This window comes from Nanorana parkeri, unplaced genomic scaffold, assembly GCF_000935625.1.
Source record: "Nanorana parkeri isolate BGI_ZX_2015 unplaced genomic scaffold, ASM93562v1 scaffold118, whole genome shotgun sequence".
Classification (NCBI taxonomy): Eukaryota; Metazoa; Chordata; class Amphibia; order Anura; family Dicroglossidae; genus Nanorana; species Nanorana parkeri.
Window position 1 is genome coordinate 2,065,400 of NW_017306386.1, and position 72,089 is coordinate 2,137,488.

At 41.0% G+C, this 72,089-nt stretch overlaps 2 protein-coding genes across 2 annotated transcripts in view; one reads left to right on the forward strand and one right to left on the reverse strand.

Annotated features, from left to right (window-relative positions):
* Positions 1–5,936: 5,936 nt before the first annotated feature.
* RCC1L (RCC1 like) lies at positions 5,937–27,712 on the forward strand. Its single transcript, XM_018553363.1, has 12 exons — positions 5,937–6,030; positions 9,531–9,825; positions 11,404–11,533; positions 12,020–12,148; positions 15,735–15,801; positions 17,073–17,124; positions 17,278–17,362; positions 18,026–18,207; positions 19,091–19,178; positions 21,504–21,677; positions 22,982–23,067; positions 27,549–27,712. The coding sequence occupies exons 1-12, from the start codon at positions 6,026–6,028 to the stop codon at positions 27,624–27,626; spliced, it is 1,371 nt and encodes a 456-aa protein (XP_018408865.1). The 5' UTR covers positions 5,937–6,025; the 3' UTR covers positions 27,627–27,712.
* Positions 27,713–59,519: 31,807 nt separating this feature from the next.
* Positions 59,520–72,089, reverse strand: part of GATSL2 (GATS protein like 2) — a 61,398-nt gene continuing 48,828 nt past the window's right edge. Inside the window, exons 5-9 of the mRNA XM_018553356.1 lie at positions 69,391–69,514; positions 68,528–68,638; positions 66,598–66,680; positions 64,999–65,093; positions 59,520–59,585 (exon numbers count right to left, since the gene is read on the reverse strand). Coding sequence (XP_018408858.1) covers positions 59,520–59,585; positions 64,999–65,093; positions 66,598–66,680; positions 68,528–68,638; positions 69,391–69,514 — 479 coding nt within the window. The remainder of the gene's footprint in view (positions 59,586–64,998; positions 65,094–66,597; positions 66,681–68,527; positions 68,639–69,390; positions 69,515–72,089) is intronic.

The following is a 72,089-nucleotide window of genomic DNA, read 5'->3' on the forward strand; positions in this document are numbered from 1 at the left end:
TGTCAGGATTTATCTATTCTTGTTTCTAAGTAAATACTGCTGATGAAATGTACCTTCAGTTCACATTAACTGTTTAGAAATGGATACATTTTGCATCTCAATTGATCCTTTTCATCTACATTACACCACATTGTACATCATGTACAAAAGCTTGTGAAAAGTGAAGAGCAATTCTCTCCACAGTCGTTATGTGCGTTGAAACAGCGCGAAGTGTTTATGACACTATTGATAACTGTGGCCCAATGCCTACCAGATGCAAATGTTACAGAAACCTTATCAGGAAGTAATATGCAGCTTAGAAAACAATAGATAGAAAAAGGGAACAAGTGTCACAATACACCGTACTTGCACAAGTTTCACTTGAAATAATATATACTGTACTTCCTATGTTTCTAAATGCCTCAAAGCTGAAAATACGTGCTAAAACCATAGTAACTGAATATGTAACTGCTTTGCTGTTGCCTAGAAAAAAGGCTAATTGTACCAATAGACATGAGATTGCCCTGTGCAGTTATTTATGGGGATAATCCCCTGTGTAGGTTCTCCTCAGGCCTGTCACTTCCACAGTGGCATAGTGGTTAGCATTTCTGCCTTGCAGCACTGGGAGACTCTGGATCAAATCTCAACCAGGTCATTATCTGCAAGGAGTTTGCATATTCTCCCTGTGCTTGCGTGGGTTTCCGCTGGGTACTCTGGTTTCCCCCCACACTCCTAAGACATGCTGGAAGGTTAATCGACCCAAACTGTAAAATGATGTAAATAAAGTTTGTATATTTTATAAAATGGTATTTTGAATATGGGTATCTTAAAAGTCCTTCTTTCTGAATTTTCTATATTTTCAAGCTGAAGTTTAATCTGCTTATATTTTGTCTTCCCTGTTTCCTCGCTTACACCCTCATCAACATGCCGATGAAATGTTCAACTAAAAATTTTCTATTTTCATTACACACTGCATTTTAGATTGAGTGATCTCATCACACGGTCTCCATGCTGCTCTGTGGAATGCAGGCAGATCATGGCTGATGGGAGGAGACAGCAGGGTTCTGAAAACACTCTCATGCAGGCAGTGGGCTAGATCTTGGGTAGTGTTTTACAAATAGCAATATGTTGATGGGTGAATGTCAGTCAGGAGAAGTGGGCATTCCTTGGCAGACTTTACTTGCATGCAGAATGCCCTACAGCGACACGTGATGTTGAGCCTTTATATCTGAAAGAATGGTAATCCAATGAATAAAAGGGGTGGGTCAGGAACAGTAATGCTAGGGAGGACAGAGGTAGATGGTGCTGGATATTCCCCAACCAGGAAATGAGGCAGGCTCTATCTGACTTGCTGAAGCTTTTAATGCACATTGTGGGAAGCTCACAGTGTGTAGTTAAATAAGGGCAAGCAATTTCAGTTCTGGAGAGGAGTCGGCATAGCTGTGCCTGACTGAAGGCAAGAGTGGTGTTTTACTTTAAGTGAAATTGCTACACCACGATCTATGAAACATAAAGCGATCACAGCTACAATGACAACCAACATAAAAAGCATGTCTTTTATATTATTTTATTTTTAATTTTCACTGTTAATTATAAAACTAAGAATTGTCTAGATAGCAATGATAACTAAGATGACCATGATATATTATTAAATATTCATTGAAGGGCAGGGAAACAGTGGTGTGCCATTTCCACATATGTAAATACTTTGAAGTATTACAATGAACAGAGATCCTGATTAATGGTACCAGGTAGGGATGCAGCGATACCAGTTCAGATACCAATGCAGATACTTGGCATTTTCATGAGAACTACCAGGGTTGCAGCTGGGACCTAGCTCTGCCAGCTCCACCACTGTCCTGAAATCATCCGTTGATATTGTTTTAGAAAAACTGTCACATGACAATAAACAAAAATGTATCAGTACTTGTACTTGGAAAAATGGTATCAGTGCATCCCTTATATATGTTTGAAAGACCAAAATAAGTAATGCATTAAAATGGGGCTGTTCAAATCCCAGGAGCTCCGTGTGCTCCTTAAAAATGACAGCTGCCTCCTAACTTTTGAATTTTTCTCTAGCCAATCTCGGAGCTGGAAAAGTATCTGTACTTGGTATCTGAACATTCCTAGTACCAGGTTTTTGGTGCAAGTGTTTTGTGCTAAAGGCCATGTTCACACTTCTGCATTGCAGTTATTCATTTTGAATGGCACCCCCAATGCACTAAGACATTGCATTGAATTACAAAAAAGGGTTGTGCGATTTTTAGGCAAGTCAGGGTGCCATAGCAGCTCATTTATTTTGAATGGGCTGAGTTAATGTGATGTTAATAATTCATAACTGAAAAATTGCCTGGATGGGAAGGGGGTTTAACACCGCGGATGTCAACTGGTTAAAGGGCTGACAATGCACCACAACACAGCCAAAAGCCGATACAGCACACTATACGTCACCAAAGGGATGTATGGTTCTGTGTTTTATTGTAGAAGTGAATACAGACAATATTACATCTATACATGACTGAGCACTTGGAATGGGAATATCTCATTCTTTTCAATTGAAGATGATGACACCTTGTGGGAATCTTACGTATTACCTGTACTTTTTGCCATAATTTCTTGTGTACTTGAATAATTATCTCCTCTGCAAGATTATGTATTCTGGCAGGTTACCCATATTGCATATGCAACAAATATAAGGACTGGTGTGAAGAATTGGGACGGTTAGCAGGTCATGGGAAAGCAAAACACCAGTTCTTCCTATTAATCATTTAAAATAATTAAGCATGTTTTTATTCCGTACTGAAAGTATTTCTGTTACCTTTACACATAGTTAAAGAATGTTACCAAATAAAAAAATAAAAAAACTTTGCTGCAATACAATTCTCTAATAATAAAAGTGCAGCCATGTTAGATAATTCTCTGCAGAAGAGGACTGGGCTTGGGGGGGGATTATAATATGGACTGCTTTCTGTTTCGATGTCTGATTTTGTGGCTCTGAGATGCCACTTAAATAAAAGATGATGTTGGAAGATGGAAATGTGTTTCCCAATAGACTATATAACGCTGCCACCCACCTCCGTCAGAGGTGTCCATAATGCTGCCTTAGGATGTAGTGGAGATGTTGAGATTTCCAGAGACACCCATTGTTTGTGGGACGTTCCGTGGAACCAGTCCAAGACCCTAGTCAGTAAGGAAGCTTTGTAATAGAGGAGGAGGTCCGGTAGTCCTGCACCTACACGGGCGTTAGGTCTGGTCAGCAGGCGGGAGTTAAGTCTAGGTGGTTTGGTATCTTTCCAGACAAATGTTCGGAAGACATGTAGCAATTTCAGGAAGAAAGGGCGAGGTACATGTATGGGGACTGTTTGGAAAAGGTATAGGAATTTAGGGAGGATATCCATTTTAAGCACGTTCATGCGACCGAACCACGAAAGGGGTCTAGACCTCCATGTCTGAAGATCTGCCCTTGTCCTGGTCAATAGGGGAACATAATTGAGCTCATATAAACGGGACAGGTCAGAGGGCACGCGAATCCCAAGGTATGTAATGGAGGAAGATTGCCAGGAAAATGGGAAGCGAGAGCGTAGGGAAGAAACTATTCTGGTTGGGAGGGAGATATTAAGCATGTCTGATTTATCATAATTCACCTTGAAGTTGCTAACAGAGCCGAAGGAGGAGAGTTCCTCCATAAGATGTGGTAGCGAAAGGCTCGGTTGAGTTAAATATACTAGGAGGTCATCAGCGTATAACGCCACCTTGTATTCTTCAGAGCCTATCGATATCCCATGTATGGAGGGGTTTGAGCGGAGGGCCTCAGCCAGATGTTCCATCGTGATCACGTAGAGTATAGGAGACAATGGACACCCTTGTCGTGTGCCATTTGAGATTTTTATAGGGTCAGAGAGTCTACCATTCGCGCACACACGAGCATATGGAGACTTATATCAGGCCATAATTTTGGAGCTCCAAGCCCCAATTGGGTCAGTGAGGTAAGCAGAGGGAAGATGCGACTCACTCCGCCATGCGCCGGCCACGCCCCCAAAATCTTGGTTGCCCTGGGCACCTGCTCCAGATTTTGTCTGATCCAGTTTTGACGGCATCGTGCCACTTTGTGTGCTACACTTTATGTAGATCTATATGAGGGACCACGAGGCACCATTCTGTTTACTAGGTGATCGGCATTGCATAGTGTTGTACGCTGCATAGCATGACTGCTTGACATCTTGTTTGTGGTCGCATCACCTGTGATGGCGGGTAGGGTGTGTGGTGTGGCTGTGTCATGGCAGGTAAGGGATGAGGCATGGTGGGTAGGGAGTGGGGTGTAGCAAGTAGGGGTACGGGGGCCTCAAGAAAATGTTTTCCCAGGGTCAAATCAATCTTAAAGATGGCCCTGGTTGCAGCCGAAAAGAAAGGAAAACTCCAGGCAGGTAAAAAATAAACCCTTGCAGTGGAGCTACCCCCATACTACACGGGTTAACGGCTTATTTTGGGCTACGGTTTTTGAAAAAATAATAATATATATATATATATATTCAACTGATCCTCAGTCCCTCCTAATATATATATATATATTCAACAGATCCTCAGTCACTCCTGGCTGATAGACCAGTCCCTGCAGCCTCTTCTTCAATGAGCTTTAGCGGTCTAAGGATCTGTGACATCATCACATCTATGCAGTCTATTAGATGTGAAGACACCAAAGGATATTCAACAGCCAAAATGGAGGGGGAGATAGGGGAGCTGTCATCACTGCAGGACCGAGAATCAGATGAGTATATCTTGCTTATTTTAAATTCTAGACCAGGGGTGGGCAACTCCAGCCCTCCAGCTGTTGTGGAACTACAAGTCCCATGAGACATCGCAAGACTGACAGTTACAGGCATGACTCCCAGAGGCATGTTGGGATTTGTAGTTAAAGCACAGCTGGAGGGCCGGAGTTGCCCACCCCTACTCTGAAATAAAAAAGATATACTCTACTGATCCCCAGTCTTGACTGGCTGCTAGACTGGTCCCTGTAGCCTCAGCGGTCTAAGAGCCTGTGACGTCATCATGTCTATAGAGTCTATTAAATGTGAAGATGCCGAAGGACATTCCATAGCCGGAGAGGAGGGAGAGACAACTGATTGTTCATTACCACGAGACCGAAGATCGCGTGTGTGTCTTGTTTCTTTTAGACATTAGACCAAGACGAGCACCTGACCCTTGCAGGGCGGGGGGTAGCCCCACTGCAAGTGTTCATTTTTGTGCTTCCCGGAGTTTCTTACAATTTCTGACATTGTGACTGTTTTTATATATTGTGTATTGTATGTGAGGAAAAGACTGAGAGACTGCATGTGAAGGGGGCTGCAGGAAAAGGAAGACTCAGACCACCAGTCCCTCCCATGATGAAGAATGAAACAGGTTCAGGTAGAGCTTGTGAAAGAGAAATGAGATTTGTCTGTAGGGTGATCTCAGTGACAGGGGTACAAAGATAAACTTGTTTGTTTCTTTAAAATGGGAGTGTGGATTCTAGCTTCTAATAAATAGTGTTTTCTACCGCATGGAGGAGATTGTTTATCTTTATTATACATAAATGAACATCATGTGATGTTGTACCATATAGAGAATGGCTTGGAAGGCACTATGATAGCGAGGCTTGGAGCTCAGTATTAGAGCAAAGCGTTGAGAACGAGGCTAGGGACGCAAATAATGGGAATGAGGCTTGGAACGCAAGCCAAAGAGCTTGAAGGTTGTAGCTTAGCATTAGAATGAGCCGTGGCGAGAGAAGTCAAGATATTGAGATTGAGACTTGGAACACAAACCAGTGGAATTGAATGCTGTAGTTTAGTATTAGAACGAGGCCTGGAACACAAGACGTTGAGATTGAGGCTCGTAACACAAGCCAATGAACTTGAATAATGTAGCTCAGTATTAGAACGAGGCTTGAAACGCAGGCTTCAGGTCTGGGAGCGAGGCTTGGAACTACAGCACAGAAGGAATAAGGAAAGAGAGAGAGAGAGACCCCAAGATCAGAAATAGAACATCAAGGTGGAAGATGTGGACACAGTAGATGAGGTAGATGAATCATTTGTAGCAGGGAATATCTGCACCGACACTACACTGAGATTGTTGTTTGAGGTCCTGCTGGTGGGAGAGCTCTTGAAGATTATGTATTCTGTCTGTCATGTGTGAATCATAGAGGCTGCCATTGCTGAAACCTCGCTTTGAGAATGCTAGTTCCCTGGCTATCATGCAGAATTTGGCTGAGATGCTGACCTGGAATATGTATAGAAATAAGGAGTTGTGATACTTTTCTGACATTCTTGTCCTGGGTCTGTGACTCAACATTATATAAAGGCCAACTGGCTCTTCAGTTTAAATCAAATAAATACATTGCGGGCTCATCAAAGCAAAAGGCGCTCAGTGTCTAGTGTTATTTGTTTATGAAGCAGCTACAGTCTGTATAGACATTTGTTTGTGTTTTGGATAGAGGTGGGAAGAACAGACATTTCTGTCTGAGATCGTATTTTCCTCACTTCCTGTGATGGGGGTGCAGTTGTCACTGGGACAGGAAAGCATGAACAGCATTAAAAGCTTTGTCATTATTCTAACCCTTTCCTAATATACCATTTATTTAAAATTTGTTTTTATCTGTCTCTCTGTTGGAGAGATTTGACATCACTTCCTGTTCTATCAGGAATAATCTCCCCAACAGGAACACATGGCTACTGAAGGTGCATTCATGCCTTTTGCATGCATTGACATGTACATTGGTGTTGAGGTGTGCTGTATTAAGGCAGTCTATTGATTTACATGGGCTCTTGCTGTGCTTTAAAGGAGAACTATGGGGAGAGTAAAATATACCCTTCCCAGTACTTGTCAGCTCTTTAGATTGAGAACTGAGCGATCACAAACTGCTCACAGCTTCTCCCTGCATAGAGCAGTGATTGTCAGTGACTGCTTCCCGCAGGGATTGCCCTTCCCCTCTCTGTTCCTCTAGTGCTCATTGGTGGGACAGACAGGGGAAGGGGCGGGCACATCTGGCTCTAGAGAGGTGAAGCCAGCTGTCAATCAGGTAGAGGGGTGGATCCCGACAATATTGTTGGCATCTTTCCCGGCTGCAGTGTGGCTCTGCACTGACAGCATATATTGGGCATTGGTAAATGTATTCCTGTGACCCAAAGGAGAACTAAAGCCAAAAAAGTGATATATAGTTCTCTTTTAAAGCATGAACAAAGCAACTGCATGTGCCCTATAGTAGTATTATTATTATTATTACTATTCAGGATTTATATAGCGCCAACAGTTTGCGCAGCGCTTTACAATATAAGGAAGACATTACAATCACAATACAAATCAAGACAACATGGTAAGGAGGGCCCTGCCCCTGAGGGCTTACAATCTAAAAGGGTGGGGCAAGTGATACGCGAGGAGGTAGCAGTGTGGGGATGAGGTGTTTGTGTGTGTGTTCCAACCAACTGTATTTTTGCTTTGTGCAGTTATTTGTGTGGCATTACATAATAAAATGTGGGTGTTAGCATGCGTTACCACAATTCTAAGGTAGAAACTGAGCCTAATGTAAACAAATGATTATCTTTTTAGCATACTGTTTCAAATGTTTTATCTGAAGTCTTATTTTTCTCTGTATTTACTGGACACTATTATGCAAGTAATGAAAAGATCTAATGTGCATTGCATAGAGCAGTGGTTCTCAACCTTCCTAGGGCTGGGACCCCTTGGTAACATTTGCCAAGTTGTGGTGACCCCCAACGGTAAAATTTAGGGGTGATTCGGCTGCTGGCAGGAGAACTGACACTGCTGTGCTAGGAGAGGGCTGAGGAGGACTCTCACCTAGCACAGCAGAAATCACAAAGCGACCCACAGGTTGAGAACCACTGGCGTACGCCGTCAGAATAAAAAATAAAAATAAAAAAAAAACACCATAGGAATGCATAGCTAGATTAGTATTGGCTATTTCGCTTTGCAATAGCAAACTAGCTATTGCAACCAATAGGAATCTAGCTATGCATTCCTATGGTGTTTTTTTCTGAGTTACGGCGCCCTGATGTCAGAAAAAAAACAAAAACGATTGCAGGGAAAGGTTTACTCTGCTCGATTAGATAGCGGGAGACTCCCGGGCGACCCCTGGTAAATCGTCATTCGACTCCCCGACAGGGTCGCGACCCACAGGTTGAGAACCGCTGGCATAGAGGTTGTTTTACCATACCTCCATGAATCTTCATTTTTTTTTAATTAAAGGAGAACTATGGGGTAAGTGTTTTTCCACATAGTTCTCTTTAGGGTCACAGGAAGACACAAACTAGCGTCCTCCCCTAACCCAAAGCTCAGTATATAGTGGGCTAATACTGTCGAGATCCACCCAGCTGCGTGAATGACAGCTGGCTCTGCCTATCTAGAGGCAGAGCCAGCTGTGCCCGCCCCCTCGGTGTTCGTTCCTCCACTCAGCACTGGAGGATCGGAGAGGGGGGAATCCCTGCAGGGAGCGGTGACTGTCAGTGTGTGGAGATGATCGGGAAGTGAGCGGATCGGTGCATGTTTCTGCTCACTTCGATAGAGCCGACCTGTGACAGCTTTTTTGTCACAGGTCCGCTCTAACTATGACGATGAGTGAAAAACACAGAAACAGAATATAATACTCAATTTTTTGGTAAAATATGAAAGATGGGGTCAATTCGTGTAAATTGATACCAAACATGTCAAGCCTTAAAATTGCGTTAGCTCGTGAAGCCGCAAAAAACTTCAATACCCAGAATTTGCCATAGGGGACAATTTAAAAGCTATTACTGCTCATCAGTTTGGTGCTAACAGTGATTAATGGCTCTAGAATTATTGCTCTCACTGCGATGCTCGAGGCGATATGTAACATGTGTAGCGCAATTGTCGCTTTTGCACGTAGGTGCACCGATGCATGTTTACGTATGTATGTGCACATTTTTTTTACACTAACCTTATTGCTATCACAGCCCCCTATGTAATAGCAGATAGGGTGTGACAAGTCCTCTTTATAGAGACATCAGGGGTCTTTCAGACTAAGGACCCCAAAGAAGCTGAGGAAGCAAAGATCTGCGTCCCCAGCTTCTTCTCCTGGATATAATAAATATAAAATATATATAAATAGCTGGAGAATGTTCCCAGTGACACCGAAAGTGATGTAATACACATCACTTCCGTGTCCAATGATCGGAGGAGAGATCAGTTGCTGGAAGCCGGCGGCGACGGAGGGGGTGTGGGCAGCACATGCCGGCGATCTGTACAAACGATCCGGCGGCTGTATAGACGCCAGTTCGCTTGTACCTAAACAGCCATCGCCGGCTGTTTTAAAATGACACCAAGAACACGGACAAGAGAAAACCTCAAATGTTAGACCCAGCGGTAAGGTGCATTGGCTATCTGATCCTGGAATTTGTCCAGCCCTGGTCTAGATCCAGATTCCACCTGGAGCTGCCACCAGGATCCTGCGGCTGGTCCTGGGTTTGACACTGTTTCTATTAATAGTAGATACTCTTTATATTCCCCATGTTTCAGATTCATTTTTGGTCTTTTTTTCTTTTCAGCCTCACGTGCCTGAAAAAAATGTGCACTATAGTGGCACGCTGCCTAAACACTGTGACCCGCAATTATGTGCTTGTACGCCATCTTTCTTCCACAGTGGGGAAGAGCAAACCTGGAGAGGAACTCCCAACCTTTCAGTATGTCGGTAAAAGATCCAAAAGGAAGGACCGAGTTTTTGTGTGGGGCTTTTCTTACACAGGAGCTTTGGGCATTCCAAGCTTTGTAGTACCAGACACAGGAAGGAAAAAGCCAAAGCGGTACCAACTAACTCCATATAGGTTGGATATGGATGAAAAGGTAAGATACCTACAGTTGTCTGCACCTAAAGAGACCCTCTCACCAACTTAAAAAGTGCAGGTGAAACCCCCAAAAAAATCAAGTATTTTAAATTCTTACGGTGTTTTTTGTTTTTCTTTTCCATACATTATTTTCTATTTACTTTCAATAAAAACCTTTTAAACTTTCCTAAAAAATTTCCTTGAGTCAATTTCCTAGTACATTCCCAACCCTGATTGACCATCATAGTACTCCCTCTGTCTGTCTATCTCCTTATTACGGTCTGTGTTGACCACACATCTCCCCTCCCCTACATAATCTTATATATAGCTGCTGACAGAAGGGCTGCTCTAGAATATTCCACCTTCTAGAGCAGCCTTTCTTTGACATGGAGGAGCCCTTGAAATAATTTCCAGGTGTTAAGTAACCCCTGTCGATAATGACTATATCTACAACTCACAGTACCTTAGTGTGAACAGTGAGTTGAGATATAAGAATAAATAAAAGAATTAAGAATGTGGCATACTTTGCGTATTTGACACCCAGGGCTTCTCAATACAACAAAGTTATTTTCAGTAATAACAAAATAAAACAAATAATAATGACCAGAAATGCAGACAGAGAAAACCGCAATGCTCCTTCTATTGGTGGTGAGTGGAGAAGGGCTCCCTTAAACTAGTGCTTTGTGTAGTGTCAGCTTACATTGGTGGTCAGTGGGAGAAGGACCCCCTTATATTATTGGTCAATGGGAGAAGAGGTCCTGTACATGGGTAGTCCATAAAAAGAATGTCCTTTACTTTGGTGTTTAGTGGGAAGAATGCTCCTTGCATTGTTGGTCAGTGGGATAAATGACCCATTCACACTAGCCCGTCCGTTAAAGCGAAGTGTTTTAGTGGGTGGGCTAGTGCCTTGTGACAGATCCAGCAATCTGATGTCCCTTTAAGAATCCCCAGTTCTGCCTAAACTGTGTGACCAATACAAGGCCAAATTATGGCATTGTGCTTCTATGAATTTTCTGTCATGTAAAATAAGCTGATGGAAAACCCAGGTGCAAGATAGTGATGCCTTGTTCGAGAGTGACCGTAAGGAACCCTACTGCTGGAAGATCACCCTTTGAACTATCCAACACAGTGGTGGTCAATACAGTACCCAACTGTGTCCCCTGTCATCACCAGGGGGCCATACAAAATGTTTAGCATATGCAATAGCTTAGAAGACTGTCAGAGACTGTAAATATCATTCACAGACTGTAAATGTACTATTGGTGTGGTTGTAGACCAGAGATATGCTGCAGCAGACCATCAAAGACTGAGAACATGTTACTTATTACTGCTAGAGATCACTACCATTACGGCCTTTTTACAAGCCAGAGATTCTGCTCCCACTACTGACTGGTATTTGTTGGGACATTTAGCAAAGTGCTGTAAGTTGAGCACCATGGATCTATGAGTAAGAACAAACAGTAGGCGATTCCACCTATGGAATCTCTCCAAGCGGAAATATCTGTTCTGGATGGCGTTATCTTTGGGCAAAAGGGATGTTTCATTTTAAGGAATAACTGGTTGCTCTGATTTTTGATTATTTATTTATTTTTTATAGATCTCATCTGCATCTTGTGGGTATGGATTTAGCCTATTATCTTCCCGGACAACAGAAGTCACAAAAGTTTGGGGAATGGGACTAAACAAAGATTCTCAGATTGGCTTTCACAGGAGCAGGAGAGATCGAAGTAAGAATATCATCTAAATAAAAAAACAATCCATAATTACACTGCTGCAGTTGCACTTTGGATTGTATGTACTGTATAATAAAGGAGATGAACATTTGCACATGACATTTGCTCCTTAGGGACATGTTAATACCCTGACCTTGAGTGACGTTATAAGTATAGAGATTCTTGAATTTAATCCAGCTACCATACTCCTGACCACCTGCAAGGCAATGGTCCTATTTTAAAAGGTTGATTATGACTGAAGTAAATGTTACTGTGTATTACTGATAACCAGACTAAACGTTCCTCCTTTTCTTGGTTCCAATAATGGTGTGGGTGAGTATCCAAGTTAAAACACATAATGTAGTTTAATTAAAGCAAGATTTCTTAATGTTGGCAATATGTTGTGTAATGGAACAAGTCATTTATAGAAATCTATTGTGCATCCACTCTACTATGTGTATTCCCTGCATTTTATTTGTATCTCTTTTGGTTTGTTTAAAGCAAAGGGTTATGAGTACATCCTGGAACCATCACCAGTCCCCCTACCTTTGGATAGGCCACAGGAAACTCGAGTTTTGCAAGTATCATGTGGTAGGGCACATTCGCTCATCCTAACAGATAATGAAGGAGGTAAGTGGCCATGGACACATTCATTTGTTTTTACTCTGCATTTATAGCTACACAGAAGCAGACTCCCTTTGCTCGGCTTTTACTTCCAGATGTAAACACTCTTAAACGTTAAAATGTAATAGCTGTGCAAAAGCAGGGATGCGAAATTCCTATTGCCCCACATTCGAGACATGCAGTTCAGTGCGCCGGGCAGGTGTTTTTTTTTCCCCCTACATTTAACGTTGCTGTGGGCAAGCAGGACTAAATGTAGAGCAGGGGAGTCGCCTCTAATTTTTTACAAGTGATCTCTCAACGCTTCCTGTCATAAGCCGGGCTGCACAGGAGATCGAGCACAATGCTATGCTCCGTCTCATGTATTGGGGGGCAGGGGAGACAATGTTGCCATAAACGAGAACCTGTCACCTCCAAACGTTATCACATAGGGGCTTGTTTTATCCCCTGTGTGATAGTAATAAAGTTAAGTGAAGAAAAAATTTAAGAGAGCTAGGTACCAGGGAGGTGGGGGCGAGTCGGGTTTAAGGGCGTGCCTTCACTCTACGGCCCTAGAATAGACAGTGTATCCTTATACATTACCTGCCTTCAGCTTGTGCAATCTTCTCTTTATAGTGACAAACCCCAAGTAGAGGAGCAGTGCTGGACTGCGGATACATTTGCTGCTCCGAGCCATGCATCCATATGGCATTCTGTGTGTGTGTATGTGCACTGTGTGCCATATTGTGGTAGCTGGGTAGCAGGGCTCTCTAACACGCACATGTGTATTTTTTTTTTTCAGTTTCTGTTCCTTAATGACTGACGCACTTTTTACATTTTTTTTTTTCTTTTTTACATTTTACTTCCACGGCAGTAATATACTTTCTAAGTGCACCCACACATATTATATATTGTTTTTTAGAGGACCGATAGGGCTATATATTTATATAACATATGTGTACCTAACGCCTTACTTGGGATGAATAAAATTAAAAAAAATAGGAAAAAACCTAAATAAAACACTTTTTTCCCAGTTTTGATTTTTATTCTTTTTTAGAAAAATAGTACAGCTAAAAAAAAGCATTAAAATAAATTCATTTATTTTGTCCTTTATTTGGAAACCCCTCACATCCCTAGGATTGGAGAATTATTTTCTTTGTACTTCTGAGCCTAAAAACAAAAAGCTCACATTTTATTTTTTTTCTCTAAAACCTAATAATTGTTAGGTGGCCTACAATGTCACTGTAACGAAGTGTCAATAACTGTAACACTTAGTGACAGCGACATGCTTTGAGCAACGCCTTCATGAGGGGGTTAAATAGCAAAATTAACCCCTTAGGGTGCCCATACACCTTACAATTATCTGGATATTTTTTGTGCGGTTGCATTTTCGTCAGAAAATCTGCCAGTTGATGGGAAGTGCACAACCTCAATTACTGTACAACTGGCAGATTTGTGTCTTTCAAGCAGGCTAGAAAACGTTTGTCTGATTGGATGAAAATTCACAGGTTAGTGGCGTGGTTGTACAACAAAAATCTCAAGTTGCAAACTGCACATGCTCAAACGAAAGTCTGTCCTTTCAATTGATGAAAAGCAGCCAGGTGGTAGTGCTGACTAGTGTTAATTGTGAACTACATTGGTCTGTGCATGATGGGCTAGTTGTAAGAAAATTGATCCGAGGGTGAGATGGCGTATGACCACCTTTAGGGTGAACAACATATCTGCAGCTCAGCTGCAGATTCTCATTGTAATGGGTTAATTTGTATAATAATTATAGGATAAATGATATTTGTATATATCATTTTTTTTTTGTTAAATTATTTTTATACTTTATGCTTTATTCCCCCCCCACTTTTTTGTCTATTATATTAAGCAGCCACTATGACTGCTTGATAATTATAATTATTTTTCTTAATTTTAATTCTTAAAACAATCAGAAGTCTGACAATGTTTGTTTTTTGTTACAATGATACAAGGTTTAATTTTGCTACATGTTTCTATGCTTCATATATATATATGTAGCAATAAGCCAGTGCACATCGGGATCTGTACAGAGCTGTCAAAACAGAACCCGATCTGTGCAGAGCTGTCAAAGCAGTGATCTGAAAGCTTAAAAGAGAACTATGAGGTGAGTGCTTTTCACTCTCCTCATAGTTCTAGCCGACCTGTGACAATGAGACTGTCACAGGTCGGCTCAGTAGATCGGGAAGTGAGCGAACACATACCGGCGTTCGCTCACTTCTCGATCCTGTCACGGCTCTCTGCCGTGACAGGGGAGGGACTGGATTCCCCCCTCCCCGCTCCGATCCTCCAGCGCTGACTGGTGGAACGGACGGGGCGGGTACAGCTGGCTCTGCCTCTAGATAGGCAGAGCCAGCTGTCACTCACGCAGCTGTGCGGATCCAGACATAATTGTCGGGATCTGCTTCAGCTGCGGCGTCTCGGTATACCGCGAGCTGCAGCTCGCTCTATACTGCGGCTTCTCGGTATACCGCGAGCTGCAGCTCGCGGTATACAGGGCTTAGGGTGACGGGAGGACGCTAGTTTGTGTCCTCCCATTACCCTAAGGAAAAGCCCTAACCCCATAGTTCTCCTTTAATTCTTTCATTGATGAAAGAATTAGGCTTTTACAAAAGCTTTAAAGAGAACTATGGGGTAAGTGTTTTTCCCCATAGTTCTCTTTAGGGTCATGGGAGGGCATATACTAACATCCTCCCGTCACCGAAAGCTCAGTATATTTACTGAGAGCACCGTAGCTAGGACGGATTTCAACAATACTGTCTTAGCGGTTACTGGCTTTTAAAAGCTTCAAATGACTGATCACGTACAGTGTACGTGATCAGTCATTTGGGCACTTCATGATGGGGATGTGCAGTGTACGTCTCCAGTCATGAAGGGCTTAATACCCCTATGTACAATTTTCCTCAATTGTTATGGAATGTATCGGCGTGAATAAAGAGATTGTTAACAAGGTATTTGTACAAGGACAATAAAAGCATAAGAGACAACATTTTGAATTGGTGGTGAGGTTCACCTATGACTATATTTATAGTTACTATCATTGGTAGGGAAAGAACACTGTACCCGGTAGGATAAAATTAATAGTTTTTCTTCTTTTAAAGGAAGGGAGCAGTTATTGAATTGTTAAATTTTGAATGGAGTGTCTGTTCTCATCAATGCTATCAGTAAACTATAAGATCCAATTTAGTTGACCACAAAGCCCTCCCACTCACCTAATCTTTTTACCAGGAAATGTAGCAAGTATGTATGCAAAGCTAAAGGAAGCAAGTAATCACAAAACAACCTTATTCAATATATATAATGGAATTGAACAAAATGAAATAATGTAGTAACCTAAAATATGCGTTGTTGCCTTGAAGTGAATGCCTTCCTTTATCATAGAATAAAAGGTGTGTGTGTGTGTGTGTGTGTGTGTGTGTGTGTAAATTGTAATTAATGCTTTTTTTTTTTTTTAAAGCAGAAGCTATTCGAACTTTCTTAGACTGAATTTCTGCAGTATTTTATTTCAGGGTAGACGTTACAGTTTAATAAACACTTTGAATCATTGAACTGTATAAATTAAAGTGCCAAGATTTGAAATGAAATATCGTTCCAGTTTTCGGCATTGGGAACAATTCATATGGCCAGTGTGGAAGGCGGGTTATTGAAGGAGAGATTTATAGGTAAGAAATATTCAGCAGATGACCTTGTTATGACATGGAGCTCTCTAAGTAAAAGCTAGGAAGGGATTTATGAATGGATGGTCTGCATTTATTTGTCACATCTTTGCTGACTGGTGGAAAGTAGTTTAAGGCAAATGATTTAGATTTTCCTCACTGCATATAGAGGGCTTCAGAAGACGCTGGGTATACAGGCTCACTCCTTAGAGAAATCCCATCCCTAGTTATCTCTGTTACTTTGGCAGTGATTTATTGTCTTTTGGCCTTCTTTCTGCAGCAGAAGACCTGCTATATTCAGCTAGAGCTCTGTGTTGCTTGCAGCACGGCAAGAGCAGAAATTCTAAACTTCCCTTATCACTGCATACACAGGGGTGGAAACATTGTGTGTGTGTGGGGGCATCCAAAGCAACCACAAAAACACAGGAAGGACAAAACTAATGCATTAAAGTGTCCTCAGTGCAAATCAAACCCATGATCTCTAAGCTGCACTGGCTGTGTGCTAACTATGTAGCCACCTTTCTACTTTGTTGTGTTTTTTTTTTTTATCCTGATACATTTTTTGTTGCCATGGTGATCCGCTATTTCAAGCAATTGGAACCCCATAGCTAAACCAGTTCTCCTAAAACTAAGCCTGCAGTAATCACTTGTTCTTTCCACAATTACTACCTGCGACTCATACAGGTTTACTCTACTGAACCTTCTTCGATGGAACCCAGTGATTGTTAGAATGTATAAAATCACTCTCAGAAAGTTAAAATGTAAATTTTTTGGAAATGAAAAATCTTTTTTTATAGGTAGTGGCTCAGTTCAGATTGGCTGATTCTTCCATTTTATTGGCATATTTGTAATAGGGCATACAATAAATGCTACTTCCAAACAATCTTGTTTGCATGTTCTGTTTTGTCTTGTACCAAGTCCTCTGGCCTCGCATCTTCTGAACTCCGTTCACTTAAGTGAAAGCCTATCAATAGTTGGTCAAAGCCTATCAATAGTTGGTCAAGCAACTGATAACCTTTCCCATTGTGAATAGAGTTGGGGACATGAATGTGGTGGTGCAGGACAGAAAGGTTTTGTGGAGTTGTTTGGTGTCAGGCGAGCCACATACCAAAAATCAAGATGGTGCTTGATTAGGGAGAGGGCCCTGAGAAGGAAAAGCGCACAAAAAAGTAAAACATTTTATTACTAAAACAAATTTTCTTGCTTTTGTTTGGATGCAGCCACCTCAAGTGCTACAACTTCTGAAAACTCTTCTTTTTTTTTCTTTTCTTTCTAAGTGAAAGCCAGTTGGTCCACAGGGTAAGACCATTGGAGAACAGAGTTGTTCAGGTAACGATAACAAAATGTATAAATTAATAATTAGACATTTTTTAATTCATCTAGTAAATCACTTTGATTCTAACGTGTGTGTGCGTCCGTCCGTCCATCCACTCTGTGCCTTTACTTGTCTGCTGTTGATTCTTATTACCTTTCTGTTCACAGGTGGCATGTGGTCAAGATCACAGTTTCTTCAGGACCGAGCAAGGAGAGCTGTATGCGTGTGGCTGGGGAGCTGATGGCCAAACAGGTCTGCAGCGGATCTGTTTCTAAATGGACATGCTGATTTATAGGCAATTATGTGCTATACGTTGTCAGCCTTGTTAAATAAGACATTGCTAAATTACAGCTAGATTTCAGATTTTTTTAATAAACATTAGTTGTAGTGGTGTACTGTACACTAAGACCAGGGCGATTCTGTTTTTTCTAATACACTCTCTTGATAATTTGCTACCTATTCAGGGGTGCACATATTCAGGGGTGCATCTGTTGTAAAGCACAGTGAGTGTCTTCTGTAGAGAAGATAGCAGGTAAACATCTCTCACTGCCCCTCCGCTGCTCATGTTAGAGCCAGAAAGTGGTGACTAGTCACTTATTCTCCCACTATTGACTTCTATTAGTGTATGCTGAGAACATTGGAGAAGCAGGGAAAGTATTGTTGGCAAAGAAATGCCTTGGTTGAAGGTGCACTGTTTACAATCTACCAGGCATAACTTTATTATTTAGTTTTGTTTACATGTGGTAACATATATATATATATAAAACACAAAGCCAATAATGTCTAAACCGCTGGCAACAAAAGTGACTACTATATATATATATATATATATACCCTTTTGCATGTATATAAAAAAAAAAAGTCAGATGAGTGCACTTTCAAGTAATAGGTTACTATTGTGTTTTGTTTTCGTAGGCCTTGGTCATTACAATATCTGCAGTGTTCCTACAAAGCTGTCAGGGGATTTGGCTGGAGTGAATGTGGTCCATTTGGCTACTTTTGGAGATTGTTGTCTGGCGATATCAGAAGAAGGTCAAGTGTACGGGTGGGGAAATTCGGAGTACCTACAGCTTGCATCCATCACTGACCTCACACAGGTAGGATTCTTGTTTTGGCACGGTGGTATATTTATAAAAGCTTAGCATTTTGTGGACTATAGGGTTTACAGAACGTAAATGACATATGGTGCACTCGGAACACTTTGAAAATAGCTGTTCTTCATCTTACAACTTTGAGGTATGATGCATTTGTTTTACTATAAAGCTTCAGCAAAACCAGTTCAGCGTGTAGCAATCATTTCTCTTTCTGACATATTTTAGCCACAGTAGCAAAAATAATCCTGTTTGTGTGCACTCTAAACAAAACTTAGTTTCATTTCTTTGACAAACACAGGTCAGTCCATGAGTCAGTATATTAGCAAGTCCCACATTCCAGCTGAGGGTTCTTTATTGCAGAAACAGGAGCAGTGGCTGCACATGTCTTTATTTTATGGTTAATGGGGGCAGTGTGTTGATTGCCTATTAGCAGAAACCCTGCAATGGGTGATAAATAAGGAAGCCTGCTTCACACCAAAAGCCGTAATGTGCAGTCCTTTTAGCAGTCGCAATGGAAATCTTTATAACCTTTTAATATCTGGAGGTATAAGAAAGCGTAATTTCTAATACCATATCCACATTCATACAGTACATCTAGTCAAATCAAGCTTGTTCCATTATAAAGATTTCCTTTGGCATACAGACTGTGATGCCCACAGTGAATGCATGTAAAATGCATTATATAACTTCATGTATGGTGCTAGAGGGATAATCTGGTTCCGTACAAGAACTGTTTTATTGGAATTAAGAGGAATGCACAGTGTAAGATGAATAGACCTTGGAAAATGAGATCCATGGTGTAGTAAAAAATAGCTTAGCAGAAAAGCTGCAAGTCTCACATAAAGTTCTCAACATATTTTTGTTTCTTGCACTGACCCTTATGTAGGTCAATGTTCCTCAGCGCCTACCATTCCAGCACGTTGGGAAGGTGAAGCAGGTGGCGTGTGGTGGGACAAGCTGTGCATTATTAAATGGTGAGTATAAAGTTCCATGTTCATTTTGAAGGGTTATGTTATGTTCTTTTCACACAGGTGACATTTCATTTTATTGCCTTCTCAAACCAAAAATGTCAACTGGAAATGAGTTATCTGTATAAGGTTACCAGTCTATTATAAGCTGTCCATACTTTATATGGGAGTTTTGACTCTTTAGAAAACAATCTGAACAGGTAAAAAAATACTTTGTGTGCGGACATATATACTCTGCCTGCATGCATGTACAGTATTTGTCATGTAAGAAGAGTTACAATTGAGCTGCTTTTTTTGTTACTGTCACCATGGAAGATCAGCTGTATCATAAGGACTGATATATTAAGCTGCAATAGTAAGGCATGCTAAAGGAAAACTTTTAGTCAAAGTTAGCTTAAATTATTTTAGCATACCTGAAGCGCTATTTAGTGCTCATTACATTCCATTGCAGCTTATGACTCAGGGCCTTCTATATCCAACAGTAGTAGAATAGCAGTTGTGTGTTATTGATAAGATGGGCCCTTCTGCATCAGGATGTAGAACTAGGTCTCTAACTATACAGTTAATCAGTCCTTCTTCCTCGTGGTCATGCACTGACCAAGTTGTTACTAGCAACTTTGGTGACAGTAAAGTAGGTGATCCCAATATTGTGGAAGCGAGAACACAACAAATGAGTGTATCTGTCATTAAGAAGAACACCCTGTGTGATTGCGGTCTAAAGGAAGCATCTGGTTCTTAAAGAGGAACTTTACCCATATCTTTAAAATAACAACAAATGCACCTTTTAGAAATGTTTTTAGGAATGACAATCTACAAACACATACCTCTAGATAATTGCCGGCTTTGTATTCTTTGCATACCTCGTTTCTCTTTTTCCCAGTCTTCTGACAGTGGCCATGTAAACTAAGGGAAGCTCTTCATTTACCTCCTGGAACTCTGGCACATGTGACTAGAACATGTGACCGTGCACATCATCTCAGGGGAGGAAAATCCCTTTCCCTGAGATCTTATCATATTGTATCTCAGATTCCCAGAAATGCTCTGCTGATGCAACGCTTGGGCACATTACATAATTTGTGCCAAAGTGGACCAGGAAGTAGAAGAAAGAAATTGTAAGTAAAATAAAAATATGTTTGCTTAGCTAATGAATGTAAGATGCTTTCATATCAGCAGGCAGAGCTGCGTGTTGATTTGATTTTTAGTCAAAGGGGGTAAAGGTCCACTTTAACTCCCGTGCTGCTTATTAAATCAAGAGTCATTGAATAGGTTTAGCTTTTTTGCCCCAGAACTAGTATGAGGCACATTAATTGGGTACTGGCTGCTTCCAACAGTGCCTAATCACAAAGGTGTCTTGTTTTGTGACATATTCTTTTAAACACAGCTTTTCATTAAAGTCTATCTCCATGTTTCTTATTCCTTATTACTTCTGATCAATTCTGGGGCATCTTTGAGTCAGAAATGTCTGTGGCTCGGTTGGACAAAACAGTCTACTAAACTGGCTGCACACACCAAGAGTTTCCTGCATGTACTGTCACATACCGTGTACAGCAGCCCTAGGAGCTTCAGGCCCCGTTCACATTGAGCGATTTATCGCTCATATTTCCGCGCGATATCGCTCTATGTAGCTTCACCAATACATTTCAATGGAGCTGTTCACATCTCGTCGCTCAATATCGCTTGTAGCTCGTCGCTGGTAGCTTGTCGCTCCTACATGACCCTTTTTTAGAGCGATTTTGAGCGATATTGCTCCTGATTGCATACAGCCCAATAGGACGAAGTCACGCGATACGTCGCGCAATATCGCTCAATATCGCTCGTCGCGCAATATCGCTCAAAGTCGCACGATTTTCATGTCGCTCAGTGTGAATGGGGCCTCAGGGCGCAACACACACTCTTGTAAATCTCATGTGGTCAAGCTTGGATCCACCCCTGTTCCCTTTCCACAGCTCACTATTGGTTAGTGAGACAACCCATCATAACCATGAACTGCTAAAGAGGGGTAGGAATGGGTTGGTCCCCAGTTTGACGTTGTACTTGTATAATAGAGCTTTCATGCTTTATTGTCTCCGTAGGGAACTCCTGTATGATATGTGACCTTATAAATAAGCACCTCTAGGTGTCTGCTTTCCTTGTCTTCTGCCTGTTTAGTAACCTTATGCTTTTACTAAAGTGTGTGCTTTGAAAGTGAGATTTTAATAGCCTGGTTAATAATATCTCCAAATGTTTGCACAAAGAGAAAATGCCTAATAATTAGGTAATTTTAAGACCATAGTTTGTTTGTGGTAACTGATGGTGTTAAACATATTTCATATATATCGGTTCCTCTTTTAGATGATGGCAATGTTTTTGTTTGGGGTTATGGAATACTGGGGAAAGGGCCAACATTTCTGGAGTCTGCTGTCCCTGAGATGATTCCTCCAACACTATTTGGTCAGAATGACTTCAACAAAAACATCAGGGTCATGAAGATCTTTTCAGGACTCGGCCACTTTGCTGCTCTAACAAGTAAGTGCTACCAAGATGGGTTTGTAAGAGTCAGCCTTCCAGACCGTAGGCACTGAATATATCCATGGACCCATAATGAAGGCTTAAAGCCGAATTTCTTTTCAATCTGTGCCCCCTCCCCACTCGGCAAGCAAGGTGTTAAATACCTGTTTAGCCTACGGAAGGTTTAAGGTTGAACAATACACTCCTCACTCTTTGCTGCGGTGGGGGTCCTTCCAACCATACAACCGGGAAGCCACACCTTTTCACTGGGTTTGCTGGTCTCTTGGACGTCAAGGGCCCACCAACATAAACCTCCATACATACATACACCTCTAACCCCCCCACCCCCCGCCAAAAAAAACAGATTACTCCCCTTGAAGTTTGTTTCCACTTTTGCAGTCAATTTAAATTCAAATTTGTAATTTAAAAAAAAAAAATGTTTTACATTTTTAGATGGCTCTCTCAGTAGCCTTTGGAACGAGAGAAGCAAGAGCAAGACCCCTCTTTTATTAACATGCAATGCTTCTATATCTTTAACCCATTGTTAGGACAGTGTTCAAATCAAGTTCACAACTGATGATGAGATCTGCCAGCACAGTACAGACGGGGTTAATTATCACAAACATTAGCCTCCCCACCCCCCTTGCTTTCCAGAGAAAAATTCAGTACGTAGAACAAGTTTTCCTCCAGAATTGATCATGTTTTTCAAGCAGCGGTTTAGGTTATGCAATGTGAATGAGAAACATAACAAATATAAAATAGGTTTCATCCCAATTTGGGTGCAAAAGCAGAAATAGACTTTTAATTCTCTGTGCTTTGTTTACACCTGACCTGTCTTCTGTGCTTTTGACTGCTCCTTCGCACCAGCTAAAGCTAGGGTTTTAGAAGACCATCTTGCAAGCGTCTCTTGCTGCTTTCTTTTGGATGATAAATACAAATCATTTCTAAACATTGTTTGGACAATACTAACTCATCAATAGACAGTATGTAGGATTCTTGGTCAGTGATGTAAGCTAGTGAAATAATCAGGGTTATTCCCTGTGGGGTGAAGAGTTTGGAGAAGGCAGGAGAAGTGAACAATCTAGGACAACATAGCTGATTTGGAAGAATTCTCCAATACAGCTCACTTTCCAGTTCAGCTATGTTGGCCTAGATTGTTCACTTCTCCTGCCTTCTCCAAACTCTTCACCCTTCTGTGAGTAGCCCTGAAATTGTTATTCTTTAAATCTAGTAACATAAGAATAGTGACTGTTCACTTGATTCCTAGTAAGTTTAGTGCTTTCGTCAGATACCATTCAGTTTTATTTTCAATGTATCTACAGATGTCGGAGATGTCTATGTCTGGGGTAAAAATTTGAGAGGTTGCTTAGGAACAGGAAGATTGGAAGATCAGTATTTTCCATGGCGGGTAAGGTAACATTATAGATCGCTTTGTGAATGTATATATCCATAAAATCTGAACACATGTATAGGGCAACATAGAATATTTTTTTTTCTGATCATTGATTTCTTTTTGACATTTCTTTTTTTTAATCATTTTTGGGTCTTTGCGTTCCATAAAAATAATAGGCAAATGTTGTAGGGTAAAAAGTAATAATCTTTGAAATGCCTAATTACAACTTTATAGATTAATATTTTCTACTAACGCTGAGGGAGTGATTGTCCAGCACCACATAGGTGGCAAGTAGTGCTTTTCATTACCATTTCATGATCTACCATTTAAAAAAGTGTGAATTACTGTCATCATTAATATAACTATTGGGCCTTTTGTTTGGAAGCACTGTTTGCAGGGGTAAATATTTGATAGCAAATGTCTGATTGCAGAGCGTGTTTAGGTTGGCCTTAAATCAACAGATATCTCCTATAGCATGTCAGGCGGGGAAATATTTGTCCGTCTTCTCATTACGCTCATGAGCATCAGGACTCTGCAGTCCTCATTAACATGTATGCATGGGCAAATTTTTTTAAAATGTATATCTTTGCAATACATGCTTCCTCCTGCACGCTTCCTCCTGTTTTACTGCTATAAAAACACTGCTTGTACAGACAAATACCATTTGGTTAGCTACTTATCCAGTGTGCTACTATACTTTTGCTTTAACTGAAATCCAAGGCAGTGTTGTCAGCCCTACCTGAGTTCCCGCCTGCTGGACTACAGAACGCCTCTCCCTTATGTTCTGGAGATGGGGGAGAGTCCGTAGTCCAGCAGGGGAGAACTCAGGCAGGTGTGATAACACTGCTTGGGATTACAGTGCAGCAGAAGTAACGTGGAAGTCTGAAGTTTCCTGCACGTCTGGCTGGATCAACGTGTATTCTGTATTTGCAGTGTTTTTATTTCTCTCAGACACCATTTCTCGTACTAACAATGGTGCATACATTGGCACCACATTACACAAATAGTGTATTCACCTTTTTTGATGCATTAGGCAACACATTTATCTGAATGGTTTGTGTTAACAGAATGTGTTAACACGTGTCATAATGCACATTAACATGCATATGTTAACATACTGCAACATTGTGACTGGAGCCTAAAGAAGTGCAGCAAGCAACAATAATATTTAAAGTTCAACAATTGGAATGTCTTTTTACAATAGCTAGATGTTGAATCTGATTGCTATGCTTTACTGCACTCTGTACATTCTTAGTGCTCTTTGCACTGCTTTGAATATGACTGCGGCTGCTGACAGTAATCCCTCTTAATTTAAGAGACCCATGGTATAAAGTTTTTGCCTAGTTACACAGAGGTAAGGTGGCCGTAGGATTCCTTCACTGTTTTGTAAGCACTCCCTAGGGGCAAATGATGATGTGCTTACCTGAAATGGTTTTATTGTACAATCCACCCGCAGGGTCTGTTGAGCAAGCGTATATTGATGGAAATCTACCCTTTCAATTGTCTTTTTACACAACCATGAAAAAAGATTGGCTTACCTTAAATATTCTTCTCAATTCTTGAAAACCTTCTTCTGTAATCATCATTACTTATGTAGAATCTTCTTTCTGCTTTGCAGTTGCACACAATGGTTGTGCTATGTTCCTCTTTCTCACAATGCTGTCCTATGAGTCTGAGTCAGACGATCCTTTGAAAACTATGCACTCCCTCTGTGGGTGAAATCGTAAAGCGAACCTTGCACCTAAAAATATCTAAGCTCGATCTAGTGACCGCACAGCATCCCAAACAAAATCACTGAGTAAAAAATAGAAAAACTAAAGGGAACTTACCTACCCTAATCCTCCAGCCCACTCATTTAAAGGAGAACTATGAGGTGAGTGCTTTTCACTCACCTCCTAGTTCTAGCCGACCTGTGACAATGAGACTGTCACAGGTCGGCTCAGTAGATCGGGAGGTGAGCGAACATATACCGGCGTTCGCTCACCTCTCGATCCTGTCACGGCTCTCTGCTGACTGGCGGAACGGACGGGGAAGGGGGCGTGTACAGCTGGCTCTGTCTCTAGATAGGCAGAGCCAGCTGTCAGTCACGCAGCTGGGCGGATCCTGGCATAATTGTCGGGATCCGCTGCAGCTGCGACGTCTTAGTATACCGGGAGGTTAGGGTGAAAACTAGCGTCCTCCCGTTACCCTAAGGAGAACTATGGGGAAAAGCCTTAACCCCATAGTTTTCCTTTAAGCGCCAGTAATGTTGTTAAAGTTTATTGCATCTTGGGAAAGCTGAGGTCTCAAATCTCACAAGAATCCCCTCCTGTACAATGCAGTGCACAGAGTAGGAGGGCATTCTCTGAATTATCAAGGTTTCTCCTCATTTGTGTATTTCCACCCTCTTTTTATTATTTGCTCTTCCATACACAGCCCTTTTTAGTATGCATTCTGCAAATGCTGAGTTTATATTTAGATACTGATGATTATTATTCAGGGCCTATTCACAATTGTCTGTTTTCATGCATTTTGCTACACGAAGATGCATTACAAGTAGAAGTGCCATTATTTCCCATGGCTGGTTTACATCTATGCACTGCAATTTAGTGGAAAGGGAAAGGTAAACGATGTGGGCCCATTCACACCTTGGGAGGAGTCAAATGTATGGGCCCATTCACACCTAGGGAAAGGTAAACCACATGGGCCCATTTACACCTAGGGAAAGGTAAACCATATGGGCCCATTCACACCTAGGGAAAGGTAAACCATATGGGCCCATTCACACCTAGGGAAAGGTAAACCATATGGGCCCATATGCTCTTTGCACTGCTTTGAATATGACTGCGGCTGCTGACAGTAATCCCTCTTAATTTAAGAGACCCATGGTATAAAGTTTTTGCCTAGTTACACAGAGGTAAGGTGGCCGTAGGATTCCTTCACTGTTTTGTAAGCACTCCCTAGGGGCAAATGATGATGTGCTTACCTGAAATGGTTTTATTGTACAATCCACCCGCAGGGTCTGTTGAGCAAGCGTATATTGATGGAAATCTACCCTTTCAATTGTCTTTTTACACAACCATGAAAAAAGATTGGCTTACCTTAAATATTCTTCTCAATTCTTGAAAACCTTCTTCTGTAATCATCATTACTTATGTAGAATCTTCTTTCTGCTTTGCAGTTGCACACAATGGTTGTGCTATGTTCCTCTTTCTCACAATGCTGTCCTATGAGTCTGAGTCAGACGATCCTTTGAAAACTATGCACTCCCTCTGTGGGTGAAATCGTAAAGCGAACCTTGCACCTAAAAATATCTAAGCTCGATCTAGTGACCGCACAGCATCCCAAACAAAATCACTGAGTAAAAAATAGAAAAACTAAAGGGAACTTACCTACCCTAATCCTCCAGCCCACTCATTTAAAGGAGAACTATGAGGTGAGTGCTTTTCACTCACCTCCTAGTTCTAGCCGACCTGTGACAATGAGACTGTCACAGGTCGGCTCAGTAGATCGGGAGGTGAGCGAACATATACCGGCGTTCGCTCACCTCTCGATCCTGTCACGGCTCTCTGCTGACTGGCGGAACGGACGGGGAAGGGGGCGTGTACAGCTGGCTCTGTCTCTAGATAGGCAGAGCCAGCTGTCAGTCACGCAGCTGGGCGGATCCTGGCATAATTGTCGGGATCCGCTGCAGCTGCGACGTCTTAGTATACCGGGAGGTTAGGGTGAAAACTAGCGTCCTCCCGTTACCCTAAGGAGAACTATGGGGAAAAGCCTTAACCCCATAGTTTTCCTTTAAGCGCCAGTAATGTTGTTAAAGTTTATTGCATCTTGGGAAAGCTGAGGTCTCAAATCTCACAAGAATCCCCTCCTGTACAATGCAGTGCACAGAGTAGGAGGGCATTCTCTGAATTATCAAGGTTTCTCCTCATTTGTGTATTTCCACCCTCTTTTTATTATTTGCTCTTCCATACACAGCCCTTTTTAGTATGCATTCTGCAAATGCTGAGTTTATATTTAGATACTGATGATTATTATTCAGGGCCTATTCACAATTGTCTGTTTTCATGCATTTTGCTACACGAAGATGCATTACAAGTAGAAGTGCCATTATTTCCCATGGCTGGTTTACATCTATGCACTGCAATTTAGTGGAAAGGGAAAGGTAAACGATGTGGGCCCATTCACACCTTGGGAGGAGTCAAATGTATGGGCCCATTCACACCTAGGGAAAGGTAAACCACATGGGCCCATTTACACCTAGGGAAAGGTAAACCATATGGGCCCATTCACACCTAGGGAAAGGTAAACCATATGGGCCCATTCACACCTAGGGAAAGGTAAACCATATGGGCCCATTCACACTTAGAGAAAGGTAAACTCTATGGGCCCATTGACACCTATGCATGCACATGCAACAGTATGAATCCAGCCTTAATCTTTTCTTTTCATTTGACAAATTCCGAATGGAACCTGCTGATTAGTACTGTTTTATAGCTTTGTTTGTTTCTTTATAGGTAACTGTTCCTGGAGAAGTGGTGGACGTTGCCTGTGGTGTAGACCACATGATAGCACTTGTGAAATCTATTGCCTGAAAGTGGGAAGAAAAAAATTTTACAGGACAGTCTGTTGTATATTGTTACACATGAGAAAAACAAAGAGGAGCTCAACCCCAGCCCCTAAGCCATGCCTTCTCATATGACAAAGCTGTGTGTGTCTAACTGTATCATTACCTCACAATGCAACTCGAGCTTTTTATAAATAAACATAACATTTTGTTAGAAGTGTGTTTTAGATCTTTAGAAAGTCATTTCCAAATATGTATACTCGGCATGCTTACAGTCCACCACCTGCCTTCTTCACCCTCATTCCTTTTTTATTAAAAGGACACATATCACTCTTCCAAAGATCTTCTGCCTGATCCTGCAACTTCACAGGTACTCCTCCACCAACGCTCCCTGACTGCTGCACTGAACGACACTCCTGTACAGTAATGACATGTGAACACCATGTAGTACAGAAGTCCTGTTAGACAAGTCCAGTGTGATGACCCATCCCCAGAGAGTGTACCCATTACAGCCTGGGCTGACAGGAAGTGGGTCAAACGATGCTGGTAGTCATTCAACCCAGAAGTCACTCAAAGCATGAATCAAATATGGAGTGCCAGAGCAAAGTCGTACAGGAGTCCAAAATAGCTTTTATGATTCATAAAACAGCCAACGTGTTTCAGGGACCAGGACTACTTCTCTTCTGACTGGAATACATTTTTTCATATTTCTTTTGCAGCCCTGATGGAGAGTCATCTGGCATGGGAGGAGGGGACTTTCTGCAGCACTAGTGAGTACTGTAATGTTACTATTTATACAACAGCTAGGTTGTTTTAACTAACTTCCATAACCCAGTATCACTGCTCCTTCACAGCACCACTAGAGAGAACAGCAGGTGCACACCAACCGAGCCCCTCTTGCTTCAACATCCATAGTCACGGACACTGTACACTGCAAACTTTGATAAAAATGTTATTGTAGCATAAAGGGACACATTGTCCTGCCATGGATCCTCTTCACTCTAACATCTTTCACCCAATAATGAGCTTAGTCTTAGATATGGTTATTTTTTTACTTTAGAGTTCTACTTTAATTGCCATATAAGTTGAACTGGAAACCCCAGCAGATTCCAATGCCAGCTGTTCTCTCGACATGTCCCACTGGTGCTGTTCTCCCACAAAACCCACAGCATTCATCAAAAGCCATATAGGCTAATACATTTTTACCTTCCCAGCATTGTTTTTTTTTTTTACAGCAGTATTTTCTGTACATGATGAATGCACAACCACGCCCCCTCCCGCCCCAGAATGCAGGGAGGCTTACAGTATGCGATCCAGTATGTTCCAGCAGCTAACCATGTTGGAACACACTGGAATTGGTGTGAACAAGCCCTTAAACTACTAAATATTCCCCACTCTCCTAATCCCCACAACAAAATTGTTCTGTAGTCATGATAAGAACTAGAAGGACTCCTTTTAATGACTCGGAAAGTGTGCATAAGATGCAGGAAAGCTTTGCAGTTCTTACACAATCAAGTAATTTTTGCATTTAAATATACAATTGAAAGAATTTTGCAATATGTTTTTTATAACAGACCAAAAGGGGCTAAATATGACAAATTTGTTGTTGGGGTTTACATAGATGTTAGCCAATCTAATCCAGACTTGCTGTGGCAAAGATATCAACCTGTCCTAACTGCCGCCCCACTGAGATCCCCACAGACAGCCCTGGCTTAGATAATGCTTGACTGTGACACTTGCATGATAAGCATTTACCGTAGTTACCGTTTCTCCACACATAGACAACTGATGTGTGAAGTTCTGGTTGGAATGGTGATGTTTTTTAGACCATGTATTGCTGGGATTTCATTAAATGAAAGCTCCCATAGGACCTTAGTAGAGATGTCTGTTATACTGTATTTGCATGCCTGGAGTCATTTCTCTTGTTGTGACAGGGCTCATGTGACTATGTTCTGTAGCTGTGGCACTCACCCCTGCCCAGTTCTTAATATTCCTGTGGAGAATTCAGTGGAGTCAGGTGACAAGTGTAGTGTGCTTTTCAGATGATGCCATTCCCCACAACAAAACCAGGACATCTCGTATGTCAAGTTCTTGTAAGGGACCTGTAAGAGTACAAAATAGTAGATAATTCATATAATCTACATGGAAAATAGTGGGAAGTTGGTTCTCTGTTCTTGATTTTGTTACTTATATACAGTACAGGTGAAACTCGAATAATTAGAATATCGTGCAAAGTTCATTTATTTCACTAATGCAACTTAAAAGGTGAAACTAATATATGAGATAGACTCATTACATGCAAAGCAAGATAATTCAAGCCGTGATTTGTCATAATTGTGATGATTATGGCTTACAGCTCATGAAAACCCCAAGAACCCCAAATCCACAACCTCAAAAAAGTAGATCATTACATGCAATCAATAAAACAAGGATTGTACATACAACAATATCGGACCTCTGAAAAGTACAAGCATGCATATGTACTCAGTACTTGGTTTGGGCCCCTTTTGCAGCAATTACTGCAATTACTGTTGCACGATATTCTAATTATTCGAGTTTCACCTGTACGGTCACATAGAGCAGTATTTATAAAACATTCACAGAGCTGTTCGTTGTAGTTTTAGATTTACACCATGTTATGGCCACTAGATGGAGCTGTGCTGAATGGCAATTTCCTATGGTCCATGGCTCCATCAAGTGTCCATAATCCAGAGTGACTAGGATTGTCGGGTTCCGGTCCGAGGTGGCTCCATGTCGGGTTCCGATCCGAAGGACGTACGGTGTTCCAGTCCAAGCCGCGGTGCGGAGACGCACACGGAGGAGACATCCCGGCAGCATCGATAGGCCGCGCAGGCGCAGACACCCTGTAACCCGGCAGGATCCGCCCTGCACGGCGTGACGTCTTTGCACTGGCGTGCGCGGGTGTCGTTATCACGGCGGCGCACGCGCAGTATACGCCCTCAGCCTATTTAAAGCCCCACAGGACTGAGAATCATTGCTGTGTGATTATCAGCCAGCACCAGTCGTCTGTTGATCCTGCTCCTGTGTAACCTTGTGAATCGGCTTCCTCCCTGACGTTCCCTCTGGATAACCCTTCTGTACCTTGTTGCCTACATCCTACTGACCCCGGCTTGCCTCTCGACTCTCCATTGGATCCTGCATTGTACCCTGTCGCCCGCCTGTTACCGACCCGGCTTGTCTGACTTCTCTATTGATCTGCCGATACCTGGTATCCTGATCCGGCACCCGTGCACCCCCTGCCTGACACACACTGTTTTCAGCCCCAGTGCTCATCAGACAGGGTTGCAAGGGAGGTCCTCCTCATCATCTCGGGCCAACACCGTGAACCTAACAAGGATGTTGGCACAGTGAACATTTTATAAACATACCCCTTTTATGTGTAAAAAGTGTGAAGTGTTGGGGTTTCCAACAGCAAACAATTTAGGTTCCGCTTGCAGTTTTGATTGGAAAGTAGAGCTGCTTTTGCACTCCATTAAAGCTTCCCACCCTCAGCCTGAGATGGCCTAAAACTGTACTTGTTAAACAAGTTGGAATATGATGCAAAGTATCTCCATGTTTTACCAGTGCATGAAAACAGCGTTTTATTTGTGAGTGCTATAAATCACTTGCAGGAAGCAATTTGTTTAGGGGTGGAGTAGCCCTTAGTGTGTTTTGTTTCCCCCAATGTGTATGAAGTGCACAGTGGCTCAGTGGTTAGCACTTACTTGCAGCACTGGGGGTTCCCGGTTCATATCCGGATCAAAACACAATCTGCAAGGAGTTTGCATGTTTTCCCTGTGCTTGTGTGCTCCCACACTCCAAATACATGCTGGCAGGTTAATTGGCTCCTCTCTAAGTTGGCCCTCTATGTATGCATGTAAGATAGGGACCTTTAGATTGTAAGCTCCTTGAGGGCAGGGACTGATGTGAATGTGTGCTATGTAAAGTGCTGTGTAAGTTGTCAGCGCTATATAAATACCTTAATAAATAAAGGTAGATAACATCCAGATAACTTTGTCCTAATAGAATGGCAGTGAGCTCTGTGGTTGGCAAGCGTGTTCTGAGGTGATTAGTGGTACTGCGCCTGTACACGTTTCTAGCTGCTGTAAGTCATGGCCTCTGGAGATGGGAACAAGTAAGATAGCTGGACAAGCTGACATTTTCTATCCGGCATGTGTGTGAATAGGTGAGAATAACAGTTGTTACCTGGGGAGATGATGGCAAATTGATCTTATTTGTAGGAAGTCAGTTTGCTGTTGGGAATGCGATTTAGGTATTGAATTGGGAAAGAAATTGACCAGCAGATGACACCCACCAGCTACAGCCTACTGATTCAACGAGACTTCATTTTATCTAACAAAACAAGAAGCAAAATGCATTACCCTGTATTATCCAAAGACATCATAAATATGAAACGGAGTAGCACCCCACAAAAGTGACGTATGTGCATTGCTACTCTGCTTCAATTCAAGCTAAGATAGCACTGTAAGACAAGGGTGGGTAACTACAAGTCCCATGAGGCATTGCAAGACTGACAGCCACAGACATGACTCCCAGAGGCTGATTTATGATAGGATTTGTAGTTAAAGCACAGATGGAGGCCCTGAGTTGCCCACCCCTGGTGTAAGAGAAGGTGCCACATCTAAGGGGCTATTTTTCATTACAATCCATGTACCTCTGAACTAAAATGACAGCAATTTTTGACATTTTTTTGCTTGTTTCATGAATGAGTGGCTGTGTACCTGCAGTGCATACAGTATTCTACAAGGTCTGCATATCCTTCAGGTTTTTATGACATTTTTGCTTTGCATATGGAATGAGAGCATCTTCTATTTGGTCAACAGAAGGAATAATGGATCAGCTCCCAAAGTTTCTTTTTTTCCTTTGTTACAATATGAGTCCTCCCCTCTTCCCCCGTAGACTATGGCATGGTGTAACACAGGGGTGGGCAAACTCCGGCCCTTCACCTGTTGTGGAACTTCAAATCCCATGAGGCATTGCAAGTTTCTCACTGCCACAGGCATGACTTCCAGAGACAGATTCATGATGGAATTTGTAGTTTGACCACAGCTGGAGGGCTGGAGTTTGCCCACCTCTGGTGTAACAGCTTAAAGAAGAACTTTTTACCACCGATTTATTAGTCTTTCAAAACCGTTACTTTCAAGGCATGCCAACTGTCAGGGTTGTCAGTGTGCTTATTTCAGCTCTGACGAACTTTCAAGCTCTCAAATGGCTGGTGTCATAGCTGACCAGATGTGTGGCACCATGGCAACTGCAATCCAAATAGAGGCTAAGATGGCACCTTCCTTGGCTGTAAAGTATAGGAGGGTGTAGTTCTGCTTTAGGTGGAACTATTCTAACAAGTGTCTCTATGGCAGCCAAAAGATCAATATATATTTTCATCATTGCTTTTCCATAGGTAAGGGAGTGTAAGAAGAGGATTCCTCAGGATCGAAGTATTGGGAAACCAGTATCGAGGCTCCAGCATTGTTTTAAAGTTGAAGTGCCATTTAATGTGCTTGCCTGGATTGGATGCTATTGTGTCAGCGTGGTTAGGGCTACACAGACAGATACATCTCTTTGCTGCTGAGAGATTTAACTGCTTGTTGGTCATTGCCTCATATGAGATTACCGTCGGCAAGCAGTTACATTTCTCAGTAACAATGAGCTTTAATCACTAGTGAAGTCCAGAGACAGACAATAAGACATTGCAGCCCAACTATATAATCATGTAAAAAAAAGCCATTAACCTTCTGTTGTTGCCTCTGGATAGGCAGAGCCAGCTGTCAATCCCGCAGCTGGGTGGATCTCGAAAGCAATGTCGGGATCTGTCCCGGCTGTGCCATCTACAGCTCGCGGTATACTGAGCATTGAGGTCACGGGAGGACGCTAGTTTGTGTCCTCCGTTACCCTTAGGAGAACTATGGGGAAAAGCCTTAACCCCATAGTTCTCCTCCTTTAACTGACTTTGATTAATTTTAATGCTTTGAGAAATTATTGGTATATTTTCCTAGTTTAATCATATTTATAATAATAGCGCAGTGCACTTTTATTTGGTTTAACAAAGCAGGTTTGTTTTTGCCTTCACAATGGCCAGTCCCTGTATGAACTGGTGAGTTCTGAGACGACATGTTCATTCTTGTTGGAGGCATGCATGCTTCTTGCAGATAATTAGAGTAAATAGTGGCTTCTGAGTTTCTAAGTAATTTACTGTTTCTTCCCAGAAATGTTTTTAATACCTCATTTGTGAAGTACTATAATCAAACTTGTTGACCTTACTTAACTGGGATAAGATGTACTATGTAGAAACCTCTCATGGTTTACTCACTCACTACTGTACAGATGTACTAAGTGAATGATTTGTATATATTCTATTTTTAATGCAACATTCCACTGACTGGAATGATCTGTTCATAGTACACAATTAGCTTACTATCAGCCCTGCTTAAAGGTTAATAATAATAATTTAGAATAATGGTTAAAAATGAATGTATTTCTGTATTGAATTTCCATAAGTTCTATCTCCTAATAATTATATCCATCTAGAAGTTTGTAAACGTACTTATTGAAGATGTCCATAGGATGTACTTCCTCAATGCTCTGACACCACTTCACTCAGCCCTGTGAATATACACTTGTGTCCCAGCTCTCACAGAGTCTACCTTCTGGGCTACAACTCAACGTCTAAAAAAATGTAACATTATCATTGCTTGCTGGAAGCAATGCACGATGGGATATGTAATATTAAAATTGCATTACATTAAGCAGCATGGAAAGAGATGCAAAGCACACAGGGAATGCAGGACGTTGTTGAAAGTACACTTGTGCACAGCTGAAATTTTTTTTTCGTTTTTATTTGATTTTTGTTTCTCATTTTCTGAAATTCAGGTCTATTTGTTACTCGGATCCATCTGATGTTTTCATTTTCGGAATTCGCATCTATTTGGATGGAGTTAGGTTGTTTTAAAATATGAAAATAACAAAAAACCCAGCATGGGTTTCCCACCCCTATTGATACCAGACCCTTTAGGTCTGGTAGGAATTTTAGGGATGACCTCATGCCACAAAAACATATGCGTGGGGGTCACCTCTAAAATCTCTTACCAGACCCTTGATCTGAGCAGCAGCCTGGCAGCGCAGGAAAGGGGGGTGTTCCTGCACCATACCAGGCCATATTCGCTCAACATGGGGAGGGACCCACTGGCAAAAAGCACCTTGTTTCCATGCTGATGAGGACAAGAGCCAGGGTTTTGGGGGTCTGCGGACAAGGGGGCTTATCCGAATCTTAAGCCCCCCCCCCACCCCCCATTGTGAAAGAGTAAGGAGTTGTTGTTAAACAGTAAATAAACACACTACAACACACTACAACATGCTGCAAAGTCCTAGATTTGACAAATAACACAACAGTTTTTGGCAAGTCTTTTATTTCACTCACTGGATAAGCATGGCCCCCAAGGACATCCTATTCACTCCATAAGCATTGCTAACACACAAGTGGGCCTAACTGCTCCTTGTGGGATCGCTTCTGCTATGTATGTGCTGGATCATCTTCCAAACTTTGCTCAGCATGTGAGAGCATTGGCTATGCTGCCATCATAGGACAGCTGGTAGCTGTTACAATGCTGAGATACAGCTCTCTCTCTCCCGTCTTAGGGAGGTACTCTCGAACACTTGTCAATGGTTGTATTATTTGATCAAATCAATCTAACAAGCTGCACAGGAGAAAGAAAAACAAATCTAGTCTGAGTATACAAATGGTATATAAGAGGAAAAGAATCACAGGGGTTCATTGACCTCATTGACCATGTGACCTGCCCTAGTTTGCAGTCTATCTTTCCATGTATACAATAGCATACATTTGATCTTTTTATACTGAATGGGCTGAATGTATGATATGCTCAGAAAATGCATGTGAATACCGTACCTGCTTTGCAGTCCAGAACATTGCATCTTCATTGAACCAAATTTTGCTAATATGGCTGTATGGGCATATGATCCATCTGTGGCATATCAGAATGTCTCATGATCAAATTTAAAGAAAACCTTCCATTGCTGACCTCCTGAATATGAATTGTTGAAAATCCATCTTGGCTTCAGTAAAGGGCATTTTGATTGGCCCATTAAAGTCTGTGTCAGCACGTCCAAGCTAATTATATTCACATTTACAGTTTAACTGTATATATTGATCGGTAATTTCCAATGACGCCAGGTTATGTTGCTACATGGCACAATAAAAAAAGGCATTAACTTTGTTGCAGCAACTATAAAACAATCTATATACTGTATGTGTGCTGAAAATTGATTCTTAGTGTAAGAAATACTGGAGACGGTATAAAACTCTTGACCTTGGTGTGATTTCAGCCCCATCCTACTTATTACAATACATCAGATCATATTCCTTTTTAGAACGTAAGCCCTCAGGGGCAGGGCCCTCCTTACCATCTGAATTGTATTGTAAAGTCTTCCTTATATTGTAAAGTGCTGCGCAAACTGTTGGCGCTATATAAATCCTATATAATAATATCCATTTCAGAGCACTTCGATTTTCCTGGTTCTCCAGGCCTTTGAGGTGTCGGCTTAGTACAGTCATGACACAGCTGTGCTTATGGCTTTATTCATGGCATAGTTATGCTTCTGGATGAGCTGTGGTACAGAGAGGTCTTCTTTGTGAAAACAGCATTCAGTTACCATGAGAAGACCCCAGAAAGAATCTTTCCCTTGCACCACCTCCACACACTGGTCAATGATTTGCGTCAAAATCCGAAACACCTCCATAGTGGCCATTATTCCCATATAAAAGGAAGGCAGCTATTGGGATTTCTAGGTAGGATTCACAGGCAAGACTTTTAAGGTCCTCGTGAAAACTGCATTTTAATAAATTATCAAGCAAAAATGACTCGGATCACATTAGGAGACATTTTATATTTTCAATGTCCAAACTTATAATGACACTAACTCGGTTTATGACTTTTAGTATTTTGTAGAGAAATGCAATGCACATTTTATCATGAATTCCTGCAATATTAAAGCATAATGTAATGTCAGTTATTCTATTTTGACTGGATCTTGTTTATTTTACTTACATCCTGGCTTAAAGTGTATTTCCACTTTGGCAGCCAACTTGGGATAACACCTACTTTATATTTGCAACATGTTCCCATTCACATTACATAACTTACTGAAATATTTCTGCTTACCTTTTGTAGGTGCTTTTTACTTGCTTAAAAATCCTGCCTTCCTTGCCCCTCTGTAATGTTAAGAGGGCTGCGCGAAGATGCGTTTGCTCTAATGAACCTTGTCTGAACTGTGCTGGCAGATTTCACTATCAGATTAGAATACTGTCTGCCCTACTTTCACTTTTAAACTGCTCAGAGTAGCCTGGAATCTGCACAAAGGTCTTCTCTAAAGAAACATTTAAAAGGTAAGAAATATTTTTATAAAATATCATTTCAGGTTATAAAAGTCACTGGTACCCAACTTATCTTTCACACTGCCATGCACCAAGGACCAGACCCTAGGACCGAAATGTTAGCTTGCCACACTACTTGTGATCATATCTCACCACCCCAAGAGGAAGTGTGCTATGGGGTTTTCCAGCAAAGGGAGACATTATTCATGCAGTTGAGACTTGTCAGGCTTTTTTTGAAGAAATCATTTAGAAATCTATGTAGATTTATTTTTTTTCCATGTTAACAATGATTATATTGTGTCGATCAAAGACATATACCACTTGGTGGTCACAGTTTGATGCTGCGAACTCTCAGTAGAAATTAGCAGTTCTATTTAATATTTGATCAATCTAGATGTGACTGAAGTTCTGTTACAGAGACTTATTATAGCGCTCAAATGAGTTTATTACATCATGTCCGTTTCTTTGCACACCACCGCACATATATGGTGTCAACAGCTCACATTTGATTTCTATATGTCCTGTTAACACTGTACATGTGTGGTGGTGTGCAGGAAAATGCATCTCAGTGGACATGGTGTGAACAAGCCCTCTAGGTTTCTTAACTTAACACTGGCTAGATCTTATTTTTTTTGGTTCCATTGTGCTGCACCACCCAATTACCTGCTAGTCCAGCTTTCCTTATAAAGTTATTATTTACATAAACATAGGCACCACCTACCATATTGCAATGCCGTGGGCCTGCTGACAGATGCTCAGATATCAGATCAGGTACTGTGGAATGAGAACAGGGGTCATCTCCACAATTTAGAAGTGAAAAAATGTCTAAGGAGCTCCAGCTTGCACTAGCCGAAAGGTTATGTGTGGGCAGTTGATGCTCTACTAGCTCTGCTTAGTGATTTGTGAATGCAATATTCTTATCTGCCACTAGAGAGTGCTCTAAGCAGCAACAGAACGCCTGAACAGTAAATCTGTGTCCAGCCGATATGCTATTGGGGAAAAAAACTTGAAATGCAAATGTATATTGTTATACATTAAATTATAATGTGCAGTTTGGGTATTCTGCAGTAGCCTCAGTGAAATATGTGACTTCTAGATTACCTGTAATTGTAGAAGTAAAATGAAAAGCTTTACTATGATGATAGCTATATACAGTAACCCTCAATAAAAAAAAAATTGAAAACCCACCCACTGAGCAGAGGAGCGGACCTGAGAGAGAGAGTTGCCTCTCAGTTCCGCTCCTCTGCTCACTGGGTGGGTGCAATAGCCAGCCTGCTATTGGCTTTTGTAATTTGAAATAGACGGGGTGGGGGTGTGAGTGATCGAGGCTGCACCCTAGGCAGCAGTGTGCCCTAGGCGGCTGCCTAGTGGCAGCACTGGCCCTGCACCCGACTAAACTAAGAAAAGAGAAAGAAGAATTTGATTGGATTGCTAGGCAAAACTGCAGTTAGTACTGTACTATGCTCTTTGCATTTCCAATGAAGTGTTGACCATGACAAAGCAACTTTGTATAGTTACAAGATGATTTTTCATTAATCCTATATGCATCCAGAACCTACTCTTATTTAAATGTTGGTGTAGCAGACGTTTTATCTGCTGCTGGGTTCACGATCTTAGTGGCAGCGCTCTCAAATTATGATTCAAGATCACTTACACCATTAAATGTATTAAGGATTGTTATGTCATGCCAGTGTGTGTATATAATAGGTGTTATTAAAGTCCAACTCCAAGACAAACCTTTTTCCTTCTCACTCACTGACAGACACAGAATTAAGAGACATTTGGGTTACTGATACCTACAGTACAAGGGCATGTGACCGGCAGCCTGAAATGTTGTCCCCTGCTTGAGTCTCTACATTTCTCAGAGCCATACTTGGCTGCATTGAGTGTTCTATCTGACAAAGTCTTAAAACCCTTGCCAGGTGATTTTAGCCCTGAGGACTCGCAGATATCTACCATTGCTCCCAGGCTTAGACTATTTTGGCTCTTATTGGTACATTAATGGCACAGTCCTGTGCGAGTAATGCACTATACTATGCAATGGCACCAACCGCGAGTTCTGGTGCAGGAGATGCGTCTCGTTGCCATTCATTTGAATGTGCACTACTGCGACGGGTCACGACTTAATGACCAATTTCAAATTTGGGTCCTGAGGGTACACAGGTTGAGAACCACTGCCTTAGAGGCCATCAGACTTCAGAAACCTTTCCGGTGCACACCCTACTACTACAGGACATCCTGTACAGAATCTGGGAAATTCCTGGTAAAGTGTTCATGGCTCCGAAACGTTTAGCAATCATAGTTTGAGGAGTCTTTTGACAGAGTTGTGATGTTAGTCTGTCAAACATTAGAGGAACACATTAAACTCATACAAAAAGGATCCAGTTCCCCATTCATGCTGATCCCTATTCATAGAGTGGGTTAGTAGGTCTTTGGTACTTATTTCCTAATATTTCCTATCAGTGAACATGCGGAAGACTCTTTAGTTCTCCTTCTTCTGCAAATGCCTTTTGACTACCCTTCAGGCTAGCTTTCTGACCTGAAGGAATGCCCCCATTTTCCATAGGGGGGGGGGGTCTGTTATACTTTGAGGACATCTGGAAAGACAATATCTCAGATGTCTGGGTAAGGGACATGGTTTCAAAGGGCTACAAGCTTCTAGATTTCTGCTTTCATCCCCCCTCCCCTCTAATGTTTCCCAACCTTCCTGTATCACCACACAGGTTAGCATCCCTTAATTCAGCTTTTGCAGGTCTTCTAGATCAGGGGCAATTGCTCCAGTTCCTGCAGTAGAGAGGTTTAGGGGTTTCGTTCCAACCTTTTCTTAGTTCCCAAACCAAAAAGGGGCATATGTCTCATCTTGGCTCTCAAGACTCTAATTGTCTTCATTTGGCACGGTTTGTGCGCACACTGGGGGGTAAGTTTTCAAATGCGGCGGTTTTATGTACTAAAACTCCAGCCCCCCTGCCAATATATTGCTATAGACTGGCTTCCAGGCACCACAAGTACAGACGTAATATGCACTGCATCAAAACACACCTTTATTTGCTTTGCAATATATCTGTGTGCATGATCCCTAAGGGGATCTTAAGGAAGTGTTATTTCATATAATTCTGATATAATTCAGTGATGACATAACGGGGGCTCCAAACAGGTATTTCTTAAAAACAAAATTATTTGATTGAAAAGCCAGAATTTGCATGTTCATTGGGTGGGAGGTATTATATTGCGTACACCAAGGTTTAGCTTTAGGCCAATGAATTTCAATAGATTTCTAATACAGAAAAGGTTTATTCCATTGCAAGGATTTCAAACACCTTTACTGCATTACCTGCTTCTGTTCTGCAGATAAAGACAAGCTGTTTTAGTGACTTCCTGGAGCACTAGGGGTGAGAGGTGGAAGATGTCTGTCCCCACATGATCAGTCCCTGCATTGTCATAGGAGAAAAGTAAAGCAGTAAGCCATTCATTGAATTGCTAGTTATTATGATCATTCTGTATACAGAGGAAAAATGTAAATGTGCAGCAATGTTACATAATCATAGCTAGCTGCAGATTGTGTACCATTGATATAGGTCATAATATTTTTACCAAAGGTAAAGTTTTCCTTTAAGAAATGCAATATAATTTGCACATGCATATATTATTTTAGATTGCATATACAGTAAGTTCTAGAAATGACATTCAGTAAATGGTATACATGACCTGCACGTCTATGTGAGCATTCCATTAACATTGCAGAATAATGCAGATTGCTCAAGTGTTTTTTATGTTAGAGTTGGCAACTGTTTCAAAGAACTGTCTGAAGCTATCATGGAATATACAACAACTGTGGACTTAAGCAGCTGACTATACAGTTAACTCAAGTGATTGAACGGCTGCCAACATTTCTAGTGTCCGATCTGTGAACTTTTATCATGTTGCAAGAAAAGGTCCCCTATTGTCAATAAAGGAGTGGCAGCTCATTAAAGATGACATGTCAGGTTTCGTGTCAATCCAAGGTTAAGTTGACTTTCCAAATTTTAAGTAATATTTTTTTCTAATTATCTATCAGACTGTATTCATTGGAATGAGATTATGATCATGCCAGCTGGTAAAGAGCAGTCTGACAAAAAAAAGCAGATATCACAATTTAAAGAACACCCAAAAAACTTTGAGGTACCAGAAAACATCTTGCTTACTATTTTTGAATGCGCTGTCTTTATAAAAGCTGCAGGAACAGAAAGAGATATTTTGTCTAAAAGTTGGGTTCAATCTTTTGTTTTTTCTTGCCCGAATATTACAATCTTTCCATAGTTTGTTTAATATTTGAATTTTAGTAAACCTACAATTAGTGTGTATCCCCTAGTAGCTGCATGTTGAATCCTGGTGGGGTTTAGGGCTCTGATCACATCATTGCAATGAAGGGATTGCGTGCATTGCTGCGCACAATACCTCATCACTTGTTGCAATGTCCGGTGTGCTGCAGTGCCATTATCTCTTAATCCCACCACAACACACCTAGCCATTGCATGTGCATTTTATCCCATCACATCACATGGTAAGCTATGCAATGTGGTATGATGCAATTTTTAAAAATGGTGCTTGCACTTTGAGTGTGATTTAGTTGCCCTACCACAGAATGGGCTTCCCTGCCACAGTGCACAACAATGCACCCTGCAGCACCTCTGTGATGTCGCATCACAAAGGTGTGAATGGGACATACCATAATGTACCCGGCAGCACCTCTGTGATGTCACATTGCAGAGGTGTGAACGAGGGCTAAGGGCCTGTACATGTGTGGCTAGTGCTTGAAAAAAATCCTCAGGTACATCTCAATTTTTTGTGTGAGTGATTTCACATAGGGTGAATAGTAGACATGTGCACTGCCAAAAAATGTGTTTAGTTTCATTTCGTTTTAAATTCGGATTTGTGTTATTTTCGTTTTTCGGGATTCGGGTGTGAAAGTCAATTCGGACTCGGACGAAATTCGTTAGAGGTAGTTCGTTCGTTTGCAGCAAAGTGACATTTGAGGGGGAAAATGTTTTTCTCCTTCTCTAATGTCACTTTGCTCCAACGAACGTTCGAACGAACTACCGCTACCGAATTTCGGAAATGGAAATTCGGATTCGTTTGCATTCGTTATATCTGTTATTCGGATACATGCGAATGTCCGAAAATTCGTCTAGTGTGTCTAGTGAATAGTTCAATGAGCTCTTTTTTCAGGTATTTGGCTATTTGGTTTAATGTAGAACACCTCTCAGCCATTGCACCTTGTGTACTATTCATGCACATTGACAATATTTATATACTAAATATAAAGAGTAGAGTGGAAAATAGGGGTGCAGGACTCTGGAGTATAGAGTGCAGGGGTCAGTAAAATATAATGCAGATTTCAGGGGTCAGGTGTATGCTACACCGAGTGCAGGGCTCAGTAGTCCACTGAAGATCTATTTTACAAGATAAAAGCCCTTCATTACTGCTAATCTGAACTTCCCATTGCACCATGCTAACCAATGATCAGCCTCTTTGTGTGTGGTGCATTTTATGACTCTCAGTTACATTATCACTAACACTTCTGACAAGCACCCAGCACAGAAAGTAATAATTGTCATCTAGAAAAGGAAACACAGACTTTTGCAGCAGTAATACCCATCTATCTGCACCCCTCTTTCATTATTAGAGGGCTTACAGCCAGCATGATGTGCACAGCACATTCACACCTATCATGATCAGAGCTAGGAGTGTCACTTACACTCACTGCAGGCTGTGTTTAAAGCAGACTTCTAAATACTACACAAGCACAAGAAATCCTGAGTGCAGGGGAGTCATCTCAGCCAGATAGAATGTTAGCCACAGTTCACCTGTCACGTAGGCACAATCAACTGGTTGCCAACCCATGGTGTAAACAGTAACAGGTCTTAGTTTTTTTGCATTGTTCATGTTAATGCAATTTTATGCCTGGCTTTCTTACATGCTTGCTCATTTATATTTTTGTTACCATATTAAAACCAAAGTAACCTGATATCAGCCTGCCATAATTCCCTCTTCCCTGGCAGTATACTTTTACCACCCAGTTTGTTCTTTCTACAGAGAATGGCTGGAATGGTTTCAAACACATTAATATATATTCACCGGTTCTGTAGCTGGCAGTGGACAGGGAAACTACCATATGCATGCTTCCATGGATAGATTCTAAGAAGGAAAATGGTGTTAGGTATCGATTCAATATACTGCTTGGGTTCAGTTTACACAGAATGTCAGGGCTGGATTATCCATTAGGGACCGTAGGCCTGTGCCTATAGAGAAGGAATATCCAGATTTTTAGCTAGGAAACAACAAGTAAAATAGATGTTCTGTGTAAAAGAAATGATCGTAGCAGAGTGATGCTGCTTTAGCGCCTACAAGTTGTGTACATACAGCATATGCTACAGTACAACCCGGTCCAACTTGTAGCCCATAGTAATCAGTCAGAATAATACGTTTGTCATCCTGATAAAGAGGGTCACCGTGCTCTTGAAATGTTGGTGTAACATTTTTGCTGATATGGGATCAGTAAATCCTGGTTCAGAATCTTCTTCTTGGTGTGCTGGTTTTCTCTTCATTATTAGTACTGCTTGTTATTAGCAACAGCAGGTATGCAGTTAGCAAAAAAAGCCTGCGTGTCAAAATGAGGCAATGCAACTGATTATTAGAGCGATTTCTGTGCAATAATCCATAACTCCCAATCAAAGTTTGGTTTCATCAGGTGAGAGTAGTCAGAGAACATTTTAAATTAATTATGGTTATTAACATACTTAGCTGGAGTCATAATGATCCAGGGGTGTAAAAACATTGAGTCACTTACAGGAAACAAGAACAAGTTGTGACTTTACTAGTTGTTTACATAGTCAGGTAAGGGACTCAGAAACTATTGAAGTCAGAGACCCAGTATTTTCCAGAAATCAGCAATGACAGCCTAAGTATTTAGTGTCTATACACTGTGTATAGACATTATGATTTATTGGATCTTAGCCTTCTGCAGATGAGGGAAAGAGAAGCTGGAAGGACCAGTCTAAGTAGAGGCCGGCTGAGAACTTTGGGCGAGCATAACTTTATTTAAAGCACCTAGACAGAAAAGCGCACGTAACCCTTGCAGTTCAGGGGTAGCATTCATAAAAAAAAATTCCTGGAGTTCTTTAAGGAAAATTGTGTTGGGATAAATATGGAGGCTGCCATTGCTAAACTTCCTGTCTCTCATGCTGATCCTCTGGCTTCTGTAAGTAACTGAACCAGGCCAAACATGCGACAAGTGAAGGCATAACTACGAGCTCCATTAAGTGGTTCAAAGTACTGAAGTGATTAGGTTTACATGATAGTCCGCAATGGCAGCTGCCTCATTTTTCTCAGCAAAGGTGAGGTTCAAATACAGATAGTAAATAATGGAAGGCTACAACTTCCTAACCAGGAATGTAGGAACTAAAATTATTTCAGCTTTCAGCCAGCATTCAATATAAGGGCTAAATTCACAAAGCTAACATGTTGGGGATACAGATCCTTATTTTCCTCTGAGTCCAATAAGATTTAAAAACTCCACTCACATGGTTGAAAATAGGAATCTTATCCTTCTGGGAAAGCTCTGTAAATGGAGCTCATGATCAGTAGTATATGTATCGGTGACACTGTATGGTGCAAAAATAAGGACACAGCACACATAAATATGGTCTTTCAAACAAAGTAAAATAGTTTGTTTTTATCTATTCATTCACAAATCCTACACAATGAGACTAAGTCCAAGGGTATAATCATCAATAAAAAAAACACAATTTCAAAATACAGGTATGAGAAAGGCACTGATACTAAGAGAATGAGCAAAATAATGAGAAAAGACTCACTTTTCTTTTATTATAAAAGTAATACTTCTTTTCTTTGGATGACTTGTGCCTTGTGCAAATTAACACCAAAGTAATGTTTTTAAAGGTAACCGTTTGACAAGGAGTGTGAAAATTATCTTGAAAAATGTACAAAGAGAAAGAATTAGGTATTAACACCCAACTTACACAAAGAGTTTCATATTGCCTGTCTTATTGGGGCAAACCTGTGATTATCAATGAAAATGAATATTGTATTACAGGAATATGTTTCCAATCCTTCAAGCTATAGTGCAGGGTCAGTCCACCAAAAACTGATATTTCATTATTTAACTACGCCAAATCATCCCACTGGCTTCTTATCCCACAAGAGTTTGTTGTGTCAAATGTGCCCCACTAGCTCCCCATCTAGGTCTATTTTCCTTCCGATGTCTTTTTATTTCTGCAGATGAAAATCCGGCAAGTAGAGTGAAACCCCCATTCTTGAAGGACAATTTTGGTACTATTCTGATGTAGCTATCTCCCAAAAGATATTAGAAGTTGTGCTGTCGTTCAGCCTGCCGGAATCTACACTAAACTAAAATATCAGTTTTGTTTGTCCTGACCCTTTAGAGAGGACCCAACTTACAAAAGGTGTCTCAGCTGTCAGTAAGCTCATGAGTTCTGTGATTTAAACACACTCATGAATACACAAAACCACTTCATCACCGCATAGCTGCTGGGTTTCTCTCTCTCAACTAAGAGCAGTCATTTTCAATCATACGATTGTTAGCACCCTCTTGAAGAAGTCTAATGATTTCAAACAATAGTAATGCCTTTGTCCCAAAATTAATTGACTTCAGGGAAATGTAGTTCTAGTAATTATAGAGTAACGCAGACACAATCAAAAATTGTCAAATGGAACAGCGTCCATTCTTTTTCCTTAGTGTTTATAACCACTCTGATGTGTGTATTCTTGATATTCGTAGGATGTAAAACTGATTGAACTGCAAGAAATATGTAGACAGCTTAGAATAGTAAACATTGGTTGACAGTTGAATGACACAAATGATTGGAACACAAGATGCTCCTGTATGAGAAATCAAGATGGCCAGTTTAAAAATACTGATTGGTGGCCACAAAGGTGTAAACTGTAACAAAATGAGCTTTCCTTGCTATAATCTCTACAGCATGTTCTGCCAACTGCACCATATTTAAAAATAAACCAATCTTCTTTTTACCAACACCTGGTGTTCTTAAGCATTGACAACCTACTAGAAACATAGGGCCTCAACTTTAAAAACCAGAAGTGATAGAACTTTTCAGTCTGGAACAAATGTAATTATTTACTGTAAGCAGTAATAAAGCCATGTTTCCCGCAGCAGACCTGAGCGGTTTAGGGTGGCTAAATGAATGCTGATCTGTTATTGGAATCTAAGAATTGCAGTTCTTTACTGCACGTTATTAAACAAAACTTTTCGGAGGGTGTTTCCACCAGTTTTAACCTTTGATAGACAAATAGCAGCTGAAATCTGCTAGTTGTGGGCAACCTCAACTTCTCCTTTTCATCAATTGCTGGGAATCATCTTTTTACTTCCTGCAATCAATGGAGAAACATAACAGTAAGTAAAGGAGCCTGTATAGATTTTAGAGAACTGTTGTCTGATTCAGTGACAGTCAGGTTGTTTGTGGCCAAGTCAGATGGATGTGGAGACCTTTGTTTGGGATGCATTTTTAGCCAACAGACTGCTGTTTCCCCAGTTACTGCAAAGATAAGCAAGTGTGTTCTAGATCTTAGTGGATGGATGGGTATGCGGAGAAAGACAACCGGATCTTTTCTTATACATCTGACTGGTAATTAGGGCTTGCTCACACATGATGTATTTTACAGCAAAGGCATTTCTAGTAGCACCTGTTTACACCCATTTGTTGCAATGAGGTGCTTTAGAAAAAAAAAAAAAGCCTTCATGCTGCATTTTGGTACGGATTTGCATTTTTCATCATGAGTCAAAAGAACAGGGCTCCTAAAAAAACAAACCTTTCTGAAATGAATGGCAATAGCAACACACATTACTGCAACATGTATATACTGTATACTTTTTCAAGCATATATCATGGAACTGCATCCTTATTATCTAGGGCTCCTCACATGAAAATAAATGAAAACACAATTAAACTGAAAGCTTAGAACAATCCACAACCCTAAATATTGGGTCTTGGTATGGTAATTAGGAACATGGAAATCAATGACCGCTCAGATTGAACTAAAACATCTTGAAATATGATGTAGATGTGAACATATCTATGGAAGGGTTACTGTTTTTTTTTCAGTAAGAAATTGTAAAGGGCAATGATTTTGGGCATGGTGAAGTAACATATAGCACCATTTAATTAAACGCCATTAGGGGGGGAGGCGAAACACGTAAGAGAGGCTGCAGGGTGGTGTGTCTAACAGCTCTGGCGTTTGGAAAATAAAGTTGATGAATTCGTGTGCAACTTCCTCACAAACTATTATGATATATAGGAGGAACGGACCTCAGAGGAGAGCGCATCTATGAGTTGGAGAGGAGGATGGCAGTGGTCTGTGGACCAGCTTCAAGTGCTTGTGCTCTTAGGGCAGCTTTCGCGGCGTTAAAAGACTTGCATTGCCTCTGAGTCTCCACCGAATAAATCAGGGAAAATAAGAAGCTTGCTGTTTTCATATTTAAGCTCCCCCAGCACTCTAGCCTCGCGTAGGATAGCGTCTCGGTCCCGAAAATTCAGGAGTTTGAAGATGAAAGTCCCCCGGGGGACCCTGGACGGAAGGCATGCGATGGGCCCGCTCGACCGCAAAGAAGGCCGTGAGCTGGGCCTTAGGGAGCGGGGCCCGGATCAGGGATTCAGCAAAGGTAAGCGAGTCAGGGCCCTCCAGACCCTCCGGCAGCCCCAGTATGCAGAGAAGTGCAGGGTCAGTCCACCAAAAACTGATATTTCATTATTTAACTACGCCAAATCATCCCACTGGCTTCTTATCCCACAAGAGTTTGTTGTGTCAAATGTGCCCCACTAGCTCCCCATCTAGGTCTATTTTCCTTCCGATGTCTTTTTATTTCTGCAGATGAAAATCCGGCAAGTAGAGTGAAACCCCCATTCTTGAAGGACAATTTTGGTACTATTCTGATGTAGCTATCTCCCAAAAGATATTAGAAGTTGTGCTGTCGTTCAGCCTGCCGGAATCTACACTAAACTAAAATATCAGTTTTGTTTGTCCTGACCCTTTAGAGAGGACCCAACTTACAAAAGGTGTCTCAGCTGTCAGTAAGCTCATGAGTTCTGTGATTTAAACACACTCATGAATACACAAAACCACTTCATCACCGCATAGCTGCTGGGTTTCTCTCTCTCAACTAAGAGCAGTCATTTTCAATCATACGATTGTTAGCACCCTCTTGAAGAAGTCTAATGATTTCAAACAATAGTAATGCCTTTGTCCCAAAATTAATTGACTTCAGGGAAATGTAGTTCTAGTAATTATAGAGTAACGCAGACACAATCAAAAATTGTCAAATGGAACAGCGTCCATTCTTTTTCCTTAGTGTTTATAACCACTCTGATGTGTGTATTCTTGATATTCGTAGGATGTAAAACTGATTGAACTGCAAGAAATATGTAGACAGCTTAGAATAGTAAACATTGGTTGACAGTTGAATGACACAAATGATTGGAACACAAGATGCTCCTGTATGAGAAATCAAGATGGCCAGTTTAAAAATACTGATTGGTGGCCACAAAGGTGTAAACTGTAACAAAATGAGCTTTCCTTGCTATAATCTCTACAGCATGTTCTGCCAACTGCACCATATTTAAAAATAAACCAATCTTCTTTTTACCAACACCTGGTGTTCTTAAGCATTGACAACCTACTAGAAACATAGGGCCTCAACTTTAAAAACCAGAAGTGATAGAACTTTTCAGTCTGGAACAAATGTAATTATTTACTGTAAGCAGTAATAAAGCCATGTTTCCCGCAGCAGACCTGAGCGGTTTAGGGTGGCTAAATGAATGCTGATCTGTTATTGGAATCTAAGAATTGCAGTTCTTTACTGCACGTTATTAAACAAAACTTTTCGGAGGGTGTTTCCACCAGTTTTAACCTTTGATAGACAAATAGCAGCTGAAATCTGCTAGTTGTGGGCAACCTCAACTTCTCCTTTTCATCAATTGCTGGGAATCATCTTTTTACTTCCTGCAATCAATGGAGAAACATAACAGTAAGTAAAGGAGCCTGTATAGATTTTAGAGAACTGTTGTCTGATTCAGTGACAGTCAGGTTGTTTGTGGCCAAGTCAGATGGATGTGGAGACCTTTGTTTGGGATGCATTTTTAGCCAACAGACTGCTGTTTCCCCAGTTACTGCAAAGATAAGCAAGTGTGTTCTAGATCTTAGTGGATGGATGGGTATGCGGAGAAAGACAACCGGATCTTTTCTTATACATCTGACTGGTAATTAGGGCTTGCTCACACATGATGTATTTTACAGCAAAGGCATTTCTAGTAGCACCTGTTTACACCCATTTGTTGCAATGAGGTGCTTTAGAAAAAAAAAAAAAGCCTTCATGCTGCATTTTGGTACGGATTTGCATTTTTCATCATGAGTCAAAAGAACAGGGCTCCTAAAAAAACAAACCTTTCTGAAATGAATGGCAATAGCAACACACATTACTGCAACATGTATATACTGTATACTTTTTCAAGCATATATCATGGAACTGCATCCTTATTATCTAGGGCTCCTCACATGAAAATAAATGAAAACACAATTAAACTGAAAGCTTAGAACAATCCACAACCCTAAATATTGGGTCTTGGTATGGTAATTAGGAACATGGAAATCAATGACCGCTCAGATTGAACTAAAACATCTTGAAATATGATGTAGATGTGAACATATCTATGGAAGGGTTACTGTTTTTTTTTCAGTAAGAAATTGTAAAGGGCAATGATTTTGGGCATGGTGAAGTAACATATAGCACCATTTAATTAAACGCCATTAGGGGGGGAGGCGAAACACGTAAGAGAGGCTGCAGGGTGGTGTGTCTAACAGCTCTGGCGTTTGGAAAATAAAGTTGATGAATTCGTGTGCAACTTCCTCACAAACTATTATGATATATAGGAGGAACGGACCTCAGAGGAGAGCGCATCTATGAGTTGGAGAGGAGGATGGCAGTGGTCTGTGGACCAGCTTCAAGTGCTTGTGCTCTTAGGGCAGCTTTCGCGGCGTTAAAAGACTTGCATTGCCTCTGAGTCTCCACCGAATAAATCAGGGAAAATAAGAAGCTTGCTGTTTTCATATTTAAGCTCCCCCAGCACTCTAGCCTCGCGTAGGATAGCGTCTCGGTCCCGAAAATTCAGGAGTTTGAAGATGAAAGTCCCCCGGGGGACCCTGGACGGAAGGCATGCGATGGGCCCGCTCGACCGCAAAGAAGGCCGTGAGCTGGGCCTTAGGGAGCGGGGCCCGGATCAGGGATTCAGCAAAGGTAAGCGAGTCAGGGCCCTCCAGACCCTCCGGCAGCCCCAGTATGCAGAGATTACTCCGCCGGTTTCAGTTCTCGGCATCCACTGCCCGGGACTCCAAGGCCTTGACTTGGTCTGCAGGATGCGCAGAGTCGCCGTATGGGCCCCAACTACATCCTCCACCTCACTCACTCTACCTTCCGCCGCAGTCATCCGATCCCGGAATCTGTCTAGGTCCTGTCTGAGGAGGCCCACATCCGATTGCAGGTGATCGATCTTGGCCGTAAGTGCAGTCTGGCATTCCGAGATCGCAGCCATCACCGCTGTAAATTGGTCTGGACCCGACAGGGCCTCCCCTGAGGCCTCCGGCTGGGCCGCCATCCTGCCACGCGGCTGCTTCAGTCCACGGGCCGCCAGAGGCGTAGGGCGGCCCGTAGATGACTTACGCCGCCCCCGAGACATACCCCCCGGATCAGGGAACAGTCCGGTCCCGGTCTACTGTCCACCCGAGCGCTCCACAGGGCTTAAAGAGTCAGGATGATAGAAAAGGTGGCAGAGCAGTTACTACACGTATGCTCCGGTCGCCATCTTGGACACGCCCCCCTTCAAGTGCTTGTGAGTGTGTACAGTGCAGTAACACATAGAAACCAAATCAGAATCCGTCTTTTTCATGATGCAACATCAAATTGGGATCTGGTTGCTGGTACTTCACATTTGTGATTGGCTTATTCAATAAGGAAATGCATAATGCAAACTGAAAATGGAAATATTAGGGTCCATTTACACATTTAGGCAGCCTATTCATTGTAAATGTGCTGACATTGCACCTTAATAAAAGAAAAAATGCACCTATACTATTCTTGCCAAAGCAATGCCTTACAATACGCAAAGAATTCACATCTGTGCATTGTGGTGCCCTATAAAGCATGTGTGTTTGTTATATGACTGTATCTGTGTTGGGGGTCATTTATGATAAATAGCAGTGTACTGCATATATACCAGTGTGTTGCATTTTGCCGTGCATTACACCAACACAGTAGTGTGAATGCAGCCTGTGTCTATAGTTCTAAAGGATGCCATAATTTCTTAATATTCAGTTTTTACCATTTCCATGTCACATGAAACCCGCACACAGGAGTAAAAGCCAGCCAGCAAGACGTATTAAATAAAACAGTGCAAGGAACCAAGTGCAGTGCCTAATACAAATGAATCAAGTTAGTACTAGACTAGTTTCAGCAGGGTGAACTCTGATTGCCTGAAATGGGTTACTGCTCTTTGATATGAGCATTACATACTCAATATGCACAAACGTGTTCAGTTAATAACTTTCCAAAACATGTACAATGTATACTTTATAAAGACAGGTAAGGAGGCCATAGTGTCATAGCATTAGCATAGCCATGGACACCTGACTCCAGTGGATGAGTTATGTAATTTAAGCATAGGAATGAGGAAGTATCATTTGATGCATTAGACTTCAACTTTCAGTAGTTCAGGCAGTCAGGTTTATGACATCTGACTTAATGCTGCAGGACATTTATTTTTTTAAATCTTATTAATTAGACAAAAATATGTAGTGTAAACGCTTCCTATGAAGAGGAGGGCAGTTCCAATCAACATCTAAATCCTAATTCTCAACCCATCCCAGCTCCAACTTATACCATCTAAACCCTAAAGCTGGCCATACACCAGTAGAAATGTTGTTTTTACAATTTTCTAATAGTTAGCGGGGTCACACTGATGATTGTTTTTGACGGTAGTGATGAAGCAAATTGAAGGAGCAGGATGGAAACTTTTTTGCAAACTATATTCAGTGAATGCGGTTTGCATTTGGGAAGCTCCATTCATCCGAAAATCAAATGTTAAAATCAAACAAAATGTCAAATGCCATTAATCCGGTGTCTGATGGCATTATCCAATGTTCTGACAAGATTTTTTCACATGAATGCTCTTGTGTATGGTCAGTTTTACTCTCAACCCATTCCAGACACAAGGTTATTTCCACCGCTGAAAAACGTTTGGTGCATAGTGCTCAAAAATAATGTAAACTGTAATTACCCAGTTAAAGTAAAACCTTATCAGGAGTAAAGCACTGAAGATAAGCACAGCTCTGGGTAAGAAGTGAGATAAGGTGACTAACCATTCCTCTTTTGTAGAACAAATTCCCCTGCCTTCACTGCCGGAGCAGAGCAGAATTTTCTATACAAATACCAAATTAAATTTGTCATTTGTAAAAGTTTACCCCACACCCTTTTTGTCGTCAAATGTTTGACTGTGGGGTGGGGTGTTTCTTTTTTCCCCTTTCCAGGAGGTTTAGGCATTTAAAGGAACTCTTGCAGCACAGGAAATGGGATTTCAGTTACAAAAGAACAATAGGGAACCTAATGGTGCCTCTTACCAGCACTGGGTTCATAACAAGCTCTTTGATCCAGATGCAGGTTTACTTGAAGACATTTTTGGTGCAGATATATTAAAGAACACCAAAGTGAAACTTGAGTGTTAAATCCAAAGCGACCGTACATAGTTTATCACATAACAGTACCTTCTGGCAAGCTATCTACTAAAACAGCATTTCCAAAGCCTGTCCTCAAGTCCCACCAGTGACGGTACCTCTTGCTCCGAGTGAGACATTCCCCAGCCCCGCGCCCCCCTGAAGCCCCACCCGTCGGCAGAAGCACCGCCCCTGTCAAACAAAGCCCCGCCCCCAGACTAGTGTAAAAGAGGAAGGGAGGAGACAGGGAGGAACCTCCCTGTCCCTCACTTGCTCCTCACTGCTAAGGCGCTCCCGTCCATGACACGTTACACAGCCGGGAGGATTTCCCTGCTGTGTAACCTGTTAGATGCCGATCTGAATGGAGAAAAAGCGGTCAGCTTCAGACATGAAGCGGACAGCTTTTTCCTCCATAATTCTAGGTGAGGGTCTGCTCACCTGCCTCCCCTCAGCGAAGTGTGTGGTTATCAGTACAGCACGAACTACTGGTGCAACATAATGACAGGTTTGAGAAATATTACACTAAAACGTCATAGGGTTGAAATAGTACTCACTGGGGTATCATTATGTTAATGCCATGGTTATAACATAGGAATCCAATCAAGAAAACTAGAGACTAACTATAATAGGACAAGTGTTTATGTCACCTGAACACAATAAGGTCACATACACCATCACCAGTTAACCTATTCAAGGCTTTACTTATTGTATCTCCAATCTGTATTTTCTACATGCGCTCTGTATACAAAATCCTTAGAATATTTAGTTACTTGCTCCGAATTGCCAAAACAGGTTTGCTAATATGTATTATACTACACAAGTAGAAACTATGGCCAAATTTATAACTCCACTTTGCTGGTGTGCAGGGGAACAAGTCTGTATACGGATGGCCAGGCTCTCATGGGACAAGTACTTAAAAAAAGGCATCACCTTTAAGAAAAGAAAAAAAAAATAAGCACACACCACACATTCTGTTAGACAAATGGCCTGAGTGCAATGTTTACAAAAATAAAAGATTTTTTATTATTTTTTTAATCCTTTAAGGCTCAGAATAGTTGCTGCAAGATTCAAGTAATCCATTGTTTCATGGTCCTTCAAGGCAGCAACAAGAATCCACTACTTGCTGGTGTAAATACTCTAATAGTAATTCCTCCACAAAAAGAAACCTATGCAACTTTTCTATGAGCAAGTCTTTGGCAAAGCAAGAAAATATGCAATGATAAAATGCTGTGGCTTTTCATGCATATTATAAAATATTTTTCACAACAGGATGTACGTGTCACCTTGAAACATGCTTTCCATGGGCAATTGTACTAACCAATCACTCCCATAAATGTAGTTTAATATGAAGTCTACATTTGATAAAAAATCCTTTGCTCTGTGGTAATTAAACGACACAGCTAGATCTTTAGACCTTGACCGGTGGGTTATATTGTCACCTGCAGGAGTGGTATGCAAGGTACACAAACAAAAAGAAAACCCTGGGACGGTCCCTGCTGGTGGTCAAACCCTGTGTCTGCAACAACCAGCTTATGTAGTAGCAAGCAGTACACAGGATAAAGAAAACACAGACGAACCACACGAGGGTTGGTGCTGTTTCCTTCAATAAACGCAGGGAAAAGGATTTTACAGGGAGTACAAATGGCCTATTCTCTCTTCTGTTCATTGAAGAACACAGCTGGATCTTTAGATTTTAACCAATGGGATGCCCCAAACCGAGAAAACAAAAACAATATAAACATCAACAAAATACCGGATCTAGGAGACTAGCACAAATTTGTTTGGGTACCCAGCATTCTATTCTGGTTGGTGACAATATAACCCAGCAGCCAAAATCTAAAGATCCAACAGGGTCCTTCAATAAACTGAAGACAAATGGCCATACCATCCAATTGTTTTAAAGCATGGGTAGATCATCCCAACTAATCTTACTAAAGATCCATATCTTTAATCCACTGAGACCCGGTGGAAGAATGGGACAGTTGCTAAGCTAGTCTGTCATCTGAATACAAAGAAGGCGGTAATTTTGCACCTAGTGAAACATTCTCGATGCCTCCTCTTTGTTTTACTGATAAGTATAATTTAAGTTAAGTTAAACCTGTCAGAAGATATAGGATCTGGTTGGCCTCCTTCAGAAAATGCCTAACAATCTGTTTATAATGCTTTTTGGTCTCTGGTCTGCAACAAAATACAGATCAGAAAAGTGAGAGTGAAATCAGAACTCCTTATCTGCATCCTTGGTCAGGTTCAGGGACTGTATTGAAGCAAAAGGATCATCATAAAAGCAGACATCTAGTCCTTTTCAGAAGGAGAGGGTAGCATTTTTACCCTCATTGTTTGTCTTGTACAAGCAACCTGCTCATGATCCACTGCTTCAGAACCATTAAAATGTCAGTAGCTATTCACTTTTGTTCAGGTTTTTAGGATTTCCATACAATTCCCCAGAAAACTGCTGGCTGTCAGCACTGGAAATAATGAGTAATCAGCATAAAATTGGGTGAATTACAGGTCTGAACGATTCAATGGAATATACAGTAAATTGTAATGTTTAAAAATAAATACAGGAAGTTATTAGATGTGGGATTTATCGGAGCTTTATGACTGCTATTACCTTACTGGGTAATAATGCCCATTTATAAAAGCAGTAGCCTTATCATGGCCACACCGCTGCTTTTCAAAGAAAATGCACAGCTGTGTGCTTCTCTTGCTTTGGAACATTAAAATCAATGGGAAAAATTAAAAAGTGTTGGGGGCCTGCTCATATGACTGAGCGGACAGTTGAAGTGTTCTCCGACGTGTTATGCAATAAACACTTTGAAGGACACCGAGAGCTCCTCAACATGCCGTACAATTATGAATAGCTCAAATAAATGCAGGTGAAGAGTGGCTTAAACACTACGGTGTCACTGCCAATATAAAAAGGGCCCAAAGTATAAAAGTTATCTTTGATTTGTAATGTTGAAAATCTTTTTTTTGGGTAGAATATAGTGAATTATATAAAACTAGAAAGAAGGAAAGTAGCTGCATTCCTGGGATAAAAGCCACCATAGGAGTTTTATTAAACAGTCCAGTGCAAGAGAGGTCTCAACTCCACCCTCTTACATGCTTCACTCACAATGAGCTTAGTCCAAGATTTCAGGTAGTCTAACATTGGACTGTTCAATAAAATACTATGGTGGCTTTTATTCCGGAACACAGCTACTTTCCTTCTTTATATTTTTGTGTCTGATGTGAAGAACAAACTACTAGAGAAGCCTGCACTGGAACCTGGAGTTGTGCTGGTGAGTGTATCTGTAGCAGAGCACTGCATTTCCGATCTATACTGAATTATATAGTTAATGATGCTTTTCTGGGGCCTCAGAGGTCATTATTTGCCACCTTGCCGCTATAAGTGTAAGAGCCAAGTGTTTCCAACGCCTACTATAATTTGTCTGTTTCAAACCAACCCACAAGGTGTTTGTTCCTCCCACAACTTGTAGAGGAAAGCAAGCAAAATATTACTTAATTTCTAAGACTGTAGTGCAGGAAATAAATCTATAGCCATTACAATTATAGACTACAGAAAGTTTATAAAATTCTTAAGTGCTTACGGAAATTAGGCTTTAGTTCATATAAAATATGCATTAATGTATTTTTAGTTTTTGTGCCTAAGAAAATTAGTTAATTTTGCATCTTTTCTATTTACTTTTATGGCTGTATGTTAAGGCTAAACCAGCACAACTGTATTTGGAAGAAGGTCCATCACATATGTGAACCAAAGCCCTTTTTATATAAGGAGGGGCAAGGGAGGAAAATTATTTAAGGGACTTTCTTATGGTTAGTATGGCCACTTAAAGTGAGTTCTTCCTGTTAATTATTACCTAGTGAAATTATCTTATTGTCAGCATTTTAAACCCATTTTCTTCTAAAGTTTGGATATATGTCTTGCAATATGAAAATAAAAATCAGTTACAGAAACCCAATGCAATCCTAACAGAAACTCCTTTAATTAAAATATGAAGTCTTTAGCAGCGGACTGCCATTTAGAAGTGAGGAGCTTTATCCGGACTTGTCATGATATGTTATAAACATGAGTTTTAAAAAGTTTACACAGCCTATGTTAAAAAAATGAGGTTCAACACGATTTTACAGTACTGAAATAGATGCATGAAAATTTAAAGCACTCTGTGCTCTTGGTGGGCTAGGTTGCTCAGAATTAGCAATCATTTATGAAGGCCAGTGAAGGAAAATTGTTTAAATACTATATTAGAAGCAAACCCACGCCTGACCTAACAGCTCGCCCCTCACTGTTACTGGGGATCAAACATGATGTCCAAGGACAAAAATTACATTTTACAATGCAAATACATTTTCAGACTTAAGATTTACACTGGTGCAAACTGTTATTGCATACATGTGTGGTAGGCCACACATATCCAAGATGGCAAGAATTAAACTGACAGTATTCAGGGTGATGATCTTACAGGAGGACCACATGGAAAAATGGTGAAAAACTTTAAGGTAACCTGCAGGCAAGCATTTAATGCACAAGGAAATACATAAATAGGAGCTCCTAATTGCCCAGGGCTCTGTATGTCCATCCATCTATCCTAAGATTTACACGGTCTTGCCTGACAGCACAGTTAGCTTCATGACCTTTTTTTACTGCAGATAAACAACCTAGCTTGGTCAACTTCCTGCCCCAAGCATGTGACTGCAAAATGGATGAGCAGCTCGTACCTCTGCTATCTCCGTTAGTCAACATGTTCCTTCTAAGTTCACAAACGCTGTAGCACCTGACTGGTTCCCAGTCCTGCCATTCCCACTCCCAGTCTGAGTGCTGATGTATAAAGGCTTGCAGGAAGCTGATATGAAATCAAATTCAAGTACTTATGCCAGTTGCATTTAAAAATGCTTAAAATAACATATGCCTGCAGTAACTGGTGTTTTTAATTTGTCTGGGGTTTAGCTTTAACAAAAACCAGAAAAAAACCTGTAAATATTACATTTGAGGAAACATCTAGTCTGGGTGGGGTTCTTGGCAGAAGCTCAGGGCCTACTGCGACAAACACTTTTGATTTCAGAATGGTCGTTGATTTAGTATAGTTGGTTACAGAATTCAGAGTTGGCAACATGCCACTCAGGCAATGGCTTCACACTGCTCATTTGGAGAAGCACTTTCCACAGCTTGTCACTACAACCCTCCAGGCCCTACCAAAAGCCATACCCAATTTACTGCAATTGTCTGCGCGATCACTGCATTAAGATACATGATCCTGAATATTTTCAGTTTAATTGGGGCCACCCTATATTTACTGTGATCCAGTCTCCTCCACAACATGGACTTTCCCTATATTTGTGAGGATGTGGCCTATAAAGTTCCTTAGGAACCAATGAAATCACACTACAACAAATTGGTAGGGTGAGTTTTCAGGAATATTGGATCAGCTCACAAAATGGCAGCCTCCAATAATTAGGTAAAGGTGGCCAGTACACTTCAATCTGGAAATCACTCAAATCTGGGACGCTTATTCCAGTCATGCACGTAGCATGAATCCGGTGATTTGCCATTATTTTATACACATTTACTATTATTTTAGTAAATCTCTCCTTACAAAAGGTGCAAGAGCTTCAAGGCAGGTGTTCATAAATGATAAAGGTGACAGTACATAATGGGTAAGTCTAGTGCTTGTAGCATAACAGTGAAAATGTATGCTTAGGACAAAGAACTCTTGACATGCAAAATGTTCTTCTTTTCAGTCAGCAATTAATAGAAACCAGTTAACGAATCACTGTCATGAACTGCTAAAACAACGGTTTTTCTCCCCACAATGAAGCACTTGTTTTGCATTAGAGTCAGCTTTCGAAGCAAGGCCAAAGAGAAAGTTGTAGCTTGTATGATAAGCATGGACATGGCTCACAATTTAAAATCTTCCAGAAGGTTCTTTTAGACTAAAGAGTCACTATAAAAAGATATAAAATAAAACAGCACAATTCACCATGCAAAGAAATAAAAAGGGGGTAAAAGCAGAGTCAAGGTGCAGAGAATTATACAAAGCTGCCAACACTCCCTCTTTCATTTCTACATGGAAAGTGCAGTGAAATCAGTTGATGACAATCACCTCCAATCCATGTTCCAGGCAGGAGCAGCCCTCAAACTATTGCTCTCAGGAACTGGCAAGGGGAAGAAGCTAGAGAGACCTATTCAAATATGTAGTACTAGTTATGGTAATACAATCTTTATGCAAGTCTGACACCATTTCAAATGGAATAGATGAATACAGTGCAATAATCTTTACCATTGTGTGATGTTCATTCCACTTTAGGCTTGCAAACCTCTCTACAAAGACATTTTAGAATGAAACTTTCACACTCGTCTATAAAAGGTGCAGATCATACGTCTACAGCCAAGGCTTCACTGCATCTCGGTAATAACTAATTGCAACAGTGCAATGCAATTTTTGTTTTTGTTTTTTCTTTTGTTTTTTTTCAGTTTCATTTTTTTTTATCCTATACCAAGTTAGCAGGAAGGTTACAGATCACTTTGGAACTAAACATAAGAGAAACCATAGGTGAATAAAAGAAAACGAAAAAAAAAAAAAAAAACTTGCTGGAGATTCTCATGTTCATCTCCATTTCAGTGTCTTTCATCCTTCATGGCACCTCTTGAGATTCAGCTAGTCTTGAAATACTGCACAGAAATAAAAAAAAAGAGAGACAGAGCCACCGGGCAGAAGACTTCTAATGTTTCTCCGCTTGGCTGACTTGGAGCGCATTAATGACACCATTGATGTTTTCTTCAGGTACCTGCAAAGATCAAACAGAATATGGAGATGAAATCTTCTGTTATAATGTGCTGCTGAATAAAGAACAAATATACTGATCACCAACCCATACACTGTGAAGAGAAAACCAGTCTAAAGCTATGTGAGCAGCTTTGGCGCTGTTACAGAGCAGCCCCCTAATCCATTACAATTTGCCTGGTCACACCCATGCAGCCTACAACCCCTGAAAGAATCCATAACCTGTTTTTTGATCCTACCAATGGAACCTAAGTGGATATTTTCTCCATTTTTGGTTGATTCCATTTGTTTTGTGTTTTATACCAAAACTTGGCTTACAGTCATTTTCACTATGGCAACCTCAGCAGTTTAATTGTGCACTGTATCTGTTTGGCAGTGTGTGAGGATGACTTGGGCAGAAATGTTTTGTTGTTATTGTTTTGCTGTGCTTGCAGTTCCTTTTGTGTCTCATACTCTGTTTTGCTGCCTTTTTGCATGTATATTTTGGAATACGAAAACTGAAAAAAAGTAACTTGTTTAAAACTGTAAAGTTTTGCATCACTAACTTGATTTGACAGAATTAGCTACTGCAGATGTTAGGCAAGTTCTCTTGGGATATGCAAACATTTACAAACATGTGTATGGCCCCTTATTTTAAACATGTTTGGAGCACTAAAAAAAATTAAAACAAATACATCACTCTAAAAGCTTTTATCAGCAAAATTATGTGTAAATAAAAAACATCAAACAGGCAAGTCAAGAAAATGACTGTATTTAATATTAAAGCTGAACTCCATGTTGGAAAAAAACCCTTGCAGTGGAGGCCCTCCCACACATCTCCTTAACCACCATCCCGTAGGCTCTGGTGCTCTCCTTTTCCCGGACGCTTCATGCTGTGGGCAGTCCCTCAGTATCCTCACATTCAATGCAAGACTATTAGTACTGCACTGAATTTGGAGGAGGCATGTGTGTGACTACAGGCCGGAAATAAAAAAAAAAAAGTCACAAGCACTCCAGCATGTAGAATAGTCACTATTTATTGACTTCTAAGGTGTCACATCATCAAAGGTGACGTTTCGGAACAACAAAGTCACTTCCTCAGGCAAAACAGATAATGAGTCAGGAGTGCCATAGGTTTGTATGTTTATTGACTGCAGGCCGGAACAAGAGGATGCTTTAGTGGGCCGGTCACAGAGGGAGAGGGCCTACCCGAGGAAGGAATAAGGTACCCATTTCACACTATTACTCTACTGCTAGGAAAACATGAGCATTTAACTTGTTACAAGGGTATTTTTTTTCCAGGCTGGAGTTCAGCTTTAAGAGGGTAATAGTGGTAATATGAGCTGAAATGTAGTTGCAGAACCTGAGAATTAAAAATCCAGTAGGTAAAGAGTGCTAAATGCCAGCTCAAGGTATTGCTAAATCTATTTATGTGGTCACCTTAAAGTAGAGATCAGCTGGAGAGGTTTTCTGTCCTATGCATACTGGAAAGTACTTTGACTCAACAGCAGATAACTAGGAATTACTATGAAAAGCAACTAACTATAATCACTTTTCTTATACTTTATCGCTTTTCATAGTAATTCCTTAGCCCACTTTGTATGCAACTGGATCATTTAGTTACATTGTTCTATCCAAACATAAGCCCTTCTGCTTTTCCCTATTGTACTCCAGCCAGGCTGGTTTGAAATGAATCTCACTTACACTTGTGAGTAGTTCATATCCAATTTATAGAAATGTTTATGAACATTTATCCTCACTGCCTTTTAATAATTTTACATATATGAATAACTAGTTCCCAGTGGATGCCTTTTGGGTGCTGTCCCCTAGCTCCTCCCACGTCAATTCCTTCCGCTCTCCTGTGAATTCATAATTTCCCACCATCCAGACCTGTCACCTTCTTTCTTCCCTGGTTTAAAAGAGGGAAAAACCCTCGAAATGCGTCGTCACCGAGTCCCTCCACACCACCAGACTTTTCCTACCAGTGAAGATGGGACCACTGGGCTGTGTCATTGCTGATCTTTTCTACACCCACACAGAGGTTTGCATAGTAGTCATGGCTCCTTTGACTGCCATGAGTCACTGCAGCAGCACCAGTCAGCTCTACTGGATCAACGGTCTTCACTGAGTCTGGATTACCTTACTGTCTACCCTGACTAACAGCTCCATTAACCAGTTACTGCAATATGTTTACCATTGTGTATTAATAAAACTATGTTAGTTTTTACACACGATCAGTTCCCTGGTCATTCTTTAATGTTCCCACTAATGTTAGCCTAATCACTCCCCCATACATACACCGATGGTTGGAGTATCTCCAGAAGATGTCATTCCCTTACTTATGTTATTTTGATGATTGAGGTCTATCCTGCCGGACCAGTGCATGATTAATCTAGGCGCTACCCTTTTCCACTCTTGTGAGTGTATTTTATCATTTTATTCTGGATACTGTCACACACAACGTTATTGTTATTGCACTTTTGTCTTTTTTCTCCTTTATTTTCTAGTTGTGGATACTCCATCTGCGGTCAGAGCAACACTCCTAGCAATCTGGATTTCTGGTCCCTCATCTTTTACAGCCCTATACCTACCTAATTCAGTACAGTGTCACTACTAGTAGTGTCCTGGTGGTTTTATTATTTTTAATCCATAGGTTGCATGCGGCCTTCTGTTTCTATATATTCTTATCGGACCATCATTATTACAGGCAGCGTCAATGGCCAACAAGAATATGCAAAAGGCAGCAAAGCTTTGTTACTGAAGCCTTGCCAGTCAAAATGGCCCGGCATGAGGCAAAGCAGATGGTAAGGAAAGCTGCTGTAAGTATGTGCTGGCATTTCTGTAGGCCTGCATTACATACCTGTCAGCAACCTTTTGTTTTCTGTAAGTGCTGAAGTCTCTTTAGGCTTTAATACATCAGAAATCCAACAACCAACAATATGTAATATCTGCTGTGGGCACTAGTAGTTTTGTTTTACACTATTGAACTGACCCTATAAAACAGAAGTCTCTGAATGACAGGAAGCAAACAGTATTCGAGGTTTGTGGCTAAACCACACAGCTGCATTTTTTATGACAAAGCAGGCAAAAGGTTCAGTCACAGCAGCAATCAAATAGGAGTGTATAACACAACCGTAACAAATAGCACAGGCATTATGTATAGAAAATCCAAAGATGATAAAAAAGCTGATGAATAGATCACAACATACAGTAAGCACCCCATTATCCAGCATTTAAGCAACCAGCAAAAAAAAAATAAAATCATGAACATATGTCCTTGATTGTTTTTCCCGGTGTCTTGATGCAGATTTTAAAAAAATGCTGGTTGCTTGGTACACACTAAACATTTTTTGTTAGCAACTAAAGTTGCTAACTATATTGTTTGCTTACAGCTTGCTGCCGGCCGGCGGCTAGATTCCACGGTCACCAGCAGAATGTAAACAATGGGGAGATATAGCCAGTCTGCTATTGGCTATTACAAATTGCAATAGATGGCTGGCTATTGCTCCCGCCCACTGAGCAAAGGAACGGACCTGAGAGAGAAATGTCTCTCTCAGGGCCGCTCCTCTGCTCTGTGGGTAGGGCTTCTATAGGCAGCCTGCTATTGGTTAACGCAATTTGAATTAGCCAATATCAATCTGGTTATTGCTCCCGGCTGCCTACATTCACCTGTTGGCTGCAGAAGCTAGTTGGCAGGTGAATGGGGTTCTGGGGGGAAGCGGGGCGCTGCGGGGGATGTTGGCTTAAGAGTTACTATTAACCTTCAAGCAACCAGAAACTACAGTAATCGGGCACCTACCGATCCCCGTGGGTGTCGGATAACTGGGAGTTTACTGTATTAGGCACACTAACTCTCTGCACCATAAATTCTGTGAATTACTGCCAAATTTAGCTTTTGAAAATGAAATGGTAACGGTCTTATTTGGGTAGGAGACATATGGAAATGATCTGGTCAACAAAGTACCTGCTGTGAGAAGCTACTTTGGTTCCCAGGATGCATAACAGTGTAAGAGGCACTTGTAAGAACAGCCCATAGTGCTAGTCAACCAAGTATATTGAGTGGTCAGTTCACTGTGGGCAGTGGAAGCAAGAACATCCTTGGTTGCCAAGGACCAGCAGCAGAGCAGAGTTATCTACAGTGGGATTTCCCAGAAAACACAGGAAGATGGCACCTGATGGACAGGCATGTGCACAAAGGTCTATACTCAATACACCAAGTGCAAAGTTACCCAGGAAACACCCATGTGAGAACATTAGAGGAAACAAGTCTCCCAGAGAGCAGCTGTAGACAGGGCAATTAAGGTGACATACCGCTAGAGTGATCAAGGGCTGCAAGCTGAAACTGTAGCATCCTGGGAGGAATACCAACACTGATTGTGTAAGCCACGAGAAGAGGTAACTGCAGAATTCTATTTTTATTTGAAGAACTTAACTCTGCTGTTACAGCCTGTAGTGATAAATTAACAACAGGAATTCTGCTCCAATGATTTAGCATGTGTTAAACCAGTACAGAAGCCTTCATGGGACTTTCGACTAGTTCAGTTTTGGGTCTAATAAGGATATGCCCACCCCACCCTATCATAAAGCTTAGATTCCACTGGTGCACAAGCCTCCTTTCCTTCACTGGTGACCTATAATGCCACTTAGATCACTGCAGGCGGTCATGGAGCAAAAATCCATGCCCCTTGGTGATATAACTGCTATGGAACTGTAACACTTCCATATTAGGTTCCATCTCCAATCGATCTTACACATAATGATGACTGGGGAGGGGCACTGTGCACAGTAACCATGCAAATCATGCAAACCAGTTCACTCTTCTCTTGTGTTACAATAATTACTACTTTAGTAATCACTTGCTCGTTACTTGTTCAACTTGAAGCCCATCTGCTGACTAGCATGTGACTTTTAATATTAGTTCTCAAGGGATATCACTGCTCTAAATCTAGTACTCCAAATAAAAAATGTCAGTAACAACCAGAGGTTTTACATGCAGGTATTTTGCTTTACTACAGATTTCACTTATTCAGTTCCACATTATTATTACACACAACTGGATTTGTGAAAATCCACCAACTATCCTAATTATTTGATGCAGGACATGCAATATTGAGACTTCCTAAAATGGAGCAGAGCACGCGAAGTGAACTGATGAAAAGGCTTATGGCCACAATTTTGGGAGGATGGGGAATAGGTTGGGGTGTAATGATGAATCAATTCCACTATTTTCTAAAATGGTAGATCAATAAAGTGGAAGACTGACAATAACTACTCTCATACTAAAGCATTCAGGGGTTCTCCGGTAACTAAAGGAGGGTCACTTTCAGTGTGCAAAGTCATGTTTATCTTACCATTAACTAACTACATTTTTATCAAAAAAAGGTACATAGAGACCAGTTACAATATAACAGCTACATGTAATTCATAACAAAACTCACCAGTGCATGATCAAACTTAAAGGTACTGATATAATAGGCAGGGATGTCAGCAGCAGCTAAAGGTTCTGAGATCTGGGCAACAATGCCACATTCATCTGAAAACAAACATTTACAGATCAATACAAATACTGGAAAGAGACGGGGTTAGGTATTGTGTTTTCACAGTAATACTTGATGTTTAATTCAGTAAAGTATTACCTTTCCTATTACTAATTAAATCTAGAAACTATCATTACTCCATTTTTAAAGCATTCCACACCCACCCTAAAAAATATTACACAAATTCAGGGAGTTGGAGGCAAAGGGGCCATGTGATAGAAAGCATGAACTAGATACTGGGGTACAGCTACAGAAGAGGAAGACATTATAAAAACAACTTAAGAGTGAACAATGGAAGTTGAAAACCGTTATGACTGATATGGACAATTTATTAAATAGAATACTAGCCACAAGTGTACTTGGGAAATGGTCTAATAAAACCCCCATCTACATGCTATTCTTGTGTGGGGAGACTTTCATTAGTTGAAATGCACAGGCACAGTAAACACAAAGCTACCAACCTGCTATGTATGTCATGCAAAATAGTAGCTGTACAATTGTCTGATTTCACCAAAGTATGAAAATTATTTCACCGAAGTATGGACATTCAAATACTTTAGAATTGGGAAAAAGACAATTTGTAGAAAGCTTTTGGGAAATTACAAAAAAAGATGGTTTTCTTACATTTCCACACCTCTGTTTTACTCAAAATCTATGTTTACTGCTGAACTCTTTCAATGCTAATTCTAAACATTCATCAAAACATGTCATTTAACTGAAGTCCTTTCTTGCACTTAATGCTAAGAAGATATTGATCTGATCTCTTACTACTGGACTAACTATAAAACTGCAGCAAGGAATAGTCACCAAGAACATATTTTTTCTTAGACATGCTTCTCTTTTACAGCACTTTTTCAGGAGGATTTAGGAATAGAAAATACCCAGTTGGCTTTAGGTGACTTTTACCATTTGCAGTACTCTTTTAAACAAGAGGGTAACACTACTCCTGTTTCCATTTACAGTTCTTGTGGGATTAAGTGATACCCATTTACATATTCATAGCAAACCAATGTATTGATTTGTTGGTGACACAATATCCACCATTCGTTACAGGGGAAAATCGGTAATTGCAGATCCTGGAACCAAAAATAATCAATGCAAACCTAATCTGTTACTAATGAGAGGGTAAAAAATGAAAACATTGGATATTTCCATTACTTCTGCAACTCTCCCTTTGAAGAGTCAATAATCAGAGACTGCTAGAAAATGCCACCTAAATTCAGAACCCCTGGTATTTTAATTATCACAGGTGATCTTATATTATGCTCAGTGTAATTGGCCATGTTGGCATAATTGGAACACATTTTAATGGGCACATTGCAGGTGGCTTGGCACATCCAGATGCATCACATAGAGATCTGTGTAAGCAATGGAAACCACAGCAGTAGATGTGGCAAAGCAGCAAAAATGTCTAAATTTCCGCAAACCTTTTTAAAGCTGCAGAATAAGAATACTTTCTTACATGCATAAACATATGACGGAAGCATTTTAAATACATACCAAAACCAAGAGGTTGTCCGCCAATACGAACCATCTTCCAAAGCTCGCCCGACGCACTTGTAAACAGCAAATTATTAGGAAACCTAAGCGTTAAAATGATAAAAACTGGGTCATAATATTTACCAAAAAAATCCAACAAAATACATCATAAATTAATTATTATTAAAGCCACGTAGCCCCAAGAAAATGCAAATGCAGCGAAACTCTTGGTTGGCAATGTAGTTTGGATTATTTAAGACTGCAGTGAAGTTTGCAATCCTAATGTACAAACTGTTGTAATTTGTAGTACCCAATCAAAGTTGCGCTCACTTTAACCAATTCAGTACGACCTACGTTTTGATTGCTATTGATTGCTGTACTTTGCACATTGCTCATGTCTTATAATGTCTGCCCAGGGGTTACTACAGCCCCTTTCAGGTTTTACAGGTATCCAGAACTCCAATAGAGTGATTTCTCCTCACTTTCTCTTCTGCTGACAAATGTTTCACCAGACAGCAAGTGAGAGAAATGACAACACTTTGGCCTCATTCACGCAGGTATGCACATCGGTACGGCATGCACACCCATGCAGAGACCTGCTCCTAGGAGGGAAAGGGACCCTGTGTGATTGCATGCAGCTGCCTGTACCACCCTATGGGAGTACAGGGCTGCATAGGGCCACACGCCAACCAAAAGCTGCAGAGACAGTGTGCATCCGGACCTGCACATTCAGGTCAACGTGTAGCAATTACATGCAACAGCTGTCCCTCTCGGAAGCAGATCTCTGAACGGGCGTGCATGTCATACAGATGTGCACGCCTATGTGAATGAGCCCTTATGTGTAACTCTGAAATTGTAGCAGAGTATATTATATTCATGTAATCTGACGTTTACAAACAGCGAATAGCAAATAAAGACAACTTAAAGCTGAACACCAGGTAGATAGGAATGGCACCAATTATTGCAGCTCTGAAATTATTAATACATTATTCAATTTAGTTTTTCTTAAATACAAGGGGGAAGAGGCAGCACAAGGAGCCAGTCAGGTGTGCTGCAGTACAAGGAGTATGTTGATAGCAGACGAGAACAGAATTCATCAGCATGCTGCTTTTACCTTTCACTGTCCATGCGCAGGAGACCTGTACGTGAAAGTGAGCCTGCAGCAGAGAAAGAACAGGTTCCCTCTCCTGCTAGGCAGGTCTGTGTTGTGAGGCAGCGCTGTGTAAATCTCTGCGCTTGATTGACAGAAATACCAATCCTTTGTTAGGTGAAACAGTTATTTCACCTGTGTATTCAGCCATTTGCCTGGAGTTTAGCTTAAGCTTTAGTTGTGGGGCTACCCTAACACTGCAAGGGTTAGGTTCTTGTTTTGGTCTAGGGTCTAAAATTAAAAAAAGATCTACTCACCTGATCCCCAGTGCCATTCCTCACAGCCTCTTCTTCCCCTAGGCTCCGGCGATCTAAAGCTCCCCAAACACGTTACAATCTGATTGTACAATCTCCTTTAGATCTACCAACAACTATGTACATTGATTGGATGGATTAAGTCGGTCCTCCCATTACAAAGTTTTGGTAAATCTAAAATGTATTGTAAAATAAATATATGGTCACATTGTAAGGTGTGTGTGGTGACCCTAAGGACGCGTGATGTCCTCACTTCCATTCACTTGCATTAGACGTGAGGACAATGAGGGATATTCCACAGCCGGAGCCAAGGATCTGGTGAATATATCTTTTTTACTTTAGACCCTAGACCAAAATGAGCACTTGAAACTTGCAGGGCTTTTTTTACTGCCTGGAGTTGTTCTTTAAAAAAAAGTTACAGTAATCAATGGTCCACATTTAATATAATCTTACCAACATTGATGCTATACAATCTTATGTCTTAGGTCCCAATAAACAATTAACAGACATCTGCTGATGCCTGCAACAAATCTTCAGCAAGCTTTACCTCTGCTGCGTCTGTACATCCATCACCAAGGAAATGTAACCCTCAATGAGGGAAAAGGAGAAGAAGCGGATATGACCAGATTCTTCGCTGCCCACCACCGAATCTTTTACTCTACAACATAAAATGTACATGACGCAGTCTGGTCTTCAAGATTGAAATAAATAAATAAAAAAGTCCAAATGAGAAAATGCAAAATCACACAAACAACGATTCTGGTGCGCTTTCCTGACACCAGTTCTTATATATTTAAACTGAACAATTGCTTTCGGGATGCTTCTTGTTGCATACTTGCCTACCAGAAAATTAAAGGTAACAATAGTTTATTAACAACAGGGCCTAGTGCCTACTACAGACCTCAGATCAGTGGGTTACCTTGTCTAAACAAAACTCAGATGGCTCTTCAATTCTCTCCGCTTAACTGGCATGCCACATAGCATTATGGATATATGGCCTTTTTCTCCACAGACCCTAATGAAGAAGCCAGTTGTAGGAAAGAACCTGTTGGGGTTAACTATATTCATAGGCTCTCTAAACATTTCAACTATTTATGACTTTTGAATACGGATATAAAGGAGCTTAGAGACCCTTCCCCTTATTTGAGGGCTGTACAGGCTAACTGAAAGTCATTATGAAAAGGTAGTTTGAAATAAAAAGGTTTATACTATGTTTTCGAAAAGCTACATGAAATCAAACTACTGGCATCTCTTGTATTTGCTCACGTGAACTCTGCAGACACACCTTACTGGAGTAGCACTAAAAAACAAATTGACCACAACTCCTTTATTTAGGTCAAACACATCAGTGGAAAAAAACTGAATAATACAGCATGTGTCTGCCAGATGTGGGCTGTTCCAGGTACATACCCATTGGAGTAAAACATAACATCCATTAGGAGTGTAGTCACAGTTGGAAGTGTATAAGGATCCAGGCTGGTAACACAGAACATATTGCTGGGGCTTGAAAGTGGATGAATAACTGGTCTCTGAACTGGAAGGAGAAAAAAAAAATACTTCTTATACAGAGACAAGAAAAATCACTGAGTTTAAGATCAACATGCTAAACAAATAATTTCCCTTTCAGAGTATTCCCTATCTTAGGGCCCTTGTTGACAGTTTTGTTTTGTTTTTGGCAGAAGAAATGTTTCTCTCCCCATACTAGCCAACAGAATTGCAAAAACAGCTTGCAAGTTGATGCAGCTTGGAAGAAGGTCAAATGCACTTGTCAATGAACTGTGAATGATCTCAGCAGCATCTCAAACTGATCTCAATGCACTTGAAAGTGAACTTTATTTGCCCATTAACACAAGCCCAAAGCCAGTTGACACAGGCACTAATGCAGATTCACAGTAAAAATATAGTGGAGTGCCCCCTTAGCCCACCTTGCCTAGTGGCAAGCAATGGCTCCTTTAACTCCACTACTCACAATCCCTTGGGCTCTCATCATTCCCAGGGCACAGCTAGAGGATATAAATTCCACTTCTGGGGCTCAGGGAGATTGCTCCTGATGGGACAGCGATGTCAGGGGCACATCAGTTGTCACCAGGCATTGGGTCATCCTTTGTTTGCTGGCTGCTGGATTAAAGCGCAAGAGCGTATAGCTTCATCTTCAGCCCCAGTCTTTGTGGTGGACACTGTGCTAGCTGGCTCTGAAGACTGACTTTCCAGTGGGGTGATTCTGCTTCCTCTATCCATAAGACTTCTACAGCCACCTGAGCATCCAGACCAGCAACTCCTCCTGCCTTTCCTCTGTGCATCCTTTACAAGGATCCTGGTGGACATCCTCCTTTTGAGATGAAGTGTTACCCCCAGGGAAGTGCAAGTAACTGCATTTGTACTAGACGTAACTGTACTATACAGTGTAGGTGCTAGTGATTCTCCCTTATTCTTTATAGGAATCTGTTATTCTGTACTGTGCTGCCACTTGTGCTCTTAATGGGAAAGTGCTACTAGGCAGCCCGTTACTACAAATGTTGCATTGCCTGTTCATTTCCTGTGATTAGCCTAAACCACTTTACCATTTTGTTTGCGTTGTCAATTTATCCTGAATTCATTCAGTAAACATCAAGTTGCACACTGCCATTAGTCTGATAATTTGGCTGATACCTCTATAACAGAATTACCTACTAAACAAGTTCATTTTCAAAAAAGAACTGCAGAACTCAAGTCAATACAAAATCCACAGAAGACATATAATATTGGGTTATGTCATTGAAAGATGGTCAAACGCATGGATTGCGGTCATTGATGGCCAAATGCCACTGGCTTTAGTAGTCTGAGTCACTGGCCAGGAACCAGCATGCGGATTAGAAAGTCAAAGTGAAGACAGAACTCCTCATATACATGCTTGTTTTAATGTTTAGCGCCTCAAAAAAGTATTACAACCACTGCATCAGCATGCCCACCAGTCAGCTATAATTTTCTCACTAAAGATCTTCTTTAAATTGATAATAAAAAACAAAAACAAATGAAAAACACAAATCTAACCCCAAACTCCATTAGAACATGTTTATTTTGTAGTTTTGGACAGAGCAGGAAGGATTAGAACTTCTCCCATTTGTTTATTTTTTGTGGTCTGTGCTTCCATCACGGAGATAATGCTTCCCTGCTATATCTAAAATAAATAATTTCTTGTGCTTTAAAGATTAACCATCACTAGAATCTGAAGTATCCCAAAAGCCACCTAGAGGAAGCCTATTATATAGATTTGCATTCTATGACTGTAAATAAAGTAGTTCCTATTTGTTTCTAAACTGATGAAAAGGTTTTTCCAGAGGCTGGAAATAAAATAGTAAAGAGAAGTTCCTGCAAGCAACCGTGTTCTAAAGGAATCCAGGTATGCCGCCGTACTCATCTTGCAGTCACACATTTCCTTTTCCAAATCAATGGAATTCAGCAATCCCAAACAGCTGTTTAGTGCTTTGAACTCCCCAGATTGTCCTCAGGCACTTCCTTCTACCTAAATATCATCCAAGGATTTTTCCACATTTTTTTGAAGAAAAAATAACAGCAGAAACAGCATTGTTCCACACCTTTACTTTCTCTGCTCAGATTCTACGTCTTATTGGTTTCCTCTCCGATATCCCTGTGACTTAAATAACTTTACAAACTGCTGTCTAAGGAACCATCATTAACCCCTTCGTGACGGGAGACGTACACTGTACGTCCAGCCACAAAGGGACCAAATGACTCGTCACGTACACTGTACGTGACGAGTTATTTGCTGCACTAGAAGGCTGCTAACCGCTGAGAATCAGCGGTTACCTTTCAGTAATGGATGTCTAACTATCTAGAGATCCATTACTGAAAGGGTTAACCTTTTTCAGACACCCGATACCTTAATATCGGGTGTCTGAGAGTCACAGCAAAGCAGACACACATGTCGGCTTTTGCCGGCATTCTGACAGCTCGTATAGATCGAGAGATATCTCTCTCAAGCTATACTGGCTTTTTTTTTTTTTATCTTTTGACTTTCAAGAATAGATACAAAATGTTATGTATTAGACACATAATGTATCTATTCTTGAAAGTAGAATGTTTAAGTTTTCTGAAACATTCACTGACAG

What these genes read in the sequence shown, in the direction of transcription:
- RCC1L (XM_018553363.1), top strand. An exon ending in ATTGAAGGAGAGATTTATAG is followed by an intron (nt 15,802 to 17,072) that starts GTAAGAAATATT and finishes TTTCTTTCTAAG; the next exon opens with TGAAAGCCAGTTGGTCCACA. An exon ending in CCATCACTGACCTCACACAG is followed by an intron (nt 18,208 to 19,090) that starts GTAGGATTCTTG and finishes ACCCTTATGTAG; the next exon opens with GTCAATGTTCCTCAGCGCCT.